A 66,194-nucleotide genomic window follows, 5' to 3' on the forward strand; every position below is an offset into this window, starting at 1 on the left:
TGCTGTTCATTATAATATCTTAGTGTTTTCATGAATTCCAGAATTGTTTTAGCTTAATTCATTAATCAGTTACCTCATTAAAAGTATGTTTTTTATGGGAATACAAAAAAACTTGGGATTCCTTTTGCAAGACTACAATTAATTGTGTTATTTAAATTCAGTATGAGATTGATCTCCTGAATCAGCCTGATGCAAGTGCTTAGGAATGCCTTAAATTAGCAAACAAGCCAACTGGCCACTAGCCCAAGAGTCCAATAACTCCTCCCCAGAAAACACTGTAGCCTAGGCTACTCTCTCACTGTGCACCTTTGTGTAGGGCTATACTTAGACAAATCATGTTGAATAATGTCTGTGAATGTAGAATCACGGAACACAAATTCCGACCATGAACCTGCACACAGCCTGACAGAGGCACTTTAGAATTGTCAGTCATTTTATTGAGTCAATATGAACCAACAGGTAAAGACAACAACTAAGAGGCATCGATGTGCAGAACTTGTCAATCTGTACCGTCACAGACCAGTGTGACCATTTAATAACTACGCAAATAATACTATTAACATTTCATCTGCATTCACAAAACATACAAAATGCAGCTCTTGCACTGAAAACACACAGTAGCGTTACACAAAGAGAAAGACTGTATAAAGATTAAAAGCTCCAGAGTTTGAGCTTTTGATTGATAAGGGTATCATTGAAAATGCAAAACACAGCAACCAAAATATATTTATGAGCAAATCAAGGACAAAAAAGCCTTCATTAGTTCACAAGCTTTAAAATGGCGTACCAAACAATTGAAACCATCACAGTCAATTTAATTCCTCAAAATAATTGTTCATTCCGTTACTGCCGGTTAAACAAATGAAATGAAGAGACGATGTTGTGAGGTAATTCTGCTTTTAAACTTTCAGAAAACAAAGACAAAAGATCCTTGTTGGATACATTATGTAATTATTATTCAGCTTTTTGTGGCACGCATTTTGTCCTAAAGTGAACATAGAGGAAACTAACCAAAGGGGGTTTATTTAGTAATGATGATACTTTTGACTTTTGTGTAGAACAATAAACTGTGATCTAGGCTAGCACCTAACTGTTTTGGCAAGCAAAAAGTACAAAGAGCAGTCAAAAAGAGATTTTAAGCACAGGAACACTTAAGGGGGATAGAAATAGAAATCCAAAGAGCATGCATATAATAAGATGTACTTCATAAATCAAGTTTCTGTACATTTTTTCATTTGAAATATATCTATATATTTAGTGAAAAAAAAGCAATAAAAACAAGTGCTATGCCACTTTCTGTAGAAAAAAATGTGTAGCAAAAGACAATACAGATTAAAAACCACCCTTTAGAAATTGATTGAAACATCAACCATTATGAAATCACATCAATATTGTGGCTTAATAATAATCTACTGTAAATTCCATTGAGAGTGTTGAGTGTTTAACCCGCTAGAGAAATAGACCTACAGTAACATGTGCTCTATGTGAAGTGGTGGATACTGGTTACAAACCATTGTAGTCCTGTGCAACAGGATGAGAGCAGGGTCAAGAGTTGAAAGTTCAAGGTATAACAGCTACGGTCAACGTCCGATTGGTGATTGGTCATCCTGAGGGCTGGAGGATACCAGTAGTAGTCCTGCAGGATCCATAGTGCCAAGCTCCAGAGACTCAGTGTGCATCCTAAATGGCACACTATTCCCTATATATCGCACTACTTTTGACCAGGTTCTTGCAAAAACTAGTGCACTACTATGTAGGGAATAGGGTGCCATTTCTGACATAACTTACAAAATCTCTGGGTGTGAACTCTAACTCCAAGTTAAACCAAACTTTCACCTAGTCTCCCACTGACGTCAATGCATGACTAAGTTAACATTTCACGTCAGTGGAAGTTAGGAATCACACCTCAGATGGCTCCTGAGACTCACTACTTCCTACATAGTGCATTACTTCTGACCAGGCTCCAGCCAAAAATGTGTGTCTACTATGCCTGCATTTACACAGGCAGCCCAATTCTGATTTTTTGTTCACTAATTGCTCAAAAGACCAATCAGATCAGCTCTGAAAAAGATCTGATGTGAAAAGATCTGATGTGACTGGCCAAATGACCAATTGGTGGGAAAAATATCAGAATTGGGCTGCCTGCGTAAACGCAGCCTATTTAGGGAATAGGATTCCATTTCAGACGAAGATGTTTTCAGATCAAATGGCATAGTCCCCCTGTCCTACAGGGCTGAAGGCAGAGCTGCGTAACGTATCTAGGCTGTTGACCAGAATGAGCGTTCCGGTGAGGTGCTTCCAGCGCTTGGTTATGGGATTCTTCATCCGGTCCAGGCCCAGGTGCAGCTCCTGGATCACGTCCCGGTAGCTGTCCCCAATCTGGGCCGCCCAGGTCAGCAGGAAGTCATAGGCTGGCTTCCACATTGACTGTCAACATAGGATCAATCAATACAATTGACTGTCATAGAACAAACGATCAATCAATCAATCCAATGTACTTATAAAACCCTTTAAGATCAACAGAGGGGACAGAGAATCATTCCAAATGCGCGTCTAAGGTCAAGTCTGAGTGGCTGATATAAAAGAACACTGCACACAAGAACCAGATGGCAGGGTTAGCATTTTCTCACGTCCAATTTGATTACCGGTCTGAGGCAGCCAACACCAGTCAAACCCAGTAAATGTTACAGTACCTAGAAGTAATGGGCTGATAATCTCACCTCATTGTCCACCAGGCCGTTCTTGTCCCTGTGCGGAGCCTCGTATTGCTCCATCTGGTGCTTGTTCACCCGGGCCAGCTTCTCAGCTAGCTCCCTCCAGCGCGGGGCCACCTCCACGGCCGTGGTCAGCAGGACAAAGTCCATGATCAGCCTGGCCACCAGACCCTGGCAGTCCATCTTCAACAGGGCCTAGAAGGAAGGCCACAACAAAGACAACTTGATTTACTAATTCAGGCTTTTAATTCCTGCTGGAGCATAGGTCGTCGACAACAGAAGACAACGTTTAGCTACGACACAACAGTTCAACAACACACCCCAAGGATCAGCATTGACACACCATTGTGTCACATGATGTTCACCATTAAAGGGGGTAAAGACATGATTATCTAGGCATAGTGAAAGGAGTGGGGAGGAGCAGCATTAGGGGGCCAGGGTATTGTCTTGATACAATACATTTGCGTCTCTAACTACGGCTACACTATCCCTCCCTACTCTCTATAAAGCCTGCTGTGAACTCTGAGGGTGAATTATAGCATGATTCAGAAGAGCCTCTCTTGGTCTTACCACACAAACACACATGTGTGTTGAACAAGAATAAAACCAGGAGGCCAGAGAAAATACACTAGTAATCCCCTCCTCTCTCCACCAGAAACAACACAGACGAACAGGGGATGAAAGAAACAGAGAGACAGTAAATCAAGTCTATCAGGATCCCACAAGGAGATGGGCTGACATACAGCATGTCTGCACTGTGTAGGCTACAACCCAGGAGGGCTATATAATATCAACGGATAATGGAAAGTGCAACCCAATAAAAACAATATGTTTTATGTACAGGAATTCATGTTTTCAAGTCTGAGCCAACCAGTTAAGCCTGCCAATAAGAGACTGCATATTCTTCACCACTATATCTTACAAAACAGATAATACATAAACGTTTTTTCCACTTCAAAGTCTCTTTGGAGAGTTTGCCTGCAACTTGACAGGATCTACTGAGACAGGTACACTATCTATATTTTGCACAGTACTGTATCTAAATAGAAGAGCCAGCATTTGTTTGCTTTGCAGAAAGAGAATGAGGCATACTGGGAGCTGAGTGCCTGCTGCATCCCAAATGGCACCCTATTCCCTATATCGGTGTTTCTCAACTCCAGTCCTCCAGTACTCCCAACAGCATATATTTATGTTGTAGCCCCGGAAAAACACACCTCATTCAACTCATTTAGGGCTTGATGAATAGTTGAATCAGGTGTGCTTGTCCAGGGTTATGTTGGGGTACTCGAGGACTGGAGTTGGGAAACACTGCCCTATATTTATTACATTTTTTATTTAACCTTTATTTAACTAGGCAAGTCCCCTATGGGCCGTGGTCAAAAGTAGGGCACTAAATAGGGAATAGGGTGCTACTGGGACTTCAAAGCATTCCAGTGCTACTCCAGTCACCTCGGCCACCTGGCCTGACTCTGAACAGCAATGTTTTAATGAGCTGGCCTCTGTTCTGCACTGACTGCTGAATCAGGACTCACATTTCTGTCAAAGTGACTAAAATAGAACTGCAGCATAACGTCCACCATCATCACCACCTGTCTGGCTTTTACCGCCATCTGCCAACAATGGCAACTGAGTCAACTGTGAATGACACAGTGGAGTGACTCAGTTCAGTCACAGACCTAACGCTGTGTCATTCACAACACCTGCCACCGGTCTGGCAGGGCCAAGGAGTCAACATGGGAGCGTAGTCACTAGGGTGAGTCCCAAATGGCACCCTATACCATATATCAGGGGTATTCAACTCTCATCCTACGAGGTTCGAAGCCTACTGGTTTTCTGTTCTACCTGATAACGAATTGTACACACCTGGTGTCCCAGATCTAAATCAGTTCCTGACTAGAGGGGAACAATGAAAAAAATGGTGTGGAACTGGCTTCGAGGTCCAGAGTTGAGTTTGAGGGCCCTATATAGTGTACTACTTTTGACCAGACCCTTATGGAGTGCCCTTTGGAACGCAACTCTAGTTACCATGTCACAGTTATGTCATATAGCCTTCAATCAGCAGGAAGATTAGTTGAATCACTGTCTCTTAAAACCTCTTAACTCAAAATCTATCTTCATAATCCTTCAATCACTTCCTGTCATGGAAACCTCAAACCAAATGACATGTCATTTTCCCATACAGTGCTGAGGAGTTGGGTAATTTAGTCCATGGCAGCAGATAAACAACGCTTGAATGCTGCTTAAGTTATATCCCATAACATGAGTAAACCAAAAACTTTGTGATAATGTACTATGGTTCATGCGGAACTCTTTTATGAAACCAATAGCTAGTAATGTCATATTCCATTATTTTATCTTCAGAGAGGTACTGTATAAAAAGGAATCCAGCTCTTTTGAATGACCTCCTGCACAGTTCAGTGAGCGATCTCATTTATTTTTCAAACATTCCAGAGTCCAATGGAGCCTTATAAAACCTTCCAATTCCAAAAGGCCTTATGCCGTTCACGTTTACCTGTCGTTTCAACTCTTAATCTAAACCTATGATAAAACTACGTAACTCGCTTAAATGTTCAGAAGCGTATCCTACGTGTGTGTGTGCCTGCGCGCACACACACTCAGACAGTTTCCCATCCACCTGAATGCCAGTGGTAAGCAGGCTGATGAAAATGAGGAAGCTATAGTGACATCCTTCAAAATGTCTCTGTGTGTGTGTGCATGTGTGCGTGTGTGTGTGTGTGGATTACTCCATCTCTTTGACTTGATCCACATGTCCACTGGGGGAAAGCCCTGACAGACATGACTGACATCTCAAATTTACCCTGTGCACCAGAGCTCTCAGAGGCAGTTATCTCTCTAAGCTCCATTCCAAATGAGCCTGTCTGGCTCTTCTCCCTGCATTTAAAAGGCAGGGAAAGGAGCGTGCACACACAAACACACAGGCAAGCTCCAAATGCACGCACGCACGCACACACATACACACAGGCACACAGTGTCCCTGAGACTAACAGCAGGGGAGAGGAGAGACAGGAGAGGGGAGAACACAGTAACAAGGACTCAACCTCCTCATTAAAGTCAACCAGGGACTTTATAGGTGAGGAAAAAGTTTCTACATCAGCAGTCTATAAACTTCTCTGTACTTTGAAATAGTGAAAGTCGGCCTAACGGTGAATTTCAGTCATTATATTTAATGGTGTGTACAGTACATAGGATGATGGCAGTGGTGACTGAAATCATTGCCATATCTATTTGTCAAAAGTGTCTGTGCAAAGTAATTCTCAACTTGTAGTGTCTTACTACACACAAAATGTATTACATGTATTTATTGTTTAATTTTGTATTCCTTTATTACATTTCATATTTAAAGATTGATTACATTTCATATTTAAAGATTATTTTTAATTAAAATGGTCAAAAATATATAAAAATAGCTTCTTGGTAAAGAGCAATTTATCAAGCAAGAATTTTACTAGGACTGTCTGGGAGTGGTCTGAGTAAGGAGGGGAAAACCGAAAACTAGCTGATATTGGCAGAGAGGTTTGGAACTCCATCCCACCAAAACAGGCTGAAATTTCAGGCGGTCTTTTCAAACTCTTACAATAAAAGGGCATTTTGGTCATTTTCACAATTTCACAGTATTATTCCAACCTCATAGTGTGGATATATACAGTTGAAGTCGGAAGTTTACATACACTAAGGTTGGAGTCATTAAAACTAGTTTTTTAACCACTCCACAAATTTCTTGTTAACAAACTATAGTTTTGGCAAGTCGTTTAGGACATCTACTTTGTGCACGACACAAGTAATTTTTCCAACAATTGTTTACAGACAGATTCTTTCACTTATCATTCACTGTATCACAATTCCAGTGGGTCAGAAGTTAACATACACTAAGTTGACTGTGCCTTTAAACAGCTTGGAAAATTCCAGAAAATTATGTTATGGCTTTAGAAGCTTCTGATAGGCTAATTGACATAATTTGAGTCAATTGGAGGTGTACCTGTGGATGTATTTCAAGGCCTACCTTCAAACTCAGTGCCTCTTTACTTGATATCATGGGAAAATCAAAAGAAATCAGCCAAGACCTCAGAAAAAGAATTGTAGACCTCCACAAGTCTGGTTCATCCTTGGGAGCAATTTCCAAATGCCTGAAGGTACCACGTTCATCTGTACAAACAATAGTATGTAAGTATAAACACCATGGGACCACGCAGCCGTCATATCGCTCAGGAAGGAGACACATTCTGTCTCCTAGAGATGAACGTACTTTGGTGCGAAAAGTGCAAATCAATCCCAGAACAACAGCAAAGGACCTTGTGAAGATGCTGGAGGAAACAGGTACAAAAGTATCTATATCCACAGTAAAACAAGTCCTATATCGACATAACCTGAAAGGCGGTAAGGAAGACGCCACTGCTCCAAAACCACCATAAAAAAGCCAGACTCCGGTTTGCAACTGCACATGGGGACAAAGATCGTACTTTTTTGAGAAATGTCCTTTGGTCTGATGAAACAAAAATAGAACTGTTTGGCCATAATGACCATTGTTATGTTTGGAGGAAAAAGGGGGAGGCTTGCAAGCCGAAGTATACCATCCCAACCGTGAGGCACGGGGGTGGCAGCATCATGTTGTGGGGGTGCTTTGCTGCAGGAGAGACTGGTGCACTTCACAAAATAGATGGCATCATGAGGCAGGAAAATTATGTGGATATATTGAAGCAACATCTCAAGACATCAGTCAGGAAGTTAAAGCTTGGTCACAAATGGGTCTTCCAAATGGACAATGACCCCAAGCATACTTCCAAAGTTGTGGCAAATGGCTTAAGGACAACAAAGTCAAGGTATTGGAGTGGCCATCACAAAGCCCTGACCTCAATCCTATAGAAAATTTGTGGGCAGACCTGAAAAAGCATGTGCGAGCAAGGGGGCCTACAAACCTGACTCAGTTACACCAGCTCTGTCAGGAGGAATGGGCCAAAATTCACCCAACTTATTGTGGGAAGCTTGTGGAAGTCTACCTGAAACATTTGACCCAAGTTAAACAATTTAAAGACAATGCTACCAAATACTAATTGAGTGTATGAAAACTTCTGACCCACTGGGAATGTGAAAGAAATAAATAAAAGCTGAAATAAATCATTCTCTCTACTATTATTCTGACATTTCACATTCTTAAAATAAGGTGGTGATCCTAATTTACCTAAAACGGGCCATTTTTACTAGGATTAAATGTCAGGAATTGTGAAAAACTGAGTTTAAATGTATTTGGCTAAGGTGTATGTAAACTTCCGACTTCAACTGTATATAAAACACAGGAATATAATGTTTTTGACTATACTGGGTCTTTTATATGTGTACTGTAGTATTACAGGGATCATTTGTAAAAGAGACCTCGGTCTCAATACAACACTCTGTGTAAATAAAGGTTAAAGAAAGAAAGAATCTGGAGGTGTCTTTCTGCTACCCATAGAGATCCTCATATGATATTCATTGATGAGAGAAAAGCAGTCCATAGCCTAATGTCTTACTACTCTGTGGAGTCTGCAGGTATCTCTCTCTGTCTTTCTGGTTGACCGTTGGGATCTATTTCAGTGATGAGCAGTGGGATGGCATTTCAATTTTCTACTACCTGAGCCACGCCATCCGTCACATTGAGAATTCTTAGCGGTGTCAGTTTGCATTGGTCGCTCAACCCCCCTGGCCTGCGATCTGGCCTGACCAATGTCTCCTTTCCTTTCCTCTCCTCACATTTCAACTGACAACACCTGTCAGACCATGCTAGCGACTCAGAAAAAAAGGGAAGGCAGGTTAGTAAATCCCATAGAGCACAGCGTTGTTTAGGCTAGACAGAGCTATGGATATGGTGATCACACATGTGAATGAACGCTTTGTGAGGAATTTGAATCATAGGCCACTTAGCTGATAAGTGATAATCTCGGTTATCTTCTATTAAGAGACTTTTATATAATAATCAGGTACACTTATATATACAAAAATATGTGGACACCCCTTGAAATTAGTGGATTCGGCTATTTCAGCCACATCCGTTGCTGACGGGTGTATAAAAACGAGCACACAGCCGTACTGAAGAGCTCAGTGACTCAACGTGGCCCCGTCATAGGATATCACCTTTCCAAAAAGTCAGTTTGTCAAATTTCTGCCCTGCTAGAACTATCCTGGTCAACTGTAAATGCTGTTATTGTGAAGTGGATAGGTCTAGGAGCAACAATGGCTCAGCCACGAAGAGGTAGGCCACACAAGCTCACAGAACGGGACCTCTGAGTGCTGAAGCGCGTAGTGTGTAAAAATCATCTGTCCTCAGATAAACACTCACTACCGGGTTCCAAACTGTCTCTGGAAGCAACGTCAGCACAAGAGCTGTTCGTCGGGAGCTTTATGAAATGGGTTTCCATGGCTGAGCAGCTGTATACAAGCCTAAGATCACCATGTGCAATGCCAAGTGTTGGTGTAAAGCTCGCTGCCATTGGACTCTGGAGCAGTGGAAAAGTTCTCTGGAGTGATGAATCATGCTTCACCATCTGGCAGTTCGACGGGCAAATATGGGCTTGGCGGATGCCAGGAGAACACTACCTGCCCGAGTGCATGGTGCCAACTGTAAAGTTTAGTGGAGGAGGAATAATGTTCTGGGGCTGTTTTTCATGGTTCAGGCTAGGCCACTTAGTTCCAGTGAAGGGAAATCTTAACGCTACAGCATACATTGACATTCTAGATGATTCTGTGCTTCCAACTTTGTGGCAACAGTTTGGGGAAGGCCCTTTCCTGTTTCAGCATGGCAATGCCCTCGTACACAAAGCGAAGTCCACAGAAATGGTTTGTTGAGATCGGTCTGGAAGAACTTGACTGGCCAACACAGAGCCCTGACCTCACTCTCATCGAACACTTTTGGGATGAATTGGAACGTTGAGTTCAAACATCAGTGCCCGACCTCAATAATGTCCTTGTGGCTGAATGGAAGCAAGTCCCCGCAGCAATATTCCAACATGTAGTGGAAAGCCTTCCCAGAAGAGTGGAGGCTGTTATAGCAACAAAAGGGGAACCAACTTCATATTAATGCCCATGACTTTGGAACGAGATGTTTGACGAGCAGGTGTCCACATGCTTTTGGTCATGTAGTGTATTTTTTGTTGTTGTGTTAATTCAGACAAGCATATGACCTAACCATGGTTCTGTTCTGTCTAACAATGCCTACTAACTGAGCTTTAAAGCTTCTTAGTTTAGTTCTTGCACACACTTTTTGATTAACACTTTTAGTCCAGAGAAGTAATTACTACTGTGTGAGATTAAGGTCACCAAAACGGCAAATGACTAAGTTTGAGGAAAGGCCACAAAACCACAGAATGACCACAGAACAACAGAAAGACCACATAACTCTCACTAGACTCTCACCATAGACTCTCACTATAATGACATAATGTGCTGCAATATTGTCAAACCTTTGTACAACCATCTCCCCCACACAAACCTATATACAAATCTCGTATCTTAATTTGAGCCAGTTTCACACCGCAGATAAATAATCTTGTAGCAACAGGAAATGTGAATTCTTATGTGGAATATAATTAATGAAAAAAATGTATAGGGGTTGATACATTTTTCATTAGTGCAAATCAAGGAAATTACTAACTTTAGAAGCCTTTTTAAACCTTGAATACATTACACGTTTGCATTTCTTCTTGCTATGCAGGAAAATTCCTGCAACAACAGGAGGGTCAAAGTAAGATACAGCATCTGTAGACTACAACAGAGCAATGTCAATGGTCCTCAAGATTCTGCTCTAACGTACAGTATTTCAGGGATCAGTATGGACCAACAGTTGTGTCACTGATGTTATATCTGGTGTGTCTTGGCCTGATCAGGATAGGCAACAACACTCTGTTTCTACTGTGGCTAGAAGGCTATCAGGACTGGCTGGAATGAAAAGATAAGACATGGATCTAATTCAAAGACCCCTTCCAAGACACCATTAGCAGAATTGCCAACAACCAGATGCTTCCAGGTTTCAGGGATACAGCTAATTCAACCTAGCTTCCTTTTCCACTGAAAGCCGGATGTGGGAACTACACTCAGGTGTTTTCTTTTACGCCTGCTATGTTAGGTTACTCCCAGGCTAGTGGGCACATTAAACAGATCCGTGTGTCCACCATAAATAATGTGTATGTGTTTTTGTGTGTGTGTGTGTGAGCAGGGGTAGTACGAGGGCTTTGGGCATGGTTCATTGCTTTCTGGGACCAATCCATCATCATCCCTTTGTCTATTGACTGTTATATTTCATACCAAAATAAACTGACATATGCTAGCTCTTACTGATAAGGTGTTTACAAAAGCAAGCATTGTGAAAAAGACATCAACCTCACTTTCACAGACAGATCCAATTTCTCCACAGATCCAAATTCAAGCAACTGTTGCCTGTTTGTGACTGATGCAATGTTGGGTATAGTTACATTACCAAGCACTTCTGTCTAAAACTTAAAAAGTACAAGGGTGACTGGAGAGAGAGAGAGAGAGAGAGAGGGAGTGGGAGGCATGTTGAGTCAACACTTTCTGTCACAACAGCAACCCTGCCTGCTTTGAAGAGAATCTCTCAGGATATTGTCGTCTCTGTTTGTGTCTCAGTCTCGGAGTTGCACTGAAGGAGGTGAAGTAGCTGTGTTTTTGTGCATTGTAAGTCACACCACACTTATTCTCCCTACAAGTAGTACTCTTAAGGCACCCTGAGGCGATAAGGAAAACTGCTTACCACATGTGACTGAATAAGCTGAGTACAGTAACATATCAGCCCCCCCATCTCACAGTACATCACAGCCCATTGCCTCTGACAGAATGGGAACACCATGTCAACATCTGCTACTGATGGAAAATAGGAAATAAACACAGAAGCGCTATACATTTCCAGGTGAAGGTGGAATTTCCTATTTCTTTAGCTTTTGATAAGGTTTCTGTATTGAACCATACATTTGAATAGCTTCTACAGCCTAAGAGGTACAACGTGCACGATGAGGGGTTTCCAAACACACACACACACACATCAGAGAGAGAGAGAGAGAGAGAGACAGAGAGACAAACACACACACACACACACACACACAAACGTACTGTCATGAGTTCCTTCTGGAAGGTCTTTCTCTCCTTGATGTCCATGTTAGTGCAGTCCTCCTTGAGCTTCTCCAGAACCGATGCAACCTTCTCAGGCTCGTTGTCCAGTTCAGTCCGACAGAAATAAGACAAAGGTAAGTTCCCATATCCCAGTGCGTCTGCAAAGGCCTTCCAGTTCCCTATATTCTCCATGAGTACTGTTCTCACAGAGGCGTAGATGTATGTGAGAAATTTGCAAGGCTTCAGAATCTGCTCCACTAGCACGGTAGTCGTGAGGTCCGGACCACAGAAATAAATAGGCTTGACTTTCCCCAAAACCAGAACGTTTTTCGCATGAACAAGACCGGTCTTTCCCTGATAATATCCAATATACCACTCTTTGGTCCACAGTTGTCCTCGTAGTTTGATTTTCTCCTCACTCAGCAAGGCGATCACGTCACCCTTCTTGTATTCCAACAGGTACGTGCTCTTGTTTTGCCTGATCACAGTTTTGAGCAACTTGCCAAACTTCAGGTTGGTGATGCAGCGCTCCTGAAACTGTGGGTATTTGGCAGTGATGGCCAGAGGTGATAGAAGAATCTTACCCACCACCTCTTTCTTCTTCAGGAACCTCCTTTGGCCGGAGTTCCGCGCTCCACTCTTTGGAGGCGGTTGCGGTGTTTGGACGCAGAACTGAGCCAGGATACAGTCCAGGCAATCTTTGACCTGGACCTGCAAGGTGAAGTCTGAGATGTCTTCAGGGTTGTTGGATGTGATCATGTAAATGAGTCGGCTAACCTTCCCCAGTTTGACCTGGAAGCCCCGAATAATCCTGGCTTGCTCATTAGCCTTGATCATATAGTTAGACATGTTGGAGTATAGACCAACCTGGAGGTCCTGGGGCCGTCCCAGGAAAAACTGATGCTTCCCCCACAGCGTGAGCGCCACTGGAGGGGCAGAGTGGGCCTGCTTCCCCACCTCACTCACCAGTAGGGTGTTAGGGGCACAGTCATGCCCAAATAGGGCCACGACCGTCTTGAACGAAGGATGGATGTGCTTGGGCCCATAGACACCCAGGGTGACTTTCTTCAACACATTGTCCCATACAGTTGTATTAAGGTTGACATGCTGGGCCTGCACCACTACTACCACGTACATACACGGCTCCAAGTTATCCAACTGGACTTGTACTGTGTCCTTGTATAGGTAGGCATGTGGGATGATTATATAGGGTCCCTCCTTGCAGTCACTCCGGACACAGAGCACCTCGGCTACCTGACCGCTGTCTTTCTTCACCGTCACAGACACAGTCATCTCCAGAGTGATGAAGGACTTGGTCTCCATGTTGGACAGTTTGATTTCCACCACTGGGCTGACCGTGGAGCAGTGGTCATTGTTCAGCTCCAGTGGAGGGTCCAGTAGGGCCTTCATGGAGATCTGCTGGCTGTCTTCAGGACCCACGTGTCCCTCAGGGACATGGACACTGATCTGGGTGTCAGGGAGCTGAACGGCCCCTCCACGACTGTCTAGTTTACAGACAATGTTGGTCTCCACCGGCTGAGTCTGTCCCCAACCAGGGCTCTGCCCCAGAGAGTCCAGGTCATGGCAAGATCTGGCCAGCTTCCGATGGTTTAGCCACGCAGTCCTGAAATCCTCCCTGCTCTGAAACTGCTCTGGCGAGGGAGCTTTGAGGCCAGTGAAGAACCCGGAAGAAGGCAAAGGGGGGTTGGATTGCGTCTGTAGGACGGACAACTCCGATAAACTGTACGATCGCTTGCTCCTGAAGAATGGGTTATCCCTTCGCAGTGTCTGTAAAACCTGTAGGTCCAGGTTGGGGCTGGTGGATGTCATCATGTCAAAGATGTTGCAGTTACTGAAGCCATTGATCATGGTGGTGCTGGAGGTAGAGTTAGGTACCGAGGGGGAGACTGGGGATTTCAGGGAGTCAAAGACGAGCAGGTCTGTGGACCTTCCCCTCTCATTACAGTTCTGGTCCAGAGAACCACGTATATGAGCACTGTTGATGAAGGGGTTGGTAGAGGAGGTATCAAGGGAGAAGGGGTTGCTGTTAAAATAAGGCGAATAAGGGGTGGTCTTAATGGATACCCCTGTCCACTCCCCTAGGAGATCCAGCTCCTTAGCCACTTCGTCTGTACACTCCCCTAGATTGTCTATCATGCCACTATCACTGAGCGATGAGTTTCTACAGTTGATGGGCTGGACGTATGCTGAGGGGATGTAGCCCATCTCTGTGTTGTTGTGGGCATACCACCACTCTCCACCCGACGTGTCCATCACATAAAGCCGGTCACCTTTGGAAAACTTTAATGTGGTAAAGCTAGACGGGCAGTAATCTTTGATGGCGACTACTTCACGAGCAGTTACGAGGGAGGCTGAATTGTCCAGCCGTAAGGCACTGGAAGAAGGCACTGGATGAAAAGAAAAAGAAGATCAAAAATTCACATAAACATTCTCAATTCATCCTCAATTTACATTTAAATCAGTATATCTTTAAATGCTGAATAACTGTCTGGTACATTAGTCAGTATTGAATCCTGACCTTTGACATCTGTGAGGCTAGCCTCAGAGAGCCCTTCGTTGAGATCAATGAGCGTGCCCTCCGATTTGCAGCGAGGGAGAACATGATTACTGTTGGTCACTCTAATGATCCGGTGGGCTGCCATCTTGGTGCGAATTGCCCGAGTTCCAGTCGCACTACTACTCTTCCATTTCTCCAATTATGATATTCAGTCTTTGGCAGCTCTCCATTGTATCTATACGAAAGGAAACAAAAACAAGAACATCTTCATTAGCTGTGACTGACCCATTCTTGTAAGAGCCATAAATGATCAAATCATCACTATTTACAACATGGTTTGATTCAGTAAGAAGTGGGGATAGTCTTGGCTAGGGACTAAATGAATGGGATTCCAGTAGATGCCAAATAATATCCAGTGAAGAGAATAAACATTCTGAGCAGTGCACCCTGCCTTGGAACAGTTTAACATCTTATGACACTCATAACCCACTGTTCACAAACTGGTTGAATCAACATTATTTCAAAGTAATTTCAACAAAATTACATTGAACCAATGTGGAATAGACATTGAATTGACGTCTGTGCCCAGTCGGTCTTCTGCTATCTTAACACCTTTCCAATTACTTTACAGTCATAGGTGTCCTCAATATGCCTGAATTGGCTAATTATGTGTTCTGCATCTCAGTGTGCAGTTGAGGATGATAATTGCATATTTTCCATCTCATTCTGTTGCTTTGCGAAGCATAAGTCCTCAGGGAGGGACACTGAATCACATGGAGGATAAACAGGAAATCATGGACAATTCCCTTCTTAAACCCTCTCAGATATACAATATTCAGTAAAAACCTAAGTGAAGACTAGATACAGTACCTTGCAAAAGTATTCACATCCCTTGGCATTTTTCCTATTTTATTGCATTTCAACCTGTAATTTAAATGGATTTTATTTGGATTTCATGTAATGGACATACACAAAATAGTCGAAATTGGTGAAGTGAAATGAAAGTAAAAAAGAAAAAAAATAAAAAAATAAAATTGAAAATGGAAAAGTGGTGCGTGCATATGTATTCACCCCCTTTGCTATGAAGCCCCTAAATAAGATCTGGTGCAACCAATTGCCTTCAGAAGTCACATAATTAGTTAAATAAAGTCCACCTGTGTGCAATCTATGTGTCACATGATCTGTCACATGATCTTTTATTACGTTTGCAATTGCAACAAATAATCTGCTCAGACCCCAACCAAGGAGCATTAAAAGTCGTGCTATAAATTCTCAGACAACCCAAAGATTCCTTGATGCCCTTCCAGACTGCCTCTGCCTACCCAAGGACGTCAGAGGACAAAAATCAGTTAACCACCTAACCGAGGAACTCAATTTAACCTTGCGCAATACCCTAGATGCAGTTGCACCCCTAAAAACTAAAAACATCTGTCATAAGAAACTAGCTCCCTGGTATACAGAAAATACACGAGCTCTGAAGCAAGCTTCCAGAAAATTGGAACGGAAATGGCGCCACACCAAACTGGAAGTCTTCCGACTAGCTTGGAAAGACAGTACCGTGCAGTATCGAAGAGCCCTTACTGCTGCTCGATCATCCTATTTTTCCAACTTAATTGAGGAAAATAAGAACAATCCGAAATTTCTTTTTGATACTGTCGCAAAGCTAACTAAAAAGCAGCCTTCGCAAATGGAGGATGGCTTTCACTTCAGCAGTAATAAATTTATGAACTTCTTTGAGGAAAAGATCATGATCATTAGAAAGCAAATTACAGACTCCTCTTTAAATCTGGGTATTCCTCCAAAGCTCCATTGTCCTGAGTCTACACAACTCTGCCAGGACCTAGGATCAAGGGAGATACTAAAGTGTTTTAGTACTATATCTCTTGACGCAATGATGAAAATAATCATGGCCTCCAAACCCTCAAGCTGCATACTGGACCCTATTCCAACTAAACTACTGAAAGAGCTGCTTCCTGTGCTTGGCCCTCCTATGTTGAACATAATAAACGGCTCTCTATCCACCGGATGTGTACTAAAAGTGGCAGTAATAAAGCCTCTCTTGAAAAAGCCGAATCTTGATCCAGAAATTATAAAAAACTATCGGCCTATATCGAATCTTCCATTCCTCTCCAAAATTTTAGAAAAAGCTGTTGCACAGCAACTGACTGCCTTCCTGAAGACAAACAATGTATACGAAACGCTTCAGTCTGGTTTTAGACCCCATCATAGCACTGAGACTGCACTTGTGAAGGTGGTAAATGACCTTTTAATGACGTCAGACCGAGGCTCTGCATCTGTCCTCGTGCTCCTAGATCTTAGTGCCGCTTTTGATACCATCGATCACCACATTCTTTTGGAGAGATTGGAAACCCAAATTGGTCTACATGGACAAGTTCTGGCCTGGTTTAGATCTTATCTGTCGGAAAGATATCAGTTTGTCTCTGTGAATGGTTTGTCCTCTGACAAATCAATTGTAAATTTCGGTGTTCCTCAAGGTTCCGTTTTAGGACCACTATTGTTTTCACTATATATTTTACCTCTTGGGGATGTCATTCGAAAACATAATGTTAAATTTCACTGCTATGCAGACGACACACAGCTGTACATTTCAATGAAACATGGTGAAGCCCCAAAATTGCCCTCGCTAGAAGCCTGTGTTTCAGACATAAAGAAGTGGATGGCTGCAAACTTTCTACTTTTAAACTCGGACAAAACAGAGATGCTTGTTCTAGGTCCCAAGAAACAAAGAGATCTTCTGTTGAATCTGACAATTAATCTGGATGGTTGTACAGTCGTCTCAAATAAAACTGTGAAGGACCTCGGCGTTACTCTGGACCCTGATCTCTCTTTTGAAGAACATATCAAGACTGTTTCAAGGACAGCTTTTTTCCATCTACGTAACATTGCAAAAATCAGAAATTTTCTGTCCAAAAATGACGCAGAAAAATTAATCCATGCTTTTGTTACTTCTAGGCTGGACTACTGCAATGCTCTACTTTCCGGCTACCCGGATAAAGCACTAAATAAACTTCAGTTAGTGCTAAATACGGCTGCTAGAATCCTGACTAGAACCAAAAAATTTGATCATATTACTCCAGTGTTAGCCTCCCTACACTGGCTTCCTGTTAAGGCAAGGGCTGATTTCAAGGTTTTACTGCTAACCTACAAAGCATTACATGGGCTTGCTCCTACCTATCTTTCCGATTTGGTCCTGCCGTACATACCTACACGTACGCTACGGTCACAAGACGCAGGCCTCCTAATTGTCCCTAGAATTTCTAAGCAAACGGCTGGAGGTAGGGCTTTCTCCTATAGAGCTCCATTTTTATGGAATGGTCTGCCTACCAATGTGAGAGACGCAGACTCAGTCTCAACCTTTAAGTCTTTACTGAAGACTTATCTCTTCAGTAGGTCCTATGATTAAGTATAGTCTGGCCCAGGAGTGTGAAGGTGAACGGAAAGGCTGGAGCAACGAACCGCCCTTGCTGTCTCTGCCTTGCCGGTTCCCCTCTTTCCACTGGGATTCTCTGCCTCTAACCCTTTTACAGAGGCTGAGTCACTGGCCTACTGGTGTTCTTCCATGCTGTCCATGGGAGGGGTGCGTCACTTGAGTGGGTTGAGTCACTGACGTGGTCTTCCTGTCTGGGTTGGCGCCCCCCCCCCCCTTGGGTTGTGCCATGGCGGAGATCGTTGTGGGCTATACTCGGCCTTGTCTTAGGACGGTAAGTTGGTGGTTGGAGACATCCCTCTAGTGGTGTGGGGGCTGTGCTTTGGCAAAGTGGGTGGGGTTATATCCTGCCTGTTTGGCCCTGTCCGGGGGTATCATCGGATGGGGCCACAGTGTCTTCTGATCCCTCCTGTCTCAGCCTCCAGTATTTATGCTGCAGTAGTTTATGTGTCGGGGGGCTAGGGTCAGTCTGTTACATCTGGAGTATTTCTCTTGTCTTATCCGGTGACCTGTGTGTATTTAAATATGCTCTCTCTAATTCTCTCTTTCTCTCTTTCTGTCTTTCTCTCGGAGGACCTGAGCCCTAGGACCATGCCTCAGGACTACCTGGTATGATGACTCCTTGCTGTCCCCAGTCCACCTGGCCGTGCTGCTGCTCCAGTTTCAACTGTTCTGCCTGCGGCTATGGAACCCTGACCTGTTCACCGGACGTGCTTGTTGCACCCTCGACAACTACTATGATTATTATTATTTGACCATGCTGGTCATTTATGAACATTTTAACATTTTAACATTTTGACCATGTTCTGTTATAATATCCACCCTGCACAGCCAGAAGAGGACTGGCCACCCCTCATAGCCTGGTTCCTCTCTAGGTTTCTTCCTAGGTTTTTGGCCTTTCTAGGGAGTTTTTCCTAGGGAGTTTTTCCTAGCCACCGTGCTTCTTTCACATGCTTTGCTTGCTGTTTGGGGTTTTAGGCTGGGTTTCTGTACAGCACTTTGAGAATATCAGCTGATGTACGAAGGGCTATATAAAAATAAATTTGATTTGATTTTGATTTGATCTCAGTATATATACACCTGTTCTGAAAGGCCCCAGAGTCTGCAACACCACTAAGCAAGGGGCACCACCAAGCAAGTGACACTATGAAGACCAAGGAGCTCTCAAAACAGGTCAGGGACAAAGTTGTGGAGAAGTACAGATCAGGGTTGGGTTATAAAAAAAAGATCTGAAACTTTGATCATTCCACGGAGCACCATCAAATCCATAATAAAAAAATGGAATGAATATGGCACCGCAACAAACCTGCCAAGAGAGGGCCGCCCACCCAAACTCACAGACCAGGCAAGGAGGGCATTAATCATTAGAGGCAACAAAGAGACCAAAGATAACCCTGAAGGAGCTGCAAAGCTCCACAGCAGAGATTGTAGTATCTGTCCATAGGACCACTTTAAGCCGTACATTCCACAGAGCTGGGCTTTACGGAAGAGTGTTCAGAAACAAATAAGCATACATGTTTGGTGTTCGCCAAAAGGCATGTGGGAGACTCCCCAAACATATGGAAGAAGGTACTGTGGTCAGGTGAGACTAAAATTTAGCTTTTTGGCCATCAAGGAAAACGCTATGTCTGGCACAAACCCAACACCTCTCATCACCCCGAGATCACCATCCCCACAGTGAAGCATGGTGGTGTCAGCATCATGCTGTGGGGATGCTTTTCATCGGCAGGGAATGGGAAACTGGTCAGAATTGAAGGAATGATTGATGGTGCTAAATACATGGAAATTCTTGAGGGAAACCTGTTTCAGTCTTCCAGAGATTTGAGATTGGGACGGAGGTTCACCTTGCAGCAGGACAATGACCCTAAGCATACTGCTATAGCAACACTTGAGTGGTTTAAGGGAAAACATTTAAATATCTTGGAATGGCCTAGTCAAAGCCCAGACCTCAATCCAATTAAGAATCTGTGGTATGACTTAAAGATTGCTGTACACCAGCGGCACCCATCCAACTTGAAGGAGCTGGAGCAGTTTTGCCTTGAAGAATGGGCAAAAATCCCAGTGGCTAGATGTGCCAAGCTTATAGAGACATACCCCAAGAGACTTGCAGCTGTAATTGCTGCAAAAGGTGGCTCTACAAAGTATTGACTTTGGGGGGGTGAATAGTTACGCAAGTTTTCAGTTTGTCTTATTTCTTGTTTGTTTCACAAGAAAAAATATTTTGCATCTTCAAAGTGGTAGGCATGTTGTGTAAATCAAATGATATAACCCCCCCCCATTTTTTAAAATGTATTTTAATTCCAGGGTGTAAGGCAATGAAATAGGGAAAATGCCAAGGTGGGTGAATACTTTCGCAAGCCACTGTAGGTCAGATAGGTTCCTTCCTTGACAAAGCTATTGTCTTGACAAGAATTTGGACATGACTTAGTGTAATTTGACTTTTTTTCACATGTAACATTTCAAATGTATGTAACGTGTATAGTGCAAGCAAATATCGCACAGCTGAGTACCATGTCACACAGCTTCCTCGACTTACAACAAACTAGCTCAAAGACCTCTCTCATGATTTCACATTTAACTCATCCATAATTCAAATGTCAGTTGAGCTCAAGAGGAGAGTACTTTTATATGAGTGAGACCATATTCTTGATTCCAGCATTTTCTCTCGCACAGGAAGCAGGAGGGGGTAGCGAGCTACACTACACCTCAATGCAGTGAACCATACAGCCCTGGCCTAAAAGCTAAAAGGTTTTGTTCAGAGACACTAAAGTCCCCAGAGATGTCAGGGAGAGATTTCACACCCACTCTCAATTCTTGAGGAAAATATGTGGGTCAATGTAACCTGTTCATTTCTCCTTCCCCTTGCCAGGGAGCTAGCTAGGCTCGGGGGACAGTGACAGTCCATGGATGTGAGGATCAATAAAACTCGACTGACAAAAAGACTGTCATTCACTTTGATGCTACAGCGGGGTCAGATTGCTAGTCGATGTTCTGCACCAAGCTAAATAGCAGACGCTGGCTGTGAAATCCTTTCTGAGATGAATCCACAGATACCACAGCCAGACATGATGAATTGGAACCGGAAGCCACTTCTCCTTGTCACCGAGTCTCTTTCCATAGTTCACGGGAAGTTCTACTTCTTTATTTCAATCTTATCTCAATGTTCGCAAGATTGAGAGTCTCTCTAGATGCTATCAATCTTCAATTCAGTTCATGCCTGTGGGTGCAGCATAATCCAAACTTTCCCAATCAGGCTAATTACGTTGTCAAACGTAAGGATGTTAATCACGATATAAAATGTAATAAAATATCCAAATTATTTATGAGACTCAGAGTTTTCCCTTCAATACATTCCGAAAAGTCTCATTTATGTCAATACATTCTGAAAGGCCTCATCTAATCTAGCCGACAAAGTGGAAAGGGTATATTGTTTCAGCAAACCGTTCCTTAAACACACGCGAGGGAGTTGAGACTTTAACACGCTTAATTAACTCCACAGCAATTTTCTCTAATCCCTGATTGACTTTCTACTTTAATTACCTTTTCCAAGTATGTTCTCAGAGATTGTCTTTCCCCCGTTTTTATAGCAATATCATTAAGCGTATGCCTACTGCTTTGGCTCCTAGAAATATCTGTGGTCATTATAGGAATGAGAAGCCTGTCAAAAAGACGCAGGTCTATGTAAAAACAACCCTTCACGGCAGGCCTTCTCAATAACAGTTACAGTACGCACAATTTCAACCGATGTGTCACAACTGTTTATAACTCATCTATAAACTAACATGAACCATTTCTAAACTATTTATAACCTCATTTAGTATTTTTTTGTATATCTTCACCTTAATGTAAAGTGTTACCTGATTTTCTTACACTATGTTGACTGATTCATGCCAACGTCATCATTCTGTCCTGCTTCACTGACAAGCTAATTACTTTGTCAAAAGCAAGGATGTTAATCCCGATACAAAAAGTAACAAAATATATGAATTATTTACGAGACTCTTAGACGATGTGAATGATGAGTCTGTAGGTTCCTTTCTATTGAGACCACAGAAAGCTAATTGTTGTAGTACATCAGAACTGGGTTTAGTTCCTAGCCGAGGGATGAGAGTATACTGCAGTTAAACAGTAAGGACTTGTACTTCATTCACCATAGACCATTAGACCTTAGTCAGCATAGACCTATTGTTCTAATGTTATAACCAACAGTACTATGTTATTGGTATCCACTTTGGTGTAGAGAAGATCTCTGCACAAGAAGACATGGGTATGGTAGTCAACCGCGAAATAATTTGCATTCATTAGCATTAGTTCATTAATTATTGGTGTTAAAGCATCCATTATCTCCCTGGAAACAACTAACAAGAGAACTATAGGAGCCTGATACTGAAGTCATGCCTTAGGCGAGGGAAGGATAAATTAGCTCTTAAAGAAAGCAGCCTTCCAGGAAGCTCAAACGCTGATTATTAAATTAATTTCCAACACAGTGACACAACATCATAATTAAACTAAAGTTATTTCTCAGCTAATGGAACTAAGTGGAGCTTGTGTGTGTGTGTGTGTGTGTGTGTGTGTGTGTGTGTGTGTGTGTGTGTGTGTGTGTGTGTGTGTGAGAGAGAGAGAGAATGTGTGTGTGTGTGTGTGTGTGTGTGTGTGTGTGTGTGTGTGTGTGTGTGTGTGTGCATTTAACGTCTCTCCTCATAACAGAGGTGCTAGGTGTTTTATCAAAAGGAGCAAGTAAGCAAGGTACTTGTGTTTAGCCCAACCATTAATTATGAAATGGAAAGTTGGAAAACGATGTTATTTTTCAGCCTTAGCTTAGCTAGCTCTACACCCCCTGAGGGAAAAAGGCTTTCAGCACTACCAAAACCACCAGATGAACAAAACCAATTTTGGAGGTACTTTTGTTCCAATATTTTGAGATGTGTATGGTTGCTAGGACCAATATTCTCCTCCTGTCGGGTATGTGACTTCTAAAATTGATGTGAGCCGCAATGTGTGTGTATGCTCTCGTGTATGTGTATGCTTTGTGTGTTTGGAAATGGCCCACACTGTGATTGATCACATACTCTCATTGCCCTTGTTCCTCCATATTGGAGTCCAGTCCTCTGGCGCAGCCAGGCCTCGTCAATATGATGCCTGCCTCTGAAGGGGAGCAGGGTTAAAGAGAGGTTGACAGGTGAGTGAACCAGCCAGCATGACAGAGACTGAAACCTCATCATTATACTGTACTGCACCAGACAAGCTAGCAGAGAAGGGAGACAAGCTTATAAGGAAACTCCAATGAGACAGTAACGGGTAATAGAAATGAATGGCTGTTTGTGCCCCTTCCCCTTCCCCTTCCAAACATCTCCCTCCATTATATTCCACTCTGTGTACCAAACATTGAAAATCATGTACAGTAGACATTGTCTTGACAATTGTGTCCCCCCTATCGCTCACCTAAAACAGGTAAATATCTGGGCTTTGATTTATGTTTTGAGATGTTTATTTAGAGGTTATTTGGCTATAGCTTGGTAACTAATAATTAGTGATGGGGGAAAAATGTATGCAGTTACATATGGGGATATTATTTATATCGTGTGGTATTGTTTGGACAATATGGCAATATTATTTTTGTGTTAGTTGGCTGTACCTGTCCTGCACCAAAGAATATTTCATTCATAGATTGTTCTCCATCTTCTTTTTAAACAGGAAGACCATTTGTTTTCAGCACTTTTATTTCCATGACAGATCAAATCTTGTTTTCTCATGGCTCTCTCTTGTCCCTCTGCAGCAGACATATGTTTGGAACATCGAATCACAATAAAATGATTGAATCGAATCCCAATACATATAGAATCGCAATACATATCTTGTCAGCACAAAAGTATCGTGTAAATATCATAACCACTAGGCTACCTGCAGCCTTTAATGGAGAGGCTGGATTGAGGCTTTTGAGGACTATGACACCATTTGGTCTTCACAGCTCTGAGATGGCAGGAGAAAAAGTGAAGGGGAGAAGAGGAAGATCATTTGAATGTTAAAATCACCTTTATTAGGAGGTCAAACTCCCTACTGACAGTTCCAATTTATTTATTTTTACGCACTAGGATATTTTGTCATACCATGTCCCTGAGAGTATTAAAGGAGACCTGACCAAGGCCCCGTTCACCCTCTCATATAGGAATAACCCCAATTTATGTACTTTGTCTTGCAAAATTCTGTCCAGACCAGGGTCATTCTGACTGAGCAGTTTTAGCTCAATAGAGTTTATATCCTGCTCAAGTGCTCTCAGTTCCTGTTTACATACACACGTAAGGGTAAATCAACGAGGGGCAATGCGCTATATGGAAAATAATAACCGACGTGGAAGGTATTTTCCACGATGTGCTAGGGAGTTGCATTATTTTCCAAGGAATGCTAAAAATTTGTTAATTTCCGGGTACAAATGTATTAAACATCCACTAAAATAGCTAGCAAGTTTACTAGATAGCTACAGTACTTGTTTTGGTAACGAAACAAATAGACTTTCCTTTAAAAAAATCCTCATCAATCTACACAAAATAAATGTAAAATAATATAATGACGAAGTGAAAACAGCTTTTTAGACATTTTAGCAAATGTATTAAAAACAAAAAAGTATTCAGACCCTTTTCTATGAGACTCGAAATTCAGGTGTATCCTGTTTCCATTGATCATCCTTGAGATGTTTCTACAACTTGATTGGAGTCCACCTGTGGTAAATTCAATTGATTAAACATGACTTGGAAAGGCCCACACCTGTCTATTAAAGGTCCCACAGTTGACAGTGCATGTCAGAGCAAAAACCAAGCCAAGAGGTTGAAGGAATTGTCCGTAGAGCTCCGAGACAGGATTGTGTCGAGGCACATATCTGGGGAAGGGTACCAAAACATTTCTGCAGCAATGAAGATCCCCAAGAACACAGTGGCCTCCATGATTCTTAAATGGAAGAAGTTTGGAACCAGCAAGACTCTTCCTAGAGCTGGCCGCACAGCCAAACTGAGAAATCTGGGGTGAAGGGCCTTGGTCAGGGAGGTGACCAAGAACCCGAGGGTCAGTCTGACAGAGCTCCAGAGTTCCTCTGTGGAGATGGAAGAACGTTCCAGAAGGACAACCATCTCTACAGCACTCCACCAATCAGGCCTTTATGGTAGAGTGGCCAGACAGAAGCCACTCCTTAGTAACAGGCATGACAGCCCGACTGGGAGACCAGTCAGGATCGAGGGAAAGATGAACGGAGCAAAGTACAGAGAGATCCTTGATGAAAACCTGCTCCAGAGCGCTTAGGACATCAGACTGGGGTGAAAGTTCACCTTCCAACAGGACAACGACCCTAAGCACGTGCCAAGACAACACAAGAGTGGCTTCGGGACAAGTCTCTGAATCTCCTTGAGTGGCCCAGCCAGAGCCAGGACTTGAACGCAATCGAACATCTCTGGACAGACGTGAAAATAGCTGTGCAGTGACACTCCACATCCAACCTGACAGAGCTTGAGAGGATCTGCAGAGAAGAATGGGAGAACCTCCCCAAATACAGGTGTGCCAAGCTTGTAGCGTCATACTCAAGAAGACTCAAGGCTGTAATCGCTGCCAAAGGTGTTTCAGCAAAGTACTGAGTAAAGGGTCTGAATAGTTATGTAAATGTGATATTTCAGTTTATATTTTTTATACTTTTGCAAAAATTTCTAAAAACTTGTTTTTGCTATGTCATTATGAGGAATTGTGTGTAGATTGAGGAGAACAAATAAACATTTAATACATTTTAGAATAAGGCTGTGACGTAACAAAATGTGGAAAAAGTCAAGGGGTCTGAATACTTTCCGAATGCACTGTACCGTTGTCAAAACACACATATTTGGGCTTTTTCTCCAACCATTGTCTTAAAGGCCCAGAGCAGTCAAAAACATGATTTTTCTGTTTTATATACAGTATATATATATATATATATATATATAATGTCCACACTATGTGGTTAGAATAATACTGTGAAATTGTGAAAATTATGACAATGCCCTTTTAGTGTAAGAGTTTCTATCTGACCATTTTAATTCAAACAATCACAGTGAGGTAACTAATTGTTACCCGGACATTATTTAACCTGTTAGGGCTAGGGGGCAGTATTGACACGGCTGGATAAAAAACGTACCCGATTTAATCTGGTTACTACTCCTGCCCAGTAACTAGAATATGCATATAATTATTGGCTTTGGATAGAAAACACCCTAAAGTTTCTAAAACTGTTTGAATGGTGTCTGTGAGTATAACAGAACTCCTATGGCAGGCCAAAACCTGAGAAGATTTCAAGCAGGAAGTGGCCTGTCTGAGAAGTAGTGTTTCATCTTGGCTCTTTTTATTGAAGACTCAGGATCTGTGCAATAACGTGACACTTCCTACGGCTTCCATAGGGTCTCAGAGCCCGGGAAAAAGTTGAACGATATCGAGGCAGGCTCTGGCTGAAACACTTTATCGCTTTTGGCAAGTGGCCACTCAGAGTACTATGGGCTTAGGCGCATGCCCGCTTCGACCGAATGCTTTCTTTTCCTTTGGCTGTTTATCTAAACGCAGATTCCCGGTCGGAATATTATCGCTTTTTTATGAGAAAAATGGCATAAAAATTGATTTTAAACAGCGGTTGACATGCTTCGAAGTACGGTAATGGAATATTTAGAATTCTTTTGTCACGAATTGCGCCATGCTCGCCACCCTTATTTACCCTTTAGGATAGTGTCTAGAACGCACGAACAAAACGCCGCTGTTTGGATATAACGATGGATTATTTTGGACCAAACCAACATTTGTTATTGAAGTAGAAGTCCTGGGAGTGCATTCTGACGAAGACAACAAAGGTAATAACATTTTTCTTATAGTAAATCTGACTTTGATGAGTGCTAAACTTGCTGGGTGTCTAAATAGCTAGCCCTGTGATGCCGGGCTATCTACTGAGAATATTGCAAAATGTGCTTTCACCGAAAAGCTATTTTCAAATCGGACATATCGAGTGCATAGAGGAGTTCTGTATCTATAATTCTTAAAATAATTGTTATGCTTTTTGTGAACGTTTATCGTGAGTAATTTAGTAAATTCACCGGCAGTGTTCGGTGGGAATGCTAGTCACATGCTAATGTAAAAAGCTGGTTTTTGATATAAATATGAACTTGATTGAACAAAACATGCATGTATTGTATAACATAATGTCCTAGGGTTGTCATCTGATGAAGATCATCAAAGGTTAGTGCTACATTTAGCTGTGGTTTGGGTTTATGTGACATTATATGCTAGCTTGAAAAATGGGTGTCTGATTATTTCTGGCTGGGTACTCTGCTGACATAATGTAATGTTTTGCTTTCGTTGTAAAGCCTTTTTGAAATCGGACAGTGTGGTTAGATTAACGAGAGTCTTATCTTTAAAATGGTGTAAAATAGTCATATTTTTGAAAAATTGAAGTAATATCATATCTAAGGTATTTGAATAACGCGCCACAGGATTCAACTGGCTGTTGAGTGTCCCACCTAGCCCATAGAGGTTAATATTGAGATAAAAAACGGCTGCATCTGACCTTTAAGGGACAAAATGCTGATCTGTAAAACCCATAGGAGTAATGGCACACTGCATAATTCTACCACTGTAGTGGTCAGATACATACAGCATAAGCTTGCTACACTGACCTTACCATCACCGTCCTTAACCCATGTGTACTGCCTAACTTTTGTGTGTTTGACCCTCCACACATCAGACAGCTTAAACTCAGTTAGTAGACTAGACAGACAGGTGACTGACTGACTGTAGGTTATGGCTCCTCCTCACCAGTGCGAACAACAGTGAAATCCACAGTACAGTTTCAGTCCCCTCCCAAAAGTATACACGCCTCCTATCCTGGTCACACTGTCGTAAAGTTTCCTTTATTTGATCAAATACAGCAATATGCCCTGTACCAGCAGAAAAACGATATTAAGCTTTTTCTTCTTACTTCTGAAACCAAAGCCCTCTTACTCCTATGTCTCCCCCCATTAATTAAGAAGAGGAAGAGAAGAAGAGAAGAAAACAGGAAGGAAGAGATGCAGTAAAGGAGAGAAGAAGAGAGGAGGACAAGACGAGACGAACGCAAGACAAGAGGGGATGCTTCTCTGATGGGAAACAGACCAACAACATGCAGGTCTCTGGTCTCCTACAGTAGAGTACCTCTCAGCCCACATTCCTGCTGTAACTTAGAATCCCCCAAACCCTCTGGTTTAAATCATCTCAGCCAGGAAATGAAATGTTGTCTGTCTGATGTCACACAGCAAGACAGCAGAGCTAAGCTGCATTCAACAGCCTTTAATAAAGTCATGAGAGTCATGAAAGGTGTAGTTACTATGTAATTATGATCATTTCCTTTTGCACCCGTCACAGGTTTAACATAGATTCTTTGAAATCATGGGGTGCAAGATATTTCATTTAATTAATAATAACTATGCTTGGGAAGGACCGGCCTATGACATAGTCTGATACATTCATTTGAGTCAAAGGCCCACAATGTTGAGTGACAACAGTAAAGGGTAGGCGTGAGGGGCATGTCAAATGTGAGTGAGAGCTGCATGTTCTCCAACACGTCCTGAGCCTTTGGGTTCTGTCCCAAATGTCACCCTATTCCCTATAAAGTGCACAGTCAAAAGTAGTGCACTACATAGGGAATAGGGTGCTATTTGGGATGCACCCTGGTGGATAAGGTCATCTGATAAGCCTAAAATCCCCTCACTACCCAGGCAGGCCGTTACCCATGTCCCCGTCTCAGTCCCAAGCCCTGATCCACTTCTAATGCAGTCTGAGAGAAAGGCAATAAGGGCCTCCCAAGACCAACAACAATGCTGTTCTGCTGCCACACACACACACACACACACACACACACACACACACACACACACACACACACACACACACACACACACAATAACATACAGTAACACACACACACACACACTATGAATATGTAATTACCAAAATAATACTGAGGACAAATGGCCTGGCTTCAAAACTATTTTGAAAAAAAAAACGGTATCACATTTTAAAGACTCCAACAGCGTAACCCTTTTCCTCAGTCAAATGACTAGTGTTATTCATATTTTTCAGAATTCCATAATTAATAAACAGACTTTCTTTAGACACCCGGAAATCTGTCTAACGGGTTTTGTTATATTTCCGTCTTTTGTGATATATATAAAGTGTTATATTGGGATGCAAACTATAACCATGTGTGTGAGGTGTAAACTTTTGTTTCAAAGTAGATGTGTTTAAAACTACCAAGAAACACTCTGTGTGACCCTGATTTAGCCCACTGCAGTAAAAGGTTAATGAATGTTACAACATGGAAAATCGCATCATTCATTACATTCTATTTCTCCTTGAATTGAATGTGTGATATTTAGGAGCATATCCCTTCATTATTACAACAAACATGATATATGTTCTGCTAATAAAGAATGGAGGAAGAGGAGAATATGTAACAAGAGAAAGATGAATATGATGATGATTTCTATAGTTCTATATTTTTATATAATGTTATAGTAGTAATATTATGAAGGTGATTTTCTTATTTAACTAGGCAAGTCAGTTTATAACATATTCTTATTTACAGTGACGGCCTACACTGGCCAAACCTTAACCTAGAGTAACGCTGAGCCAATTGTGCAACACCCTATGGGAGTTAGCCAGTTGTTATACAGCCTGGAATCGAACCAGGGTCTGTAGCGACGCCTCTAGAACTGAGATGCAGTTCCTTAGACCGCTGCGCCACTCGGCATGATGCTGCTGATGAAAATGCATTATTTGGAACCCCATATTGTTTCATAGCAACAGCTCTTGTGGTGGTAGGCTACACATGGTCAACGGTGTGGTATGAAGTGTCAGTTACCGCTATTTGCCACATTCAACAAAGAGAGTTTCATAAAAGACTATTCAGTGGTATGGTAAAGAGTTTTAAATGAATTGCGAATTAATACAACCATGTATACAATATGTAACGGATACGACAAGTAAGGCATGACTTCAGAAAGTATTGGAAACCCAATACGATGACTTCTGTGCTTCATCATTTAATCGGTTATCATAAATAGGCCTACTGTATCTTGACATCGCTCTCGTTTAACGAAATGTAAAATAGTTTAGAAGCTTGACATACCTTACTAGGGTTTGTGAACACCTAATCAAAACGTTGAATAACCTAATCAAAATGTTGACCGGATTCCAAAACGTATCGGAAACTTCGGGAAAGGGCTTCGGACGTTGCTCTTTTACAGCTCCCTTAGAAGAGTGCTCGTTCTGTAAAAAAGCGCTCTGCTCTAAGAGCTCGGTGACGCCACCAAGGGGGGAGGAGGCTGGAAACGGAGGCTAAACGAATGAATCAACATTTAATTGTGTAGCCTCTGAGTCTGTAATGATGATGACTAGAGCTATAAATAAGTTACAGTGTCATGCTCAATGTCATCATTGATCCTAATATCGTTGATGCTGGGTAATTATTTTTGTGTATCAACTTTATAATAACTCATTGTTCCTGTGAGGCTACAAGAGAGAAGAGCGAGAGAGAAAGAGAGATAGAAAGACTAATATGATTTTCTCTTTGGAATCTTGTGTGGTTTTGGTGGTTGATAATCCCTATTGATTTCAATTCATTATAGGGATTCTCCGGTAGTTTTGTGTACCTTTTAGTGTAAGAGGTGAAAGTAGCGCTCACAAGTAAAAAGTTGTCCCCTTAAAATTGCCTGCTACATCACATACAGTGCCTTCAGAAAGTACTCACACCCCTTGGCTTATTCAACATGTTGTTGTGTTGCAGCCTGCATTTAAAATGGATTAAATCACAATACCAAATAATGTCAAAAAGAAAACTTGTTTTTATTTATGTAAGTATTCCCACCCATGATTCAATACATGTAAGACCCACCTTTGGCAGCGATTACAGCTGTGAGTCTTTCTGGGTAAGTCTATAAGAGCTTTGAATACCTGGATTTTACAATATTTTCACATGATTATTTCAGAAATTCTTCAAGCTCTGTCAAGTTGATTGTTGATCACTGCTAGACAGCCATTTTCAAATCTTGGCATAGATATTCAAGCCAATTTAAGTCAAAACTGTAACTAGGCCACTCAGGAACATTCAATGCTGTCTTGGTAAGCAACTCCAGTGTATATTTGGCCTTGTGTTTTAGGTTATTGTCCTGCTGAAAGGTGAATTTGTCTGCCAGTGTAACGGTCGTCGTACGTAGTGGACCAAGGCGCAGCGGGTTGAGTGCTCATAGTGACTTTATTTAACACTGAACAAACAAAACAAGAAAACGATCGAACGAACAGGATTGCAGGCTAAACACACAGCTATGCAACAACAACTTCCCACACAGGGACAGGTGAAAACAGGCTACCTAAGTATGACTGTCAATCAGCAACAACGATGTACAGCTGTTCCTGATTGAGAGCCATACCAGGCCAACAAAGAAATACACAACATAGACAGAGCATAGAAATACGAAATATAGAACATAACCCAAAAACCCCGGAATACTCTAACCAAACACCCCTCTACATAAACACATATACTAACAGACCCCAAACCACATAAAACAAATACCCCCCTGCCACGTCCTGACCAAACTACAATAACAAATAACCCCTTTACTGGTCAGAACGTGACACCCAGTGTCTGTTGGAAAGCAGACTAAATAAGGTTTTCCTCTAGTATTTTGCCTGTGCTTAAGCTCTATTCCATTTCTTTTTATCCCTAGTCCTTGCCGATGACAAGCATAAACATAACATGATGCAGTCACCACCATGCTTGAAAATATAAAGAGTGGTACTCAGTGATGTGTTGTGTTGGATTTGCCCCAAACTTAACGCTTTGTATTCAGGACAAAAAGTGCATTTCTTTGACACATATTTTGCAGTATTACTTATATCCCTTGTTGAAAACAGGATGCACGTTTTGGAATATTTTTTATTCTGTACAAGCTTCCTTCTTTTCACTCTGTAATTATGATTAGTATAGTGGAGTAACTACAATGTTGTTGATCCATCCTCAGTTTTCTCCTATCACAGCCATTAAACTGTGTAACAGGTTTAAAGTCACCATTGGCCTCGTGGTGAAATCCCTGAGTAGTTTCCTTCCTCTCCGGCAACTGAGTTACTAAGGACGCCTGTATCTTTGTAGTGACCGGGTGTATTTATACACCATCCAATGTGTAATAAATAACTTCAGCTTGCTCAAAGGGATATTCAATGTCTTTTTTCTTCTTTTTTTCACCCGTCTACCAATAGGTGCCCTTCTTTTTGAGGCATTGGAAAACCATTCTGGTGTTTGTGGTTGAATCTGTGTTTCAAATTCAGTGCTCGACTGAGGGACCTTACATATAATTGTATGAGTGTGGTACAGAGATGAGGTAGTGATTCAAAAATCACATTAAACACTATTATTATTGCAAACAGTGAGTCCATGCAACTTATTATGTGACTTGTTATGCACATTTTTACTCCTGAACTTATTTAGGCTTGCGATAACTAAGTGGTTGAATACTTATTGACTCAAGACATTTCAGCTTTTCATTTTCAATACATTCATTTAAAAAAAAAAATTGACATTAGGGAGTATTCTGGGTAGGCCAGTGACACAAAATCTCAGTTTAATCCATTTTAAATTCAGGCTGTAACACAACAAAATGTAGAAAAAGCCAAGGGGTGTGAAAACTATTTGAAGGCACTGTATGTGCAGATATGTTCACCATGTTATTGCTTTCTCTTTCGCTCTGCTGTGGGTGCATCATGTGCATCTTGCTAACTGTCATTCATATGGCGAGGGGCTGAAGCTCATTGGTTAAACTCAAATTGCTACAGGCTGGCCCACTTGGGGTTAAAATGTCATGAAAATGGTGCTGCACAGCTTCCAGAAAATCATTGCTTTCAAACTAGGAATTTTGTGGCTAATTGAGGTAAAACAGTACTTCTGTTCATAGATTAGGGATGTATGAACCACACATTGAAACATCCAGCCCAAAGCGGGAGGTTTAAAAAATACTTACTGTACTACTCACCAAAGTCCTAGAGCATGTCTTTTAGTACAGCCTACCGTAACTGTCTGAGGTTTAGGCCTTCCTCCATGCCCAAGTCACCTAACTTCAGCTCCCTGGGATGTGGAATGTGAGCAGCGCTGACTCAGACTCTACTTGGTTGTACATTCACTACCATATCTGGCACTTTTTCAGGGGGTGTCAAGTTTTTGGTTCTTGTCTTCTGGGAAGAGTTGTAGACAACGTTGGGTAGGTTACTCACTGGGAAACAAATACACAATAGCAGACAACAGAACTTAGATATCAGGATACATTAAGTCAATCAACTTTAGAAAAAGCAGAGGAGAGCAAGACCATGTATTTATTATTTGGATCCCCTTAGCTGTTACAGTCGCAACAGCTACAAACGATGGCTTTCCTTCCTCGCAGGCTGGAGTTGAAAAATTGCTGATCAAGAAAGAAAGCATCTGTCAAGTCAGTTGACTGTGGGGAGCATAACTTAGATATGGAAGGTACAGTATCGTGTACTTTTCTCAGAGCCAGAGGATGAAAAATAAAATAAAAAATTTGACGTAACTGCTCTCTCCTATCTACTGTATGATGAATCTCCGTGCAGAACCCCATAGCAACAGTAGACTCCAAACCGTATTGTCTCCAGGTGATAGATCCAATGTAATACTCCGATATTGAGGCTGTACTTCACTTTTTGCTGTCACCTTGACTCTGAGAGCCAAGCACTATGACATATGACTGGTTAAAAGGTCTAAAGCTTCAACAAGAGCAAGGGACTGTGTTTTAGTTGAAAACAGCATAACATTTTTGTAAAAGCAGAATATTTCAGTCATCCCATTGGAAGAGATGACTGTTCTGGAGAGTGCCAAGAACTTGAGAGGAACCAACATCTTCCTCAACAAGGACTTCTCTGAAGCTGTGTGCCAAAGGCAGAAATAACAGCTATGAAAGATGCCAGAGAACATAGGGACATTGATTACATCCGGTACGACAAGCTCATTGTCCACCCTCCCTCCCAAAAGCCTGGGAGGAGTGAGAGAGCCAAGCTTCCAGGTCAGTAGCTTCAACCCAACATCACACACACACCAACTGACAAGTATCTGATTGACTAACTCTATTAGCCAAACAATGTCTTTATTTTAATTTTATTGATTTGTTGTCCAATAATCTACCCAGGAAAGGGCTAAGAATAACCCATATTAATAGATGTAGCCTTAGTAATAAAGTTCATGAAATCAATAACTTGCTAACATGGGATATGGAGGGACATGGGATATTGCTGTATATGTTCAGAGGCATATTCCTGTAAAGCTTAGAGAGGATAACATGTCAAATGTTTTTGAAGGGTTGTGGTTTCAAGTTCACCTGCCTCAGGCCACCAAGTGCTAACAGTCAGTATTTGGAAAGTACTGTATGTGTGCAATGCTTGATAATGTGTGATGATGTTAACAGAGAGGTATATTTTCTGGGTGACCTAAACATTGACTGGTTAGCAACTAGCTGTCCTCTCAAGAGGAAGCTTCTAACTGTGACTAATGACTCTAATATGACCCAGGTTATCACTCAACCAACTAGAGTGCATACCATGATAATATTTATCATATCTTCACTAATGCTGAAGAGCTTTACTCCAAAGCAATATCAGGTCCCACTGGCTGTAGTGACCATAACATTGTGGCAATAACAGGAAAGTCATAGAGCCAAGGTTGGGCATAAAGTAATTTTCTAAGAGATCATACAAAAGGTTTTCTCAGGACTCTTTGGTTGAAGATGAAAAAATGCATGATGGTCTGTGTATGAGAAAGTGAATCTAGATGCAACACTGGAAGTATTTATACAATTATTCATGCCAATTGTTGACAAGCATACACCTGTTAAGAAACTAACCATGAGAACTGTTACAGCCCCCTGGATTGATGATGTATTGAAAAATGGTATGGTTCAAAGAAATTATGCAAAAGGTGTGGCAAACAAGTCAGGCTGCTCAGCTGATTGGTTGACATCGTCACACCCTGATCCGTTTCACCTGTCTTGTGCTTGTCTCCACCCTCCTCCAGGTGTTGCCCATTTCCCCATTATCCCCTGTGCATTTATACCTGTGTTTTCTGTTTGTCTGTTGACAGTTCGTCTTGTCTCGTCAATCCTACCAGCGGTTTTCCCGTACTCCTGTTTTTCTCTCCAGTCCCTGTTTTCTAGTTTTCCTGGTTTTCACCATTCTGCCTGCCCTGACTGCCGTTCTGTACCTTGTGACACTGCCCTGGATTACTGACCTCTGCCTGTCCTGACGCTGAGCCTGCCTGCCGCTGAGCCTGCTCTGGATTACTGACCTCTGCCTGCCCTTGACCCGTCGTTTGCCTGCCCCCTGTTTTTGTAATAAACTTTTGTTACTTCGAACTGTCTGCATCTGGGTCTTATCCTGAAGTCTGATAGTACAAACTGGCCATGACTGATCCAGCAGACTCGGACCAGCTCCGCAAAGCCATCTCCTCCCAAGGAGCCACCATTGAGAGACACAAGGAGTTACCTTGGCGTAACGCCATGACTGTGCCTTGAATACATTGTTGGAGCAATTCCGCGGATTATCTTTGAGGCCGCTGGTCACGACAGTAGCCTCCCTGCCCCCCAGTAACACCATTGTCAGCAGTGCGTCTCTCCAGGCAACCCCGGCTTCCCGAGAACCCCGCTTACCTCCTCCGGAACGCTTCGCTGGAGGGTCAGGAACCTGTCGGGCGTTTCTCTCCCAGTGTTCCCTCGTCCTTGAGCTGCAGCCCTCGTCCTTCCCCTCGGACCACTCGAAGATAGCGTATCTCATAACGCTAATGTCCGGGAGGGCTCTCGCCTGGGCTACTGCGGTGTGGGAACAACAATCTGCCATGTGCTTCAGCCTGAAAGAGTTTATGATTTTCCATTGTCCGGGACTGAGGCTGCCCGGAAGCTACTCCAGCTTCGCCAAGACTTCCGCAGTGTGGCGGACTATGAAGTTGATTTCCGCACGTTGGCTGCCGAGAGTGCCTGGAACCCGGAATCCCTGTTTGACACATTCCTTCGTGGATTATTGGAGGAGGTTAAGGACAAGCTTACAGCCCGGGAGCTGCCTACAAATCTCGATTTGCTTATCGCCTTGACCATCCGGATCGATGGGCGGCTACGGGAACATAGGATGGAGAGGAGGTCTGATTCCGGTCCCAATCGCTCGCCCAAGGATCCCACCTTGCCTCCAAGGAACTCCGGAAGTTCCTTGGAGGATCCAAGTTTAGCCGAGTTCCCCCGAGAGTCTCCGAGGTCTGCTGACTCGCCTTTTTCGGAGCCGATGCAACTCGGCAGTGCTAGGCTGTCTCCAGCTGAACGCTTACGCAGACTTAACACCCAGAGTTGTCTGTATTGCAGAACTGCCGGTCATTATGTGTCTACCTGTCCTTTAAATAGACCTGGCTCATCACTAGGTATGAATACTCTGGTGGGCCATATGGAGAGTTTTTCTCCTCCCCTTACACGCACCCCTCTCCATGCCATCCTGTGGTTTGGCGACCAGTCTAAATCTCTTCGGGTTCTCATTGACTCTGGGGCCGACAAGAGTTTCATGGACGCCACCCTGGTGTCTGAGCTGGGCATCCCCACTCAGCCACTCTCCAGTTCCCTGGACGTTAGAGCACTGGATGGGCACTCTATAGGCAGGGTTACCCACAATACTACTTCTATTCACCTGCGTGTGTCTGGTAACCACAGTGGGTCTATACAGTTTATGCTCATCAAGTCGCCTCAGATTCCCGTGGTATTGGGGTTTTCTTGGCTCCAGCACCACAATCCCCTTATCAACTGGACTGCTGGTACTATTGTGGGCTGGAACCTGTTCTGCCAGGCCCATTCCCTGAAGTCGGCACAGCCTGCCCCGGGATGTCTTCCTGTGGGCTCGGAAGAAGCCTCTGACCTCTCCGCTGCCCGCTCCCAGGTCCTGGAATGTGTTCATTCCTCCAGGCTTGCCTGGCACCCTGGCTCCCGTCCGACACTGGCCTTTATGCATCAAAGCTTTTGGTTGCCCATCATGGTTCCCGGACGTCTCAGCGTTCGTCGCCACCTGCACTGTCTGTGCTCAGAAGAAGACTCCTCGGCAAGCTCCTTCAACCTCTTCCTGTCCCTCACCATCCCTGGTCACATATATCTCTGGACTTTGTCACTGGTCTCCCTCCGTCTGATGGAAACACCTCATGGTGGTGGACAGGTTTTCCAAAGCCACCCATTTCATTCCCATCCCCAAGCTACCTTCAGCCAAGGAGACGGCCCAGCTCATAGTGCAGCACGTCCTCCGGATCCATGGACTTCCGGTGGACATGGTTTCCGACCGTGGTCCTCAGTCCCGGTTCTGGAAGGCGTTCTGCACACTCATTGGGTCGTCGACCAGCTTGTCCTCCGGGTTTCATCCCTAATCCAACTGCCAGTCGGAGTGTGCCAATCAGGACCTGGAGACGACTCTTCGGTGCCTCGTCTCAGGCCAACCCCACCACCTGGAGCCAGCAACTCGCGTGGGTGGAGTACTCACAGGAACACCCTTCCCTGCTCGGCCACTGGGCTCTCGCCCTTCGAGTGTCCATTGGTTATCAGCCCCCACTCTTCCCGGAGCAAGAGGAAGAGGTCAACATACCCTCTGCCCAGATGTTCGTCCGCCGCTGTCGGCGTACCTGGAAGAGAGCCACCGGACCCTGGCTCCCCGCTATCATCTTGGGCAGAGGGTATGGCTGTCTACTCGGGATCTGCCCCTCCGGGTATAGTCCCACAAACTCTCCCCCGTTTTATCGGCCCTTTCCCCATTTCCAAGATCCTTAGTCCTTCTGCTGTTCGTCTTCAGTTGCACCGTACCCATACATCCCACGTTTCATGTATGAAGGATTAAACCTCTGTCTCACAGCCCTCTGTCTCCTCTTTCCAAGCCAAGGTAAATTACATGCCAAGGTAAATTACATGAAACACAATAGAAAAATACTTTGGAGTGCCGTAAATTATATCATGGGCAGAAAACCCAATCCATCTCCATCGTTCATTGTGTCATTTATAACAAAACCGATAATGCCAATCATTTCAATGACTATTTCACTTGTAAAGGGGAATAACTCAGAAGTGAAATGACAACATTGAATAGTGAACCATCCTATTTTTGTATAAAATATCTAATAATGAAAGAGAAGGATTGCTGTTTTGATTTTTGTCAAGTTGGTGTGGGAGACACCCATTGCTGGCTAACAGCCTCCCAATCAGTTTGCTGCCTGTTCTTAATAAACTGATGATGAGAATGGTGTTTGACCAAATACAATGCTTTTTTTCAGAGAACAAGATAAATACTGACTTTCAGCATGCATATATTTAAGGCGCACTCAACTTGTACTGCACTGACTCAGATGACTGATGATTTGTTAATCAATCAATCAAATTCATTTATAAAGCCCTTCTTTTTATTTTTTTAATTTAATTTAATTTTACCTTTATTTATACAGGTTCTTCCTCATTGAGAACATCTCTTTTCCAAGAGAGACCTGGTACAATAGCAGCAGAGCGAACAATGTTTCAGACAAAACAACTTACATACACTAACACAACATTAAACAAAACTATAAACACACATACAGTACAACAAAAACATTTTACATTAAAAACACAAGTCTTGACTAAAAACAGCTGGTCTAAAAACAATTACACTCTTCTATGATATATACATCGATCAAGTGTTTAAACTCCACCAACGAAACTACTTCTTACATCAACTGATGTCACAAAGTGCTGTATAGAAACCCAGCCTAAAACCCCAAACAGTAAGCAACGCAGGTGTAGAAGCACGGTGGCTGGGAAAAACTCCCTAGAAAGGCCGGAACCTAGGAAGAAACCTATGAGGCTGGCCAGTCCTCTTCTGTTGTGCCGGGTGGAGATTATAACGGAACATGGCCAAGATGTTCAAATTTTCATAGATGACCAGCAGGGTCAGATAATAATCATCACAGTGGTCGTAGAGGGTGCAACAGGTCAGCACCTCAGGAATAAATGTCAGTTGGCTTTTCATAGCCAATCATTCAGAGTATCTCTATCGCACCTGCTGTCTCTAGAGAGTTGAAAACAGCAGGTCTGGGACAAGGTAGCACGTCCGGTGAACAGGTCAGGGTTCCATAGCCGCAGGCAGAAGAGTTGAAACTGGAGCAGCAGCACGACCAGGTGGACTGGGGACAGCAAGGAGTCATCATGCCAGGTAGTCCTGAGGGCTCCTAGGGCTCTGAGAGAAAGAAAGAGAGAGAGGGAGAGGGAGAGAGAGAAAGAGAGAGAAAAATAGAGAGAGAATTAGAGAGAGCATACTTAAATTCACACAGGACACCGGATAAGACTGGAGAAATACTCCAGATTTAACAGACTGACCCTAGCCCCACGACACATAAACTATTGCAGCATAAATACTGGAGGCTGAGACAGGAGGGGTCGGGAGACACTGTGGCCCCGTCCGACGATACCCCCGGACAGGGCCAAACAGGCAGGATATAACCCCAGCCACTTTGCCAAAGAACAGCCCCCACACCACTAGAGGGATATCTAAATAAATGGATAATAAGTGTCACGCCTGCTCTCGTTCTCCCTCCCTGGTGCGCAAAGGCGCCAGGCTCCCCAGCATTATGCCCTCTTTCCACCATCAGTACGCACACCTGCCTTTCCCCGTCACGCGCATCAGCGTTTTATTGGACTCACCTGGACTCAATCACCTGTTTATTACCTCCCCATCTCTGTTCCCCGCTGCTGCATTAATTGGCATTTGTCCTTGTATACCCGTGTGCTGACGCTGCTCCTGTCTTGTTCTCTGTCTATTCCTAATTAAATGTCAACTCCCCGTACCTGCTTCTCGACTCCGGCGTCGGTTCTTACAGGATGCAGCAGCCATCATATGAAACATCTGTGAGTGCTGGCATTCCGTTTGGTGGTGACGTCAGGTTCTGGGGCCGACATCGATGGAACCAGGGGTAGCCAAGCCAGCTCGTCCCCTTATACCGTAGTTTGTACATCTCAATTGTCAGTAGAAACCACAATTGTTTAAGCAAGTTAGCCATATCAGCTATGTTTTTTCAAAAGGCAGTAAATGAGGCTGACTTAACTGTTTCGCTGCCAGACAAGGCTCCGCTGAAAGCCAGGTGTAGCAGTGGTATGGTGTTGGGACTGCTGTTGGGGCCTTAACAGTTTGTGGGCACAGTATATTATAGTGCAACTAATGTATTGTTTAGTGTTTTGTTGAGTAGTGGCTTTGCTGGCATGCATCCCACATGTATTTTTTTCTCCCCCCACCAAGATAGCTAGTCATCTTTTGATGGTCATATCCACATGCTGTAGGTTTGAAAGCAAAACAGCAATAGCACTTGTACTATTTAATAAAAATGCCTGCTCATAGGATTCTACTGTTACTGGACAAGATGAACACCAATCTATCATATGTGTCTACTGTAACACACACTGAGAGGGATGGCAGCTCTCTGGGCTGGCTGTGGAGTGAGCCAAGAGAAAAGCTCCTTTCAAGTCCAATCCATGGTCTACTGGTTCCCATGGTACTAGATAGAACAAATGGCCCACAAAATAGATACCCAAGCACTAATTGACCAACACCATGGAAGTGTTGGTCTGCTCAACCAATCTACCCCAGCACTGTATCCTCTTTGTACAAGTGCTATTGCTGTTTTGCAATCAAACATACAGCATGTGGATGATAACCAAAAGATGACTAGCATCATGAGAACATTTGATATAACAACTGCCATGAGTTGAGTACATGTGTTTACAGTGTATACTGCCCAGATAGACTTTACTGCTTCCCACATCTGTCTGTCTCCTACATTTTCATGAGAACATGTCGTTGAGGGGGAATCATAAATGCATAATAAATAATCCCCATCAAAATCCTTCAGTTTAAGCTGGCGATATCTGGTGTTTTGCATCTGCGTTTGTGAGGCTGGTTGAAAGTACTGCAGAGTTCTCTAAAACAACGTTAGAGGCGGCTTATGGTAGAGAAATTAACATTCAATTCTCTGGCAACAGCAGACATCTGTGGCATTGTGGTGTGTGAAAAAATGGCACATTTTAGAGTGGCCTTTTATTGTCCCCAGGACAATCCCTAGCACAAGGTGCACCTGTGTAATGATCATGTTCTTTAATCAGCTTCTTGTTATGCCACACCTGTCAGGCTGATGGATTATCTTGGCAAAGGAGAAACGCTCACTAATAGGAATGTTAACAAATTTGAGAGAAATAAGCTTTTTGTGCATATGGAACATTTCTGAGATCTTTTATTTCAGCTCATGGAACATGGAAACAACACTTTACATGTTGCGTTTATATTTTTGTTCAGCATAATATGACCACTCTGTGGAAAGATGAGACTCTCACGAAAACGATGGTCCATTTTGCTCTACGACACCTACAAGCCCCATGGGACTCGTCTGAAGGTAACCCATACAAATGAATGGAAGTTCTGAGGAAGTTTTGTGTCAACAAAAATAAGGGTTTAAAAATGTTTAAAAAATAAATAAAATATATATATATATATATATATATATATATATATATATATATATATATATATATATATATTTCCTGAGCATTCTTATATCTTCTAGATATAGGACAGACAACACATCAAAACCTTACTCGTTATGATACATTTTTTCCGTCTTTTTTGCCATTTATGAATGTGTTATTCAAAATGTTTCTATGGGCTATAGTAGTAAAGACCAAATTCAATATTTTATCAAATAATTATTTCATATTTTTTGGTGATACCTAAAGGGGTACCAAAATTGTAAATCAAATAGCTAAATGATCTAATGTATGACCATCTTAAAAAAAAAATATCCATATGTTAGCTCAGTAGAACACCCCCCCCCCCCCCCCACCCCCCCCCCCACCCACCCCCACCCCCACACACACACACACACACACACACACACACAAAGTCAAAATAACTGTGTGTAAAATAGCTAGATACGTTCAGACATAAGTCCAGCTCAGGAGGTGACAACACATTCACATTAATGTAACCTAATGCACATTTACTGTAAAAATACATCCCCCTCTTACTGTACATGTTGACATACTGCAGAGACTACGCATTCAATGGTGGAGGTCATTTGACATTCATTACAACACAGTAATACCTGGGAGAACTAATAATGGGCAGCAAACAGGCATTCAGTTTTAATTGACGACACCGCTGTTAGAGCTCTGTCTAAGGTGAAATCAGTCAAAGACATGGAATAGCTGTCTGAGCCTTACACTATGGAAAGGGGGATACCTAATCAGTTGCACAACTGAATGCATTCATCCAAAATGTGTCTTTCGCGTTTAACCCAACCCCTCTGAATCAGAGAGCTGCGCGGGGCTGCCTTAATCGACGACCACGTCATCGACACACCAACAGCATAACAAACGAGATAACATCTTGGAATATACTAACATATTGGATAAATCAAACATCACACCATAGAGTGGGGTCATCAAATAAACACGGAGCTGTGAGCAAATCGTTACTAAATGAGCGGTTTGACAGAGTGCTGAGTGAATATCATAGCATGAATCCAAAATGGCATCCTATTCCCTATGTAGTACACTACTTTTGACCAAGGCTTATAGAGCGCTGGTCGAAATAAGTTTACCATATAGGTTAAAGGGTGCCATTTGGGACTCAGGCATCATGTCAATCAACCTGTATGCCTTTTCCTCATTAGCTAGGGCAGGCAGGCAGCTAGGCCTTCAAACGGATTAGTCATAGAGTCAATCATATGATATTTATGAGCATTTATCACCATATCAATTAGGGTTCACTACATGGTATTCATCACACGTAGGACAACAACAACAAAACATAGCTTGTTTGCTCAAGTGGACAAGATAAGGCATGTGCATCGGCTCATTTAATTGGCCCAGTGGACTTGCCCCCTGGCATGGACACGCAAGCACGCACGCACGCACACGCACGCACGCACGCACGCACGCACGCACGCACGCACGCACGCACGCACGCACACACACACACACACACACACACACACACACACACACACACACACACACACACACACAAGCACAGGTTAAAAGATGAAATGCAATAAGATAGGGCTACCACTTTGGGTTTTAACCCACACCAATCAATTCAGATGGAGTGCAAACTTTCAATGAGTGAGCTGCAGTAAGTGTCTGCCTAGAGCCACAATTATGTATCTCGTTCCAAATGTTACCGCTTTAACTGTAGAGAGGACTGCTATGATTTGATGAGCTGTGCTGACTCATTAGACAGTGCATAAAATCCATATTTTATTGCTGGGAGAAAAGTCTGGTCTTCTTTTAAATCTACCAAAAGAATAAAGTTCCTCATGCATAGTAATATTGCAGTGTTCAGATCAGAGAAAATGTTCAGTGGCAGGACTGAGCGGAAGATAATCTGATCTGTTGAAGGGAAGTTAATTCAGTGGGTACATTTCCTAGTCTGTATCTGAGCAATGCCCCACTAATCCAATCCCTAATCCACAGATAACCATCTGCCTTTGTTGCATTATTATTTTAAAGAAAGTGCTAGAAAGGGCTACAAGCCAACCCTGCTAACAACACACAACGTTGTCACGACGTTGCAAATAGGTGGTGTGAAGGTCATGACCATTACAGTTTGACAACGTTGGAGCAACCTAACTTTGTTATTAGGTACTTTACCTGGAAATCATAAGGCCCAGATTCAGTTATACTCTGGTTACACAGAGGTCACAGGGTTCGGCACCCTCTATCTCCATGGCAACCCACCTGGCCAATTGAATCAATCTGGGACTATGCCCTCTTCCCCCAGATATCCTGCAGGTACCTTCGAGACGATAAATGTATAAGTTATGATATTTATAGTGTCACTGGAGACATACAATCTGGTAAATAACAGAATAAAGATAAAGAGGAAGGTATATCTAGCTAAATAGATTTTCATTCAGCACGTCATAACGTGAAAATAAAACTGTGTGTTGGATAATACGTTCATGTGTTCAGATCTTCATGATCTAAATCGGTGTTACCGAATGATAGTAAAGTTTGTCCCCATACATCTGCACTTAACACATAACTTAGCCTTAATTCCAAAGGGCAGGTTGATTGATGTCCTCTAATTCCCACTGATGGAATAAACACCCAGCCTAGTCACTGTGTTGGAGCTGCATCCTCTCCAATGGCACTGACTCTAGTGGCAGCGGTGAGTAATGTGTTATCTTAGTGAGAGGTCAGCTGGACAGATACTCCTTTGTGTGTGTGTTTGTGTGTGTGTGTCTGTATGCATGTGCGAGTGTGTATGTGTGTGTGCATGCGTGTGTGTGCGTGCGTGTGTGTGTGTGTGTGCGTGCGTGCGTGCGTGCGTGCGTGCGTGCGTGTGTGTGTGTGTGTGTGTATGCGCACAGTACACCTACCCATCCCCTAGGATATTTAAATCTTATGTGTCTGGGGCTTTGGCTCTGGCCGGTGCCCTTTAAGAATGATCATTCCTAATTAATGAAGTTGGCAGGATACAGAGGTGTAGGTTTTATAATCAAGGCAAACGTTTTCAATTTGCTCTCCGGTCTGAATTAATCTAGGTGGACAGAATTTATCCCATAGCTAGACTCTGCAGTGAATCAATAAATCAATAAAATGTATTTATGAAGCCCTTTTTGCATTAGGAGTTGTTACAAAGGGCTTATATAGAAACCCAGCCTAAAACCCCCAAAGAGCAAGTAATCTTTTTACATTTTTAAAAATTTTATAATATTTTTTAACTAGGCAAGTCAGTTAAGAACACATTCTTATTTTCAATGACGGCCTAGGAACGGTGGGTTAACTGCCTTGTTCAGGGGCAGAACGACAGATTTTTACCTTGTCAGCTTGGGGATTCAATCTTGCAACCTTACGGTTAACTAGTCCTACGCTCTAACCACCTGCTTTACATTGCACTCCACGAGGAGCCTGCCTGTTAAGCGAATGCAGTAAGAAGCCAAGGTAAGTTGCTAGCTAACATTAAACTTATCTCAAAAAACAATCAATCAATCAATCAATCATAATCACTAGTTAACTACACATGGTTGATGATATTACTAGTTTATCTAGCCTGTCCTGCGTTGCATATAATCGATGCGGTGCGCATTCGCGAAAAAGGACTGTCGTTGCTCCAACGTGTACCTAACCATAAACATCAATGACTTTCTTAAAATCAATACACAAGTATATATTTTTAAACCTGCATATTTAGTTAATATTGCCTGCTAACATGAATTTCTTTTAACTAGGGAAAATGTGTCACCTCTGCAACAGAGTAAGGGTATATGCAGCAGTTTGGGCCGCCTGGCTCGTTGTGAACTGTGTGAATACTATTTCTTCCTAACAAAGACAGCCAACTTCGCCAAACGGGGGATGATTTAACAAAAGCGCATTTGCGAAAAAAGCACAATCATTGCACGACTGTACCTAACCATAAACATCAATGCCTTTCTTAAAATCAATACACAAAAGTATATATTTTTAAACCTGCATATTTAGCTAAAAGAAATCCAGGTTAGCAGGCAATATTAACCAGGTGAAATTGTGTCAGTTCTCTTGCGTTCATTGCACGCAGAGTCAGGGTATATGCAACAGTTTGGGCCGCCTGGCTCGTTGCGAACTAATTTGCCAGAATTCTATGTAATTATGACATAACATTGAAGGTTGTGCAATGTAACAGGAATATTTAGACTTAGGGATGCCACCCATTAGATAAAATATGGAACGGTTCCGTATTTCACTGAAAAAATAAACGTTTTGTTTTCGAGATGATAGTTTCCGGATTCGACCATATTAATGACCTGAGGCTCGTATTTCTGTGTGTTTATTATATTATAATTAAGTCTATGATTTGATATTTCATAGAGCAGTCTGACTGAGCGGTGGTAGGCACCAGCACGCTCGTAAGCATTCATTCAAACAGCACTTTCGTGCGTTTTGCCAGAAGCCCTTCGCAATTCTTCAAGCATTGCGCTGTTTATGACTTCAAGCCTATCAACTCCCAAGATTAGGCTGGTGTAACCAATGTGAAATGGCTAGCTAGTTAGCCGGGTGCGTGCTAATAGCGTTTCAAACGTCACTCGCTCTGAGACTTGGAGTAGTTGTTCCCCTTGCTCTGCATGGGTAATGCTGCTTCGAGGGTGGCTGTTGTCGATGTGTTCCTGGTTTAAGCCCAAGTAGGAGCGAGGAGAGGGACGGAAGCTATACTGTTATACTGGCAATACTAAAGTGCATATAAGAACATCCAATAGTCAAAGGTATATGAAATACAAATCGTATAGAGAGAAATAGTCCTATAATTCCTATAATAACTACAACCTAAAACTTCTTATCTGGGAATATTGAAGACTCATGTTAAAAAGAACCACCAGCTTTCATATGTTCTCATGTTCTGAGCAAGGAACTTAAACGTTAGCTTTTTTACATGGCACATATTGCACTTTTACTTTCTTCTCCAACACTTTGTTTTTGCATTATTTAAACCAAATTGAACATGTTTCATTATTTATTTGAGGCTAAATTGATAGTATTTATATATTATATTAAGTTAAAATAAGTGTTCATTCAGTATTGCTGTAATTGTCATTATTAAAAATAAAGAAAAAAATATGCCGATTAATCGGTATAGGCTTTTTTGGGCCCCCAAAATTCGGTATCAGTATCGGCGTTGAAAAATCATAATCGGTCGACCTCTAATCCAGATGTAGAAGCATGGTGACTAGGAAAAACTCCCTAGAAAGGCACAAACCTAGGTAGAAACCTAGAGCGGAACCAGGCTCTGAGGGGTGGCAAGTCTCTTTTGGTTGTGCCAGGTGGAGATTATAAGAGTACAGGGCCATTTATGACAGCTCGTTCTTCAAGATGTCTTAGCATTCATAGACAAACAGCAGGGTTAAAAAATAATCACAGTGGTTATAGAGGGTGCAACAGGTCAACCCCTTTAGGAGTAAATGTCAGTTGGCTTTTCATAGCCAAGCATTTAGAGGTTGAGACAGCAGGTGCGAGAGAGAGAGAGAGAGAGAGAGAGGAGAGAGAGAGAGAGAGAGAGAGAGAGAGAGAGAGAGAGAGAGAGAGAGAGAGAGAGAGAGAGGAATTTATTTATTCTCAGCTCAGAGTCACGTCGTCAAATCTTTCACCTACCCGCCCAACAGTCCTGTCAGGTCATTGGATAGAGTGCATATGATATGATCAGATGATTGTTCGGGATTGGGGGAATTTTTCTCTGAGCTCAGCTGAAATCCTCTAGAAAAACTCAAACTCAACCTCCTACCAATAACATTTTCCAGAGCGTAGTTTGGTTTATGTTAATTAATGAGTTGGGGAGAGAAGAGGTATGGGAGGGGTGAAGCAGAACGTTTTCGGACACATAAATGAACAGACATTTGAACAAATCACGTGAAAATGATCACTTGTAAAAAATATATATATATATATAAAAAAACAATTCACATGAGTCAGACGTGTTTTTCAGACACGTGTGAAGTCTCACATGGATATGTCACATGACTCAGACATGTGGTTTTCTAACATTTCACTGCTTTTGTAACCGGTGGGATTAGAACTATTGACTGTTCGATTCAAAAAGGTCTGTCAAACATTTAACATTTTATTGAGTTAATTGGAGAATTTGCTGTGATTGATCACGATTAATCGCAAATTCAGAATTTGTCAAATTGAGCTGTAATTGAAAAAAAAAAAGATAAACAAAGGATAGAAAAAAAATGTATGTATTGATTTTGTCCAAAGTAATGGTTAGCAAGATAAGGTAAATTGATAAAGCACACTTTTTTAACCTCAATGTCAATTTGTATTTTGGATGATTTCAGACCATGCAATTAATCACGCAAAAAAGAAATGTGCTCAAAAATTACAAGAAGTTAACTGATTAACTCTAACAGCCCTATTTCAAAATCATGTTTTTGTAGAAATGTATCTGTTTGCATTCATTCCAATGGCAAACACATTCTCACATTTTTAAATACAAAAAAATCCCTTTTAGGCCTGTTTATTAAATGTAACAAAAACCAATGGACAGCTACCAATAACTGAAGCTAAAAATAGCTAAGAAAAAATCGAAGGCTAGCTATCGCCTATCACTAAGCAATCTAGCAGTTAGCAATTATGCGACCATTAGATACTCATTTCATAAAAAGTAACCTTCTAAAACCATCAGGGATCAAGTCGGTAAGACTCAAGTGCAGACTGGGTGAAGTAACAATGTTTATTGTAACAACAGGGGCAGGCAAACGACAGGTCAAGGCAGGCAGGGGTCGATAATCCAGAGTAGGAGCAAAGGTACAGGACGGCAGGCAGGCTCAGGGTCAAGGACAGACAGAGTTCAGTAATCCAGGGGTGGAGCAAAGGTACAGGACGGCAGGCAGGCTCAGGGTCAGGACAGGCCAGGGTCAAAACCAGAAGGGCGAGAAAAGAGAAACTGGAAAAGGCAGGTGCTGAGACACAAAATGCTGGTAGGCTTGAACAAACAAGACGAACTGGCACAGACAGACAGAAAACACAAGTATAAATACCCATAGGATAAGTGGGGGAGATGGGCAAAGCCTGGAAGGGGTGGGGACAAGCACAAAGATAGTTGAAACAGGTCAGGGTGTGACAAAAATACATATCATTACATTGGTTCATATTTATACATATACATACACTCATATAAAAGTGAGCTAGCTAGCTTCTTGGCTACACTCAAGTTGCTTGTTTTTCAATAGGTCAAAACAATTAAATTGTAAATCAAAATGACCAGACAAGTGAACACAGTATATTTAAACATGCTATCTCTTGATTTGAAAACGTACAAATGAGTACAAACCGGAACACAGGATAAAAAATAAGGAGAAATAGAGAGCAAGCTTCTGTGTTCTTTTCACTGGGCTTCTTCCAACGGTGACAGACCATTGACAAAGAACAGGCGCGCGAGCCTGCAGCAAAGGAGCTCTGAATGCCTTTCCTAGTGGTAGCGCTATGTAAACATGTATGTACAGTGCATTGCAAAGTATTCAGACCCCTTGACTTTTTCCACATTTTGTTAGGTTGCAACCTTATTCTAAAATGGATTCTACACACAATACCCCATAATGACAAAGCCAAAACAGATTTTTTATAATTTGGGCAAATCTATTAAAAATACAAAACAGAAATACCTTATTTACATAAGTATTCAGACCCTTTGATATGAGACTCGAAATTGAGCTCAGGTCATCCTGTTTCTATTGATCACCATTAAGATGTTTCTACAACATGATTGGAGTCCACCTGTGGTAAATTCAATTGATTGGATATGATTTGGAAAGCTACACACACCTGTCTATATAAGGTCCCACAGTTGACAGCATGTCAGAGCAAAAACCAAGCCATGAGGTTGAAGGAATTGTGTGGAGAGCTCAGAGACAGAATGGTGTTGAGGCACAGATCTGGGGAAGGGTACCAAAACATTTCTGCAACATTGAAGGTCTGCAAGAACACAGTGGCCTCCATCATTCTTAAATGGAAGAAGTTTGGAACCACCAAGACTCTTCCTAGAGCTGGCTAATCAGGGGAGAAGGGCCTTGGTCAGGGACACTCGGACAGAGCTCCAGAGTTCATCTGTGGAGATGGGAGAACCTTCCAGAAGGACAACCATCTCTGCAGCAATACACCAATCAGGCCTTTATGATACAGTGGCCAGACGGAAGCCACTCCTCAGTAAAAGGCACATGACAGCCAGCTTGGAGTTTGCCAAAAGGCACCTAAAGGACTCTCAGACCATGAGAAACAAGATTCTCTGGTCTGTTGAAACCAAGATTGAACTCTTTGGCCTGAATGCTAAGCGTCACGTCTGGAGGAAACCTGGCACCATCCCTACGGTGAAGCATGGTAGTGGCAGCATCATGCCATGGGGATATTTTTCAGCGGTAGGTACTGGGAGACTAGTTGTGATCGAGGGAAAGATGAACGGAGCAAAGTGCAGAGAGATCCCTGATGAAAACCTGCTCCAGAGCGCTCAGGAGCGCAGACTGGGGCGACCCTAAGCAAACAGCCAAGACAATGCAGAGTTGCTTCGGGACAAGTCTCTGAATGTCCTTGAGTGGCCCAGCCAGAGTCCGGACTTGAACCCGATCGAACATCTCTGGAGAGACCTGAAAATAGCTGTGCAACGATGCTCCCCATCCAACCTGACAGAGCTTGAGAGGATTTGCAGAGAAGAATGGGAGAAACTCCCCAAATACAGGTGTGTCAAGCTTGTAGTGTCAGACTTGAGGCTGTAATCACTGCCAGAGGTGCTTCAACAAAGTACTGAGTAAAGGGTCTGAATACTTATGTAAATGTAATATGAAAAAAATCTAAAATACAGTTTTTGCTTTGTCATATTAGGGTATTGTGTGTAGATTGATGAGGGGAAAAAAACATTTAATCCATTTTAGAATAAGGCTGTAACGTAACAAAATGTGGAAAAGTCAAGGGGTCTGAATACTTTCAGAATGCAGTATCATCATGGAGGACTACAATAATAAATAATTATTTTTAACGCACTTTAATTATTATACTCATGGTGTCTAAGTAGTCTTTTTACAGAATGGAATTACAGAATTTGCAATTCCACATGTGGAAACATTGCTACAGCAACACGTTAACATCAGCTTTTCACATACAGTATGAGGAGAATAACACTTTTTCACCCCCACATGTGAACTTGCAATTTCATATGTGAAAGTTGGATTTTTACATGTGGACTTTTCTTACATGTAAAACTGCAAATGTGATTTTCACATGTGAATGTTTTTCAAATGTGAACCTGCAATTCCACATGTGAAAGTGAGATTTTTACATGTGGAGTTTTCTTACATGTCAAATCAAATCTTATTTGTCACAAACACATGGTTAGCAGATGTTAATGCAAGTGTAGTGAAATGCTTGTGCTTCTAGTTCCGACAATGCAGTAATATCCAACGAGTAATCTAACCTAACAATTTCACAACAATTACCTTATATACACACAAGTGCAAAGGAATGAATAAGAATATGTACATAAAAAAAATATATGAATGAGTGATGGTATAGAACGGCATAGGCAAGATGCAGTGGATGGTATAGAGTACAGTATATACATATGAGATGAGTAATGTAGGTGTCATGGCCGTTGTTGTAAGAATCAGACCAAAATGCAGCGTGGTTTGGGTTCATCATCTTTATTACATGAACCGGCAAAAAAAACAAACAATAAAGACCAAAAACGAACGTGAAGCTATGCAGTGGTCAAGGCAACTATACACAAACAATATCCCACAAAACATAGTGGGGAAGTGGCTGCCTAAATATGATCCCCAATCAGAGACATCTATAAACAGCTGCCTCTGATTGGGAACCATACCAGGCCACCATAGAAACAGAACAACTAGACAGAAACACCCCACCCTAGTCACACCCCGACCTAACCAAAATAGAGAATAAAAAGGCTCTCTATTTTCAGGGTGTGACAGTAGGATATATAAACATATAAAAGTGGCATTGTTTAAAGTGGCTAGTGATACATTACATCAAGATAGCAAGATGCAGTAGATGGTATAGAGTACAGTATATACCTATGAGATGAGTAATGTAGGGTATGTAAACATATAAAAGTGGCATTGTTTGAAGTGGCTAGTGATACATTACATCAAGATGGTAAGATGCAGTAGATGATATAGAGTACAGTATATGCACATGAGATGAGTAATGTAGGGTATGTAAACATTATATGAAGTGGCATTGTTTAAAGTGGCTAGTGATACATTTATTACATCAATTTTTCCATAATTAAAGTGGCTGGAGTAGAGTCAGTATGTTGGCAGCAGCCACTCAATGTTAGTGATGGCTGTTTAACAGTCTGATGGCCTTGAGATAGAAGCTGTTTTTCAGTCTCTCGGTCCCCGCTTTGATGCACCTGTACTGACCTCGCCTTCTGGATGATAGTGGGGTGAACAGGCAGTGGCTCGGGTGGTTGTTGTCCTTGATGATCTTTTTGGCATTCTTGTGACATCGGGTGGTGTAGGTGTCCTGGGGGCGGCCCGTCAGGAAGTCCAGGACCCAGTTGCATGACGATTTTGGAGGGTACTATGGTGTTAAATGCTGAGCTGTAGTCGATGAACAGCATTCTCACATAGGTATTCCTCTTATCCAGATGGGTTAGGGCAGTGTGCAGTGTGATTGCAATTGCGACGTCTGTGGACCTATTGGGGCGGTAAGCAAATTGGAGGGGGGCTAGAGTGTCAGGTAGGGTGGAGGTGATATGGTCCTTGACTAGTCTCTCAAAGCACTTCATGATGACGTAAGTGAGTGCTACGGGGCGATAGTCATTTAGCTCAGTTACCTTAGCTTTCTTGGGAACAGGAACAATGGTGGCCCTCTTGAAGCATGTGGGGACAGCAGACTGGGATAAGGATTGATTGAATATGTCCGTAAACACACCAGCGAGCTGGTCTGCGCATGCTCTGAGGACGCGGCTGGGGATGCCGTCTGGGCCTGCAGCCTTGCGAGGGTTGAAACGTTTAAATGTTTTGCTCACGTCGGCTGCAGTGAAGGAGAGCACGCAGGTTTTGGTAGCGGGCCGTGTCAGTGGCACTGTATTGTCCTCAAAGCAAGCAAAGAAGTTGTTTAGTCTGTCTGGGAGCAAGACATCCTGGTCCGCGACGGGGCTGGTTTTCCTTTTATAGTCCGTGATTGTAAAACTGCAAATGTGATTGTCACGTGTGGATTTTGCTGACATGTGAAACTGCAAATGTGATTTGTCCTCTAGCAGAACCAGTGGACATTACAGACTTATTATAGAGACTGAAGTGATGCAAGTGAAAACTACCACATCCTTCAAAAAGGTTACATGGCCATTTCCTCCTGTCCAATTGCTCAGCTCTAAAATGTGTGTGTTTGTGTATGTGTGTGTGTGTGTGTGTGTGTGTGTCCAACATGATTGGAGTGTAGTAGAGAGAGGCCAGTAATGAATTGGACTGTATAATAGGCTACAGAGTTACTATAGGGGCACCACCCCCATACATTACTGTGAACTATATTCTCTCATATGGTTCATTAGGGAAAGCAGTACTAGCAGCAAATGAGCTCTGTAGATCTGCACAGAATGGCATAACATTCCTTCCAGATATGCTTTGACTAAGCATAATTCTAAAGCTAATCTAATGCTGAATTGATAGTAATTTATCAGGCGTCATTGTAAATAAAAATTTGTTCTTAACTAACTTGCCTAGTTAAATAAAGGTTAAATAAAAAAATAAAAAATAAAACCATAATATGGCAATTCTTGGCATATCTGTTGTGTAACAAAACCAAGCAATTCTACCATTAGATTTTGTCTTACAGCACTGTAGCTGTAGTCTAATTTATTCAAAACAATTTCAGAGACTTCTGGCTGTTGGTAATAGTGCAACTAATCAAGGTGTTCTCTGCTTTATCAGTAGCACCCTTAAACACCCTACCTCTTTAATCCAACTCCTATTACCATAATGAAATCCCCAGTTCTATTACAAATCCTTTCTGAATAGCTGTGTGCCTAGATCTGAGGAAGAACGTAGGCCTACAAGGCTATACTCATGAAGGCTGTTCACATTGCTACCTGAGGCTACTATCACTTTCGTATAATAATCAGACCTTGTCTTCTCCTAATCAGCCTCCAACTCTGATTGTAAGACCATGAATACAATCATTTATCACAGTAGTTATTCTTCTGGTGTTATGCAAAGAATTCAGAACAAGTCGAGACTTGTTCCAAAGACTTTAGCTGTCTGTCTCACTGAGGCAGTTGCCAGAGTTAGTAGAGTCTGAATGACAGGATTAGCCAACACACACACACACACACACACACACACACACACACACACACACACACACACAAGCAGGCACCCACACACACACCACACACACACACACACACTACTCTTCCCCAGCCCTGCCCAGCCCTGCTAGTACACTGACCCATAATCTAACTGGGGTGTAGATGTTGCTATTCCTGTCCCTGGTCACTTCTAGAAGTCTCCTGACTGAGCCACTTCATTTGCAAGTGTATACAAACAGAGGAGCACTACTGTTGCCAAGGCTGATTTACAACTGAGTTGAGCTTCAATCTGCAGGTTCTCCAGTCAACAAATAAAGCCCCTCTAAATTGGCCTATTGTTGCTTTCTTTGCTATATGGAAATATCCATAGTTAAAGACTAGTTAATATTACAGTATGTGTTTCTGGCATCAAAAAATTGGTCCATACAGGTAGTGCACTATCAGTCTAAAGTACACAGGAAATAGAGCTGTAGTACACAGGAAATATACTTAGAGTGTTGGCCAACAAGGATGTCTGTCCATCTGGGTGTTTTCTTTGTGGGGGGATGAAGATTAAGTAGATTGTGGGTGGGGATTGTATCCCCTGACCCCTGTCCTACTTTCAGTGAGAGTTGCATTGGAACACACACACACACACACACACACACACACACACACACACACACACACACACACACACACACACACACACACACACACACACACACGGATTAGGATTGACGGATATAGGCTCTCTCATGATTACTCTGTGATGAACTGAGAGGCACTCAGGAAGAAGGCCAATTGCCAGTTAGTAGTTAATCCAGAGTGTGGGTGTCATCGGCCAATCTTCAGACAACTGCTAAGGTGGATGGAGTGTCAGTATGGCACAGTATTTGTCTAATATAGACACAGTGTTGATGACTACCAATCAATAGAGACTGTGTGGCTTAGTCGGTAGAGCATGGTGCTTGCAAAGTTAAGGGTTAAGGGGTTCGATTCCTGCTGGGGCTACCCATATCTTAAAATGTATGCGCGCATGACAGTGAATCTCATTGGATAAAAGAGTCTGCCTAATGTCATATTATTATTATATATCAAGTGTGAAGACTCCAAGTTGGCCCACACTTATCTCATCACATGGCTGTCTGTGACATCGAGAAGATGGTGGGTGTGTTTCTCTGCCCAGGCGTTGCTGACGCATGCCAGATCTTACAACGCCTGGATAAGGTATTTTACGTATCAGCTAATCACATCATATTTTATAGCAATCTGGTGCCCGACTGCACAGTCGATTATGTGGCATGTGACCATTGAATGATGCATGCAACATCTGAGCACGGGAAAGCGACTGCTCGCGTTGATAGGTAAAATGCCTATCCAGGCGTTGTAAGATCTGGCTTGCGTCAGCAACACATGTGCAGAGGAACGCGCTCTATGACATACATCTTGATCTGATTGGCTTTTACAAGCCTACTGAGATGGGTTGTAAGAGCCTACTACCAGCCAATGGGTGTTCTGTATGTGGGTATGCCATGCATTCAAGAGCTGAAGTCGCAACTTCTTTACCAAATAAAGTGTTTAGTTACTTCCCTCTAGTGGTGAATACTGTAACATTATTATCGTTCTAAAATCTAACTCTCATCTAACTCCTATCATATAATGAATGAACCAATTCCAGATATCTATTTTCTTCAGAGGGAAATGTTCTGGGAGTCGCTGCTAGCAAGGTACCTCAAATCAAATCAAATCAAATGTATTTATATAGCCCTTCGTACATCAGCTGATATCTCAAAGTGCTGTACAGAACCCAGCCTAAAACCCCAAACAGCAAGCAATGCATGTGAAAGAAGCACGGTGGCTAGGAAAAACTCCCTAGGAAAAACTCCCTAGAAAGGCCAAAAACCTAAGAAGAAACCTAGAGAGGAACCAGGCTATGAGGGGTGGCCAGTCCTCTTCTGGCTGTGCCGGGTGGATATTATAACAGAACATGGTCAAGATGTTAAAATGTTAATAAATGACCAGCATGGTCAAATAATAATAATCATAGTAGTTGTCGAGGGTGCAACAAGCACGTCCGGTGAACAGGTCAGGGTTCCATAGCCGCAGGCAGAACGGTTGAAACTGGAGCAGCAGCACGGCCAGGTGGACTGGGGACAGCAAGGAGTCATCATGCCAGGTAGTCCTGAGGCATGGTCCTAGGGCTCAGGTCCTCCGAGAGAAAGAAAGAAAGAGAGAAAGAGAGAATTAGAGAGAGCATATTTAAATTCACACAGGACACCGGATAAGACAAGAGAAATACTCCAGATGTAACAGACTGATCCTAGCCCCCCGACACATAAACTACTGCAGCATAAATACTGGAGGCTGAGACACTGGAGGCTGAAATACTGGAGGCTGAAATACTGAGACCTCACCATATAGAGTTCATTACTTTGCAGAATAGATCGTCCCTAAACTTCCTCAACCTATTCGCCACTCAATTCCAGTGAAATGCTCTACTTATCTGTGGAAACGCTGGCGATGGGACTTGATGATAACCTGTGGAGTACATCAAATATGCTAATAGATGCAATGTAATTAGTAGAAGTTGATGAGGAGTGGTGTCCCTGAACACGGATTGAATCCAGAGGAAAATGAAGTGTCTTTGTGTGTTGAAGGAAACATTACATTTCCTTCTCATAAAAGCAGTGTTCCCTGAAGGATGTGACTTTCTCTCCTCATCCATATCATAAACAGTGCGTTTAAAAAAAAATCTGATAGAGTCTTTTTAATCTGATGGGTGGTACATGATGAAACTGCTAACCTTTTCTGTGTCTTGAAACTTGAAACGTGTCCTCTATGTACAGCATGGGTGCCACCTTGTGGCAACGAGTCCAACATTACATTTCTAGAGATCTTTTAAATGGCAAGCTAAGGGGATCAGTGGAATAACTGGTTAACCTAAAGCCCCACTCTAATGCATGACTTACAAGCAATATATATAACCCAGTTGAAGTAGAAATTTACCAACTGGAGAAGGGGAGAGAATGGAAGAGAAGGAGAGAAGAGAGAAAAGGGGAGATAAGGGAGAGAATAAGAAAGGTCAGAGAAGAGGAGAGAATGGTAGAGAAGAGAATGGTAGAGAAGGGGAGAGAAGGAGAGAGAAGAAGAGAGATGAGAACATACTGTATGTCCTCAGATGACCAAACCTCAGTGTTGTTTTCTTAGTTCTACCCCTGGTTACTCCCCTAGTCAGTGTGCAGACCACTAGAGCTCCCTGGCACTCTGCCAGGGATGAGTCAGCCACTTGGCAAACCTTTTCAACTCAGCGAGAGGCTCTGACCTGTAGCCATGGTTACAGCAAAACACAGGGAGACCGCTTTATCTCACACTACAAAAGCTGACATCTCTCTTTTGGAGAGTTACAGCGAGAAATCTTTTCTTAAACATTTTAAGGGGGATTTTTTTACTTGTAAAATGTCAACTCAAATGTTAAAAAAAGTTAGAATACTGAACTCGAATTCTTATCTAGAATCTTTATTTGCTATATCAATTTTGGACTTATAAATTCATGATATATTGATGATGATATTATTGCCTTAACTCCCTTATCTTACCTCATTTGCACTCACTGTATATAGACTTTTTGTTTCCTTTTGTTCTACTGTATTATTGACTGTATGTTTTGTTTATTCCATGTGTAACTCTGTGTTGTTTGTGTCGCACTGCTTTGCTTTATCTTGGCCAGGTCGCGGTTGTAAATGAGAACTTGTTCTCAACTAGCCTACCTGGTTAAATAAAGGTGAAATAAAAATAAATAAATAAAAATTCTAAATGAGCTTAGTTCAACTGTCGTACCCCATCAGAACCCAACATATAAGCTTGTTTTTTACTGCAATGTTTGTAAGCAATTTAAAAGGAAACAAACACTGTATAACCTCAAAACATCCATTATATCCATGAGATGATGGATGATCAGTCCTTGCATCCATAGCTCTGTCTATGAATTTCAGAGTGATTACATTTCTCCAGGCCCAACCCTCAGCTTTTTACCAAAATAGAGGTGGGGTAAGCACTTTCTTATTGTTTCAATTAAGTACTCTTGCTTTAAGCCACAAGTATAACAAATCTGTCTACCAACATCTCCAAGCCATATAATACAGTTTTTGGGTTGGGTTAACACCAGTATCAATAGCAATATTAAAGACATTGATGGATCGCAAACCAATATGGACAAGGAGTGACAGTCACACTCACATCCTGGTTATACAACTCCTGGTCTTTACAGAGCCCTGTCTGTTGTGTCTTCACTACTATCCCAGCATCCCCCACCACCGTGGCTCATCATATGCATCTCTTAAAGATGGGAAGTCACAAGTCCACCAGACCCGTCAGACCCACCAGACCCAATACAAATACAATACTTTATTCTGTTCATCATGAACTGTGTGAACCCTTTTACTTGATACGTGATACACTGAAATAATGCTGCATTTACCATTACACCGATTTGTTTGTTCTCATAGGGTCATCATTGATCAGAGAGAGAGAGAGAGCGAGAGAGAGAGAGAGAGAGAGAGAGAGAGAGAGAGAGAGAGAGAGAGAGAGAGAGAGAGAGAGAGAGAGAGAGAGAGAGAGAGAGAGAGAGAACGAGAGAGAGAAATGTATTTATTCTCAGCTCGGAGTCATGTTGTCAACTCTCACCTACCCGCCCAACAGTCCTGTCAGGTCATTGGATAGAGTGCATATGATATGATCAGAGGATTGTTCGGGATTGGGTGGATTTTTCTCTGAGCTCAGCTAAAATCATCTAGAAAAACTCAAACTCAACCTCCTACCAATAACATTTTCCAGAGAGTAGTTTGTTCTATGCTTAATGAATGAGTTGGAGAGAGAAGAGGTACGAAAATGATAGATTGTGGATTTGACTGGATCTGTTTCTATGGTCATCTGACTACAATGACTATAGACAGTCTTTCAAAGCAAGCAACGGTGATTTCTTCACACAAGAACAACTGTTTTCAGTGGACAATGGTCAACTGTTGTCAGAAGTATGTGAAATATATTTAGGAAGAGACAAAGAAACATTTATCATGCAGTAAAAAACACTTTCTCCCAAATGCTTCCTGAGAAGAATGCAAAACAGATGCTGGCCAGAGAGTTGAGAGAGTTTGTGGGAGGGAGAAGTCAATAGAACAGGAATTCAATGTATTTTGGAACTTGATCACATTTGTTTTCAACCTCTTTTTTAATTAAATGGTAAGGGATTATGTTGCTACTCTAGGTTAAGATTTTGGTATCTTATGCATACCTAGACTTTAGACGCCTCAAATTTGGAAGACTTAGCTCAATAGTAAATAAACGAAATCTGAGCCCTCTCTATTTCTGCTCTAGTTAACTGTAAACACTTATCATTCCTAAAGTTCAGGCATATATTCATCCTGGTGAAACAACACAACATATTTAACTTTTTTAAACATGAGGTTGACATGGATGGCTGTGCCTGCTTAGTAGTCCGGGGATGCATAGGGCACATGTCTGGCCAACTCCACAAGTGAAAAGAAATGTGTTCATTAACATGCACAACCATCCATTTCCTCTGAAACAGGCCATTGTCTCAGACAAAACGCTGGTGGGGATTGTGGCAACCAGAAGGTCCAAAGTCTGAGGGATCAATACAAATGGCCATGCATAGAAAATCCTCTTTACAATTACAGGTAAAGTGGTTTAAGGGTGGAGGTTAGGGAGACGGAAAGGGGGAGAAGGTGAAAGGCCTGTTTGTTTGCTTTAGCCTAATTCGTTTGGCAATACTTTAAACGGGGGTTTACAGTTCGTAATTGTAAATTGTCTAAACTTTTTAAGGACCCAAAAAATGTATTGCCTGTACAATCATATGAACATTAAATAGCCTATTATGATATAATGCAATCTTTCTTACACATCAGTTGTAAACCTGGAAGCTCAAATCCACAAATTCAGCTCAAAGTCATACTGTCATTCAAAACAATGGTATTCAAACAATACTGTAAATTGACCATTTTAACATGGTAAAAGACTGGCATAGCCATCAATGGTGAATTCTGTGTGAGAATACAGTGGAGTGAGAGGGTGAAAAAGAGCCTATTGGTCAGTGTGCTGGACTGGCAGGGTGGTTGACCAGAGGCACTAGACCCTCCCCACACCAACTATAAAAGCCTATACTCTTTGTCCCTCCACAGCCACTACTCACTCTCATCTGCAAATAACCTTTGTTTCAGTCCGAGACACACTGGTAGGTCAAGATTCTTTACTGTATCTGCTGTTTCTTAGTGAGTTGATCTTTAACTGGAGGCATTCGTTTGATTTGGGGGTTTGTACGGTGTAACGACAGGCTTAAAATGTTATTTCAAATTGTATGAGTATCTTGATTACTCCCCGCTAATCGCTGTGATGTCTTTTTTTCTTGTTGAGAGCGAGAGGTCTGAGAGATAGAATGTCATCATCTGATGCATTGAAGTTACATGACTGCTTACAGGTGTAGGATCTTACTGTTTTATCACCCTGTTGCAGGTTCCTCCAATGCAGGAAATGTAAAACTTGTAGTATATTTGAGGTAAAAAAATACTTCTGAAGTTAGTTTCTTCCACTTTGAAATTTCAGACTTGATTTTCCTTGATGAGAGATGTATCAACCCCTACAAAAATGTCCATTAATTATTATCCACATAATAATTAATATTTCGTGTTGCTGCAGGATTATTTTCCTGCTGTAGCAAACTGGCTCAAATTAAGATCCTACATCTGTGCGTGTTGTTTATGTCACATCGTAGGCCTAGAGATGAAATGTTTTTGCTATACTTTATAGATCACATTGCAAACCACAATGACTGATCTGGAGAGTTCACTGGCCACCATCATGGAGGTGTTCCATAGGTACGCAGAGAAAGAAGGAGACAAGCACAAACTAAAGAAAAGTGAACTAAAAGACTTGATCAATGAGGAGCTACCAGCCCTTACAGGGGTGAGTATATCACTACCATATTTCACTATAATATTTCATACGTCATTGTTTAAATTGAACATGCAGTTTGGATCTAGGCTATGGTTACAGCGTAATACACGTTTATCAATACATCATATATAATTCTACAGACTTTGTTGCACTAAGCTGGTGAGGCATTCATACATTATTATTCTATAATCAATGGGTGAAATGACCATAAAACCAGCTGTAAATATTGCAGAATGCGCCTTTAGTCATCAAATATGACCTTATCTATCTCTGTTTATCTGTTTTTGCCCTCAGCAAGTGAAGGACCAGGCCACTATGGACAGTTTGATGGAGAGCCTGGACACGGATGGAGACTCAGAATTGGACTTCCAAGAGTTCATGACATTTATCACCATGGTAACTGTCTGCTGCCATGATTTCTGCGAGCACCATGAGGACGAGTAGCTAGGCACCAGTTCAACAAGAGAGAGAGAGAGAAAGCCAGTAAATTATAAAGTAGGAACTTTAGTTTGATAAAAAAACTGAAATGTCAATGCAAACTTTGTATTTTTCCAGTTGGTCCCATTTAGATTCAATAGGTTTCTTATACCCTGTTTGCTTACAAAGGGTTAACACACTTTGTTTCATTGCCTGTGAGTTGACAAAGCCAAATTGGTTTAGTCCTGAAACTTCATAGAATAGTTTTTTGCCAACAAAGCTTAGAGCACTTATCTTGAATACTGTAAAGCTGAGAACCAAGGTAATAGATTCATGCATTTCTGCGGCTCTAAATTGGTTAAATTGTTATCACTAACAATGCATGTATAATCAGCTACCCCATTCATTGGACACGGTTTGGCAAGTAAAACAAGTATTCTCCAGTTTGATTTTGACCCCAAAAAATGTTGCCTTCCAGACAATATCTTGAATTGAATTCTGTTTTTATGAAAATGGTTTTCAAATTGAACTGTGCTTTGTGAGATGCTATTAAAAGTATAACATAGATAATCAATAAAGATGATAAAATGAATACAAGGACATACTTTTCACCAGTGACACCATGTCCTTTTTTACTTTAGATTCATACAATTCATATTTCTGTCTCCTGTTGAAAAGTTGTGATGTGTACCCCTAAGTGGCAGTGTTGCTCCATGACAAAATTATTGGCACCTACTGGATGTACGTAAAAGATATTGAATCAGTGACACAGAGAATGTATAAATCTTCCTGATGCGTCTTCAGTAAACATCTCTATACTATCATAGCTACGTGCCATACGTGCTACCTCTTGATGTCTGTCGCCAACTCTGTGTTTTAACTGTATTGGGAAGGAAGAGACAGTGAAAGCAATAAACTGAGTTGTCTACTGAGCCAAAGGCAGCACTCTCCTGTGAGACCATGTTCTCAGAAAGTATACACACAAGGGCTGACACAAGATGAGATTTTTCTCTCTGAAAAAACAGTAAATCAAAACAGTAAAACCTTTTAGAGTGGACACGAAAGGGGACAATAGTTTTGTGATGCGACAGGTTAAACATGGGCCACATTGATCCGTTTACTGTAGCAGAAGCAGAATTACTGTAGATACATGATCCACAAGTACACAAACATGTAGTCACTGACAATGGATTCTTCTATCACTCAGAATCAATGGTACCGTCAGCTGCGTCATGCACCCCAAAAATCTGAGGAGGGCAGGAGGCATAAAGTACGTGAGGATGGCTGGGGGTGGGGGGGGGGGTTGTTCGCAGGGGTGCTAGGCTCCCCGTCTGCGTTTATCAAACACCTAGAACAGCACTTTCCTGCAATCTAGAGCCATAATCATTACGCTTGATTCTATGTCAAAAAGTACATGTTTATTTTTATGCACATCTAAGCATACCTCTTGAACTGTCTGTGTCCCTCTAAATGCTGGTTCTTTTTTAAAAGAAACAAAATATGCATCTCTGCTAAAAGCTGAGTAAAAGACTGAAAGGAATGTGAGTCTTATTCAGTTCATTTAATTATAGCTTGCTTTTCTCAAGTCTACCAACCTTGCCAGCTAAGATAGTTAAACGAGCTAGCTACTCTAACTTGATAGTCTGAAATGGCTTTTTCCTATGGACATGACAGCGCTGGGTTACAGCATACTTATTGTGGATATAAAATGTAAAAAGTATTTATGCAATCAGGACATGAAAGCCTCATTTAAACACCATTCAACACAGGCTGCTGCATCTGGTGCTGAACATAGTATAAAGGTATAGAGAGCTGCCTCAGCCCGAGTGTGAGACCAGGAAATAAAGTGGATGGGCAGTGCTCCAAAACTCTGATGGAACATTGTGAGATGGCAAATAACTTGTTTTTACTCCTCAATAGAGACAGGCATTAATGGCATTTGGGAAAAGTTGAATTGGACTATAAATCTCTGACGCGCTTACTTGATGGATTCCTGGTCATTTTGACACGACTAGGCAAGATGTATGTGTTGAGTATGAGAATAGACAGCGGAATGTTATTATGCCCACGATGCATCTGTTAAAACATGCGTGCACTTGTTGAGTGAGTGCGTGTTCCCAAAATGCATCCTTCTTATTGGTTGTAACCCTCTTAATTGGCAGGGCCTCATTGGATAATGGCCTGTGGTATATCCCTGCTACCCTTTGAGCGGGCGCAGATGGAGAGACCTACGGATGTAGTCATGTCGTCTCCTCTGTCAAAGGCTTAATAAACTGCCAATTCGGGATGCTCTCCTGTACACTGCCGTGCTCCTTATTCAAGAGCAAACGAACCCTTTAACCAGGAATGTAACCGTATGTGTGCGACTACGTTATTCAGATATGCCTGTGGTGGTCACACCAAAAAAAATGTCTGCTTGGCCACGGTGTCTAATGAGTCAGTACAATTTGGAACATATTGTTCAATATAAATGCCAATTAAAATACATTATGAAGCTTCTCATCAGTCCCATCAGACCCTTTAACACCTTCCAAGGAGCTGCAGGTGACAGGTGGGCTTGAATATTGTACAGTCGAAGTGTTGTGGAAATTGCTTGTTGAGACACTGACAGATGGTCCAAAAATAACTCCAGCTGTTTCATTACTTGAGTGGACTGTAATAGACCTTATTCACGTGGGATATTCCAACTGTAATTAGGTCATATTGGTTCCATCTCCATACACACCTCATTACATAGAGATAGATCTCAAATCCATCCACTTAGACATTAGCTGGAAAGTAGAGATGGGACCTCCTTTTAATCTTTCCATAATTATTTGCAGTCTAGAATACATTATGCTACTCTTATGCTACTCATTATGCTACTCTAAACAAAGGGATTAGTAACTGGACGGGTGTTTTTGCGCTGGAAAGGATCACTGTACGCCTTCAATTCCTGTTCTATTCAAAGATTACAAAGCATAACAAATGGCTTCGCAGAGAGATTTTTGGTTTGTTTACGATATATGAACTGCTGGTGCATTGTGTGTGTGTGTGTGTTAAGCACTACTGTTCCTGATCCAACAATACGCCTAGCCGGACAATATATTGAGTTCCACTGCAATTAATTCTGGGAGTTGATCTAGGAGAGCTGTGATGGGGACTCTGGGGGGTAAATTGTATGCCACTTAAATTCCCATCAACCCATCTGTTCTGTTTATTACCCCATGTTGAAGTTTGGACATTGGATGTGACATTTCAACGCTGAAATACTCTGGAAAACCCATCTCTGTAGAGGCTACCTGTGAATATGACATGATATGGGATCAAATGATGCAATGACAATATTCGCTGTGTTAATAGGTTGTTAATGGGCTATCAGCATGTCGCAGTATCACAGTCTTCTCTCATTAACTGCGTCCCAAATGGCACCATGTTCCCTATTTAGTGCACTGATTTTGACCAGGGCCCATAGGGTAGTGCACAAAAGAAGTGCACTATGTAGGGAATAGGGTACCATTTGGGACATATCCACTGTGTCTCTGCAAAACATTGTCGTGGCATGACAGTGCATCTCCCCTGCTGGGACGAGCAAGGTCTAAAGTGGAAATGGGGAGCATTGTCACTCTGGTGGGTCGATTGCTTGTTCCTTTTCCCATACTCACCAACAGAGGAACCATCTGTTTCATGGAACTAGATTGGTTACCACAATGGGACTCAATGGCAATTACTGACATAGACTGACTGACTGACTGACTGTGGGACTTTTATTAATGACATTCAGGCACCAATGGGGACTTTCCTTTCATGACGTACAGTATACAGTACCAGTCAGAATTTTTAGAACACCTACTCATTCAAGGGTTTTTCTTTATTTTTACTATTTTCTACATTGTAGAATAATAGTGAAGATATCAAAACTATGAAATAACACATATGCAATCATATAGTAACCAAAAAAGTTAAACAAATCAAAATATAATTTATATTTGAGATTCAAATTCAAATAGACACCCTTTGCCTTGATGACAGCTTTGCACACTCTTGGCATTCTCTCCACCAGCTTCATGAGGAAGTCACCTGGAATGCATTTCAATTAACAGGTGTGCCTTATTAAATGTTAATTTGTGGAATTTCTTTCCTTCTTAATGCGTTTGAGCCAATCAGTTGTGTTGTGACAAGGTAGGGTTGGTATACAAAAGATAGCCCTATTTGGTAAAAGACCAAGTCCATATTATGGCAAGAACAGCTCAAATAAGCAAAGAGAAACGAAAGTCCATCATTACTTTAAGACATGAAGGTCAGTCAATCCGGAAAATTCCAAGAACTTTGAACGTTTCTTCAAATGCAGTCGCAAAAACCATCAAGCGCTATGATGAAACTTGCTCTAATGAGGACTGCCACAGGAAAGGAAGACCCAGAGTTTCCTCTGCTGCAGAGGATAAGTTCATTAGAGTTACCAGCCTCAGAAATGTGTCCTTTGGTCTGGAGTCCAAATTGGAGATTTTTGGTTCCAACCGCTGTGTCTTTGTGAGATGCGGTGTGGGTGAACGGATGATCTCTGCATGTGTATTTTCCACCGTAAAGCATGGAGGAAGAGGTGTTATGGTGTGGGTGGGGGTGCTTTGCTGGTGACACTGTGATGTATTTAGAATTCAAGGCACAATTAACAACCATGGCTACCACAGCATTCTGCAACGATATGCCATCCCATCTGGTTTGGACTTAGTGGGACTATCATTTGTTTTTCAACAGGACAATGACCCAACACACCTCCAGGCTGTGTAAGGGCTATTTTAGCAAAAAGGAGCGTGATGGAGTGCTGCATCAGATGACCTGGCCTCCACCATCCTCGGACCTCAACCAAATTGAGATGGTTTGGGATGAATTGGACCCGGAGAGTGAAGGAAAAGCAGCCAACAAGTGCTCAGCATATGTGGGAACTCCTTAAAGGCTGTCATTTACGTCATCAAGGGAAAGGGTGAATACTTTGAGGAATCTCAAATATAAAATATATTTTGATTTGTTTAACACTTTCTTTGCTTACTACATGATTCCATATGTGTTATTTCATAGTTTTGATGTCTGCACTATTATTCTACAATGTAGAAAATAGTAAAAATAAAGAAAAACCCTTGAATGAGTAGGTGTTCTA

The 66,194-nt window shown here is 42.1% G+C and overlaps 2 protein-coding genes across 3 annotated transcripts; one reads left to right on the plus strand and one right to left on the minus strand.

Annotated features, from left to right (window-relative positions):
* Positions 1 to 415: 415 nt before the first annotated feature.
* On the minus strand, positions 416 to 30,084 carry LOC106575222 (SH3 domain-binding protein 4-A). Its single transcript, XM_014151592.3, has 5 exons — positions 29,949 to 30,084; positions 14,365 to 14,578; positions 11,826 to 14,233; positions 2,721 to 2,909; positions 416 to 2,427 (listed from the first exon to the last, which is right to left on the minus strand). Exons 2-5 carry the CDS (start codon positions 14,486 to 14,488, stop codon positions 2,203 to 2,205), a joined length of 2,946 nt encoding a protein of 981 aa, XP_014007067.1. The 5' UTR covers positions 14,489 to 14,578; positions 29,949 to 30,084; the 3' UTR covers positions 416 to 2,202.
* Positions 30,085 to 59,790: 29,706 nt separating this feature from the next.
* On the plus strand, positions 59,791 to 61,660 carry LOC100286437 (S100 calcium binding protein, beta (neural)). Of its 2 annotated transcripts, NM_001146376.2 has the most exons (4): positions 59,870 to 59,924; positions 60,203 to 60,245; positions 60,497 to 60,652; positions 60,938 to 61,654. In NM_001146376.2, exons 3-4 carry the CDS (start codon positions 60,515 to 60,517, stop codon positions 61,085 to 61,087), a joined length of 288 nt encoding a protein of 95 aa, NP_001139848.1. In that variant the 5' UTR covers positions 59,870 to 59,924; positions 60,203 to 60,245; positions 60,497 to 60,514; the 3' UTR covers positions 61,088 to 61,654. The 2 variants fall into 2 exon arrangements, with proteins under 2 accessions (XP_014006859.1, NP_001139848.1); XM_014151384.3 differs by lacking the exon at positions 60,203 to 60,245 and having other exon boundaries at positions 59,791 to 59,924; positions 60,938 to 61,660.
* Positions 61,661 to 66,194: the final 4,534 nt, after the last annotated feature.

The sequence above is a fragment of the Salmo salar genome, chromosome 17 (assembly GCF_965601325.2).
Source record: "Salmo salar chromosome 17, fSalSal1, whole genome shotgun sequence".
Classification (NCBI taxonomy): domain Eukaryota; kingdom Metazoa; phylum Chordata; class Actinopteri; order Salmoniformes; family Salmonidae; genus Salmo; species Salmo salar.

What these genes read in the sequence shown, in the direction of transcription:
- LOC106575222 (XM_014151592.3), bottom strand. Translation starts at nt 14,488, where the DNA reads ATGGCAGCCCACCGGATCATTAGAGTGACCAACAGTAATCATGTTCTC. An exon ending in TAGCCTCACAGATGTCAAAG is followed by an intron (nt 14,234 to 14,364) that starts GTCAGGATTCAA and finishes CTTTTCATCCAG; the next exon opens with TGCCTTCTTCCAGTGCCTTA. An exon ending in ACGGCCTGGTGGACAATGAG is followed by an intron (nt 2,428 to 2,720) that starts GTGAGATTATCA and finishes CTATGTTGACAG; the next exon opens with TCAATGTGGAAGCCAGCCTA.
- LOC100286437 (XM_014151384.3), top strand. Translation starts at nt 60,515, where the DNA reads ATGACTGATCTGGAGAGTTCACTGGCCACCATCATGGAGGTGTTCCAT. An exon ending in AGCTACCAGCCCTTACAGGG is followed by an intron (nt 60,653 to 60,937) that starts GTGAGTATATCA and finishes TTTTGCCCTCAG; the next exon opens with CAAGTGAAGGACCAGGCCAC.